Genomic DNA, 51353 nt, shown 5'->3' on the forward strand with positions numbered 1-51353 from the left:
TTTCCTCCTCTTAGTTTTTATTATTGTACTATTTAGTATCGGTGTGTTCTCGTATACTATTTCAATTTTATTGATTTTATAAATATTTTTCACATATATATTTTTATTTTTATTTTCTTAATAAAATATCCATTATATATGCATGCAAACATATAATTAAAAAGTGAATTGAATCGAGAAAAATAAATATTTTCAGTTTATTTGACTTTTTAGTTTCACTAGTTTTTATTTTCGGTTTAATTGATTTATTCAGTTAATTTTTAATTTTGACATTTTAAATCGAATAAACCAATTAAGTCATAACCCAGTTACATACCCAAACCAAAATTTAAATCTTAAACCCAGATACCTATTAAAACTTAATACTCTTAAAAGCCCAAACCTATTAAAATTTAAAACCCAATAACAAATTGATAATTTAATTTGTTTATGATATTCATTTTTTTTATCATTCAAAATGTAAAAAAAAAAACCAAATTGATATATACCCATTAAGGATAGTAGAATACATGGAAATTGTATGTTGGATTGTTGGCCATTTGAGAAAATAAATATTTTGGAGTTCATTAAAAATTGTTTGATTTAATTTTTTTTGTATATTTATAATGAATTTGAAATAAAAATAAAATCAGAAGTAATACGATATACTAAATTGAAAAAAGAAAATAATTATGTGAAAATAAAGAAAAGATAAAATAATTAAATTAGAAAAGTACAAGGATTAGCCGTACAATTTGACCTAAAACTAATAATTATATAGTAAATTTTAAAAGTTTAATAACAAAAACGTAATTTTAAGCAAACATAAATGATTAAACTTATAGCATACCCAATTATAAATTACTAAATGTAATGTATTATTTTGGCTTAATAGGTCAAAAAGCACTTGTAAAATAATTCAATAATCAATTGAGCTCTTAATAAAAAATAATACTCAATTGAGTCTTTAATCGGATATGAATAATCAATTAAGCCATTGAAAAATCAATTTTCATATAAGCCACAGACATCCTTTAACTTCTCCACGTGGCATGACAAGGTGAATTGATTTTATGATTTCTTTAAACATTTGAACATTTTCAATTATTATGTAGATGATAAAAATGAATTACACAAACTAGTTGAGATTCAACCTAACATATATTAGAAAAGTGTAAAAGAATGAATTTGTTAAATTTAAAAATATTTTAAGGACTTCAAATTCATTACTAAAAAGACTTTTAATAAATCCATAGATTTGACAAAAAAATCATGAATGTTATATTTCTAAATAGTTTATTACTCAATTTACACTCTTTTTGAAATCTAAATTTTGAAGTACTAGTTTCCAAACGCTACCTGAGCGAAATTACCCGATTTCACCACGTGGCAAACCCTAGTGTGCCATGTGGCAAAGTTAACAAACGCCAGGGGGATTACACTGGAATTAGTTTTTCGAGGGCTTAATTGGTTGCTTATATTTTATTAAGGACTCAATTGATCGTTGAATTATTTCACATGGGCTTTTTGATATATTAAGCCTTTTATTTCCTTCATTTTCAGAACGGCACCGTTCATGCCTCGCTTCCTCGCATTTTCTAGGGTTTTAGACTCTCGAGTCTGAGGTTGGTTGCCCAGAAAACATAAAAGACTGACTCTGCGCTTCGAGCTTTCTTTCTATTTCTCTCTAAGCCAAAAGCATGGAGGACTCCGGACCCCCGGCCCCAAACCTAAATCCGATATCGGGTTGGAGCAACGTTCTGAAGAGCCAACCACCTAAACCTCATACTCAAAGCCAAATTACGGCGACAAGCCAAATCTTCGTTGAAAGCTGCAAATCCACGAAGGGAATAGCGGCGGCTGTAGTTGACGCCAACGCCGTCATCGAAGGTGGAGAAAAGCTAAACAACATCGCTGACAGGTTCGTTACCGTCCCTGAAGTTCTCGCAGAAATTCGCGACCCCGTTTCCCGCCACCGCCTAGCTTTCATCCCTTTCTCCATCGATTCTGTGGAGCCCTCCCCAGATGCCCTAAATAAAGGTATTCAATCTTATCTTCAAGTCCCATTCCTTGTATTTGGTTGTTATTTTTATCACCATTTGGCTTCTGCTGCTTAGTTTGTTGTTATGAGGATAAGCAGAATCTTAATTGATGATATATTAATAGATACACCATTAGTTAATTGGGTGTCCTATTTGAGCTTCGTAGTTATCAAATTTGCGAGGGCGACTGGTGACTTGCAGACTCTTTCTGATGTTGATCTCAAACTGATTGCCTTGACTTACACCTTAGAGTCTCAAATTCATGGAACAAATCATCTTAGGGATGCGCCTCCCCCTGTTCATGTTGTTAATGTGAAGAGGCTGCCTGAAAGGGACCTGCCTGGATGGGGCTCTAATGTCCCTAATTTGGAAGAGTGGGAAGCTCTCGAACCGGAAACAGGAGATGGATTCAACTCTAACTCGAGAATCCTTCCCTTGAAAGACTTAAATATGAACTATGTCTCATCAGATAACCATTCCGAAGATGTATTGGTGGAAACAAAGAGTGAAACACATTCTGAGAATCGAGAAGATATTGACCAGGGTTTTAGGAGGCCTAGGCGCTATTTTCCCCAGAAAGAAGAGGTAAAAATCGAAGGGAAAAAGATGGTGGCTGATGGTATTGATGCATCTCAGGGACACTTGGATGATAATGCTGATGATTGGCTGCCTGCAGTAAGTCGAAGTACTCATAGGAGATATCTTAGGAGGAAAGCTAGGCGGGAATTCTACGAGGCATTAGTGGAGAAAGATTGTCAAGAAGATATGAAAAAAGGCTTAGAGAAGAGCAACAGTGAAGATGCAAGTGGTTGTCCTGATCGACCATTGCAACAAAGTGCCGAAGAAGTTCATTCTGGAAATGGGATTTATGAGGAGGCTGAGCGAGCAGAAGTTGACAAGGGTGATGGAGATCTTTCTTCAATCCTAAAACAAATGAGGCTGGAAGAAGATCCAGCGAGGACTCTTGGAGAAGCTAAAGAAGCAGAAACCACAGCGGAGGAAGCTATGTTAGATGACAGTGTGAATCTTGCTGTTGAAGGAGATAGTGAAGAATTAGACCAGTTGGAGATGTCAAGTCAGACCAATGAAACTGTCGATGCATCATTCACTGATGATTTGAGCAGTGAACAGAGCTGGATGTTGAGATCCTTATCCGAGTCCACTGTAGCTTGTGTAACGGGAGATTTTGCTATGCAAAATGTTCTTCTGCAGATGGGTTTACGGTTACTAGCACCAGGTGGAATGCAGATTCGGCAGCTGCACAGGTAATTAATTAATGCATATGTCGGTTCTGGTAATTGTCAGTTGGCAGTTATTCAAATGTGGTCATCATTCAAAATGAAGTTATTTGATGCATATGAGCTTATTTTTTTACCTTATATCTGTATGTAGATGGGTACTGAAATGCCATGCCTGCTATACTGTGACTGCTGAAATTGGAAGAATTTTCTGTCCGAAGTGTGGAAATGGTGGAACATTACGAAAGGTAGCTGTTACTGTTGGTGAGAATGGAATTGTTTTGGCGTCCCATCGTCCAAGAATTACATTGCGTGGTACAAAGGTAACTTTATTTACATTAGCATTGTGCAAAAGATTCTTTGGGTTTGGTTACATGATATGCTTTTGAAAAAAATATTATACGAATGCCTTCATTTCTGTGTGCAGTTTTCACTGCCTTTACCCCAAGGTGGAAGAGATGCCATAACCAAAAACCTAATTTTGCGCGAAGATCAACTTCCCCAAAAGTTCCTTTACCCTAAAACTAAGAAGAAAGTAAACAAACAGGTTCGTCTCATCACTACTTTTTAAAGGTCTGGTTGTAATCTTTTTGTTTCTGTTAATTTACATCTGAGGGATTGTTTATATATTTTATATAGGGGGATGATGATCTGTTCATGGCTGGGGACACCTTCACTCACCATACTGATAAAAGAGCACCTCTTCAGCCTCCTGTAAGGAAGGCATTAGCGGTCTTTAGCGGAAAGAGGAATCCAAACGACAATCATTACTCCCGGTCGAAGCAGAAGTAACTTTACATCACTTTTGATCTATATTTTTTACTCGAGAGCTAGACAATGAATGCAAAGTTTTTTGATATCCCACCACTTCCTTTGCCCATATGCTTTTGTTAAGCAAGTTTTTAATATTCTTTTTTGTGTTGGAATGAACTCAATCATGGAGAGATTTTATTTAAATACATTTGAGATTATGCATTGCAGAAGCAATTGAATGAAAAAGTAGTAAGGTATTGCCAGTGGTTCTTTTATGTACATGTATTGGAATGACTGGAATAATGTTTTGGGTTCCCCATTGTTTGCTTTTCTTTTTTGAGTTTGGCACAGATCTCCTTTGGGGGGACCATCAAATTAGGTTGAGGTTTTGCAAGTTCCTTAGCTGTTCTTATTTCTCAGAATTTTCGGTGTTTGTCCTAATGCTCCATCTAATAAAGCACCGTATTTTTTTATTTAATTATGTTATCATTTGGAATTCAACTCCTCAATAACCTCAAACTTCAATTTCTTTTTTCTAAGTTAACAATGGTTTTTTTTTAAATAAAAAAGTACATCTGATAAATAGAAATGAATTTTTGTTTGTTTGTTATTTGGAAATTGTCTAAATTTATTTTTGAATTTATATGGGTTTAAACATTTTTATTCTGTGAGAACTTTGATATTTAAAAATGGTTAAAAAATATATTTTTTCTTATACTTTTACAAAGTATTTTTAATGTTCATTTTGTATTTTCCATTTTTTAAGAGAATGAAACAAAAACTACTTCCATTAAAATAGAAAATTCAGTACTTGGAAGGGTTCACATTAAAATATTAATAACTTGAAGTGGAAAAAGTCATTTAAATTTGAAAATGTAGGGCCTTTAAGCAACAACAACGAAGAGATTCTAAAATACATGTTCTGTACAAAGGACATATGCTTGGGCAAGTCATTATATATAAAACTCAACCACATATTGCGTTGATTACTTGGATTAGAAGAATGTCAGCATCGAATAAGATTACATAATTGGAATGAGTATTAAACATTTTGAATGGATCATGCAAGAATCAAATTTGCATGTCGACGTTGGAAAGAGATGAGAAAGTAGTCGAAGCAAAATGAGAATAATTTATATATTAAAAACTGATTACACAGGATCCAGAGGATAAAAAACATGGCTAGGTTGTCTATATTGTGATGTAAGAGAACTTTCTGAGCACCCAAATCTAGAGATATACAATAGAAGTGGGCATCAGCATATAAACGAAATGCTACCAAATGTTTCATTTTGGCAAGCAGCATTTACAGAGATCAAAATGGTTGAACAATAGACAAAAAGTGTAAAACTATGTGTGTCCCGATGTTACAAATGTGTGTTAGCTTTCTAGATCTCGATTCAGCTCAATCACGATGAAACAGCATGTTCTGCCCAACCTAGAGTAGATGCCATTAACTTAACCAATCTTAGATGTGTCGTTTCTACTCTCCAACATTTAACTTTTTTTGCCTTCACCGATGGCCGTTAAGAAAAGTTCAAATGAATGCACTCATGAGGAAAGAGCAAGTTCAGCCCACGCTAAAGAAGATGACTTGAGCTCAATTGCTACAGATGTGTCGATTTTGCTCTCCAACATTAGGCTTATTTCCTTCATCGATGGCCGTTTCGAAGAGTCCGTATGAGTGCAAAGGCTTATTACTTCACAGATGACTTTGAGGTCATCATAACTGAAGTGTTTCAGCTCTGGATCCACAATATAAGACATGACCTCTGGTAGTTCAAGATAATCCCTGGCCTGTAATTCAGAGTTCAACATAAGTATTCCAAAGAATATCAAGCTTAGCACCCTTGTCGATAAAGAGTACAATGACATGGAATTTCATAATAAAAAAAGTGAATTGGAAATGATTGTTTACCCAGTCAATCAAGCAGCCTTTGTCCTTGCAGTATGGAGGCTTCCCACTAACTATTTCAAGTAGAAGTATGCCAAAAGAATGAATATTTCCTTGGATATCGAGATGGCGTTTTTCCAAAGAATTCGGGAGTAGACAAGCAGGGCCATTGTTGCCGATAGATCCAGAGTTCTTTTCGGATCTAGTAAGAATCATCTTCCAACTTTCAAAATCAACCAACTGCGTCAGAAGAAAATTGACCATCTCAACACCAGGACGAGCAATATTATTAACCATTACAAGTATTTGCCAACACAAAAGAATTTTATAAATAAGATCAAAATGACCTTAATTCGAGTATACTTGGAACATGAAGAAAACATTGGATGATCGTACATGAAATGGCAAGAGCTGAGGGGATATACCTTGGGAGAAAAATCCTCAGTAAGATACACAGAACTGGAGCTTAACTCTGATATAGTGAATGGTGGCTCGAGTTCAGCATGAAGATACTTGAGTCCTCGAGCAATGCCAAGAATAATTCTCATTCTCCGTGTCCATGATAACTGGGATCCTTCACCATCTGCAATTAAAATTGATTTCTCGGGTAAAAAACTCAATGTATAGAATTTTATCATTGTGTGCAAGAGAGAGCGTATGCTTACAATGCAAATGCTCATAAAGCGTTCCATTTGATGCATATTCGAAAACAAGCATCCTTGTAAATGGTGAGCTCTCTCTACAATAACCAAGTAACTTCCCTACATTTTCATGATTCAGTCTTGCCAAATCTGCAACCTAAAAATTAGTTAACATAAAAAAATTAGAATATGGTTGATTGAGCATCGTGAATTCCTGTATTTTAAAGCTGTTTCACATCTTTTGATAAATTAATCTTTTCATGGAACTGTTACCGGGAATATCTAGTACCTCTCTCTGGAAATAGAGCTCAAGATAGCCTGTCCAGTGCTGCTCTTTAATACAGAGGGATATCACAGCGATTTCAGGACCACCTCTCATGGTCCCTTTGTAGACAATACTGTCTGGTGAGGAACCAATAATGTTGCTGAAGTCTTCACAAGATACCTCAAGCTCTTGTCTGCCAAATTTTGTAACGTCTTTCAGCAACTCCGAATCTGGAAAAAATCATAATTTTTAACAATAGTACTCCGAAAACTACATTTTTAAGTTGATTTGAGAGCGGTAATCAATGCCATATATTGCAAACTAACCTACGTACACCATCAAATGTTCCTTTTCACTCCCTGATTTCTTCCAAGGGATTATAATTGCAGGCTTGCTTCTGCATCTTTGGAAAGCAGTAAGAATCGCGACAAGAAAGAGAGACCCAGCCATAATTCCTGTAGCAATTTCAAGAGCCAAAAGCCATGCAGGTTTCGAAGCTTTCTGATGCTTTGCAGCGTCTTTAAAAGAATGATGCTTAAGGCTCGGTGCTTGGTGACTTCTCGATGGCTGAGGACCTAAAAACAAATAATGGCACTGTGAACCATGTAATCATAGACCACCAGCAGAAATCTGTCAGAGTAATGAAATGAATTGGCGAGATTTCAAGTTTTAAGATGTCAACTTAGCTAAGAACATATAGTTTCTTCAAACATTCTCGACCAGGCCACAGATTAAGCAAAGATCATGTAATACTTACCACATTGTCGGATGGGACGCTGTTTTGCATCCTTTTCCTGAAGACAGTTCCCTTGAAAGCTTGAGCTGCATTAATGGTATGCAAAAACATGAGGCAATCGGACAGAGGGAAGCCAGCACAAATCAATGATACAAGCAATGAAAGTTCACCTTGGAAGATACTCCAAACACTTTGGTATGCTTCCAACCAAAAAATTGTACGACAAATCTACCACTTTTAGCTGAGATGCACCACAAAGTCCAGTTTCGCTTGTACGTGAATCATTCCTGCCATAAAAAGAATTAAACTTAAATCACTAACATGATTTAATTTCAGGGACTAAAGTTCTAGACAAGAAGCCTGCAATATTTCCGAAATCTATGATCCCAGACTAATATTTTTAAACTCTAGATGGCACAAATATACAATTATAACTAATCATCTGTCACTATCATCACATGCAAGTAAAAACTAATTTTGCAATGCCATTAAGGGTTAAAACAGACAACTATAATACGGAAGGCCACGTATATATAGGAACTAGAAGAGTTCGTTATTAAGTTATTAAGGGGATTTCCTAATGAGAAGTTCATCAAGTAGACATATACAATCCACAGAGCTTTACAGAGCATAATCACATTGCCACGATATTCTACTTACGTTCCATGTATCTTAGCTACAAATGATGAATTGTTTTCAGCAGGAACAGGTCCTTGAAGTTTATTTCTATCAAGAATAAGTTCTGAAAGGTTCCTTAAATTGCCAAGCTCCGCAGGCAAGCTCCCACTCAAACCATTTGACTGAAGATTTCTGTGAATACAACTTAAAACAAAATAAGCAAAAAAGCATAAATTACAACAAACATTTTCTTAAAGCAAGACACATAAGAATTCGGGTTTTACATTTTCACAAGGCTGGTTAAATTCCCGAGCTCTGTAGGTATTGGACCGGTCAGTTGATTCATCCCCAAATCCAAGACTTTAAGGAATTTCAACATGCCAAATTCTTTTGGAATTGTTCCTATCAGATTGTTTTTGCGTAAAGTTCTAAAAGAAAAAATACATGAACTTATGAGTCAATCATTACATTCCAATACAGATAAAAAGTTTGAACCAAGAGCATCATTTCGAACAAATAAGCACAAGGTGAACATACAGTTCTTGCAAGTAGGTAACTTGGCTCATTTCTGGAGCAAGAAATCCCTTCAAAGATGAACCAGATATGTTTCTGCAAAACATGAAAATGCATAAATTATGAACATATCTACCATTAAAGAACTTTGAAAAATTGTTGGATCAGTGCTTACATCTTGATAACATGTTGTCTCTCTTTATTACAAGTAATCCCAAACCACCCACATGGATCAGCATCTAAAGCATTCCAGTTTGACAAAACCAGGTGTGGGTCTTCATATATAGCTTCCTTAAATGTTGTAAGAGCCCAAACTTTACAAAACAAGAAAACAGAGTTCAAAACTCAGTGAGGAATATTAGAAACTATTGATGATAGAATTATATTAGTGTCTCCATAAAATCAACATCATAAATCTTTGAAAAAACACTGAAATAAAACACCATGTAGCAGGAAATTGACAATTAATAGCCCTTATCTGTACCCACATTTTCCCAGTAACCAAACAAGATCTACAAAAACAAAAATAGAAACCTCATTACCTTCCTTAGTAGGGAAAGAACTACAAGTCACACAAAGAACCCCAGAGGCCAAAAACATAATCAAGAAACAAATGTATGGTCTCATTTTTTTTCCTCTATTGTAACTCTCTTTCTGTCACTCCGCAAGTAGAATTCAATCATTCATCAACCCCAAAAGCTCTGTTTTATCAGCCGCGAGTAAAATTCATCAACCCCAAAAATGAAGAAGAGAGAGTAAAAATGGGGAAAACAAAAAAGAACCCAACTGAGTAGCAGGTGTGGGATTTATCAAGAAACTATAACTATGGCAAACTTCAAAGCTTTGGTACACTAATCTGCTGAAATGAGGTTGCTTTGCTAGTAATACAAAAACAATGAAAGAGATAAAGATGCTAGTAGTACAACACTATAGTGCTTAAATTCATGGTTTTGCTACTGCCCATGAAAGCAAATCACTTTTTGAGAAAAGGAGAGAAATTTGAAACCTTGAGTTTTAAAGGGAAAAAAAAAGACAAGAAAAATATGTGAAGGAAAACATGGATTGAAAATAAGGGAATGGTTAAGAATGTTGTCCTTTTCATCCTGAATACTTTGATCCATGAAATGGCAGTTTTGTAAATTGATACTTACTTTGGGGGGCAAATTTAATAATCTGCTTTTGGAAATTTCGCCGCTGCCAGTGAATTAGTGCTAATGATTTGGATTCAGAGGAGCAAAATTGATTGGAGCGCATTAATCTCGTGAGATTATTAATGTGATAAAACCATGGTCACAAATAATGTAAACCTCCTCTATTATTAATAAATAACAAAATCCCTTGAATAGTGGTTACATTGCAAAAAAAAATATTTTCATAATTAAATTAAAATAAAAGTATTTTATAATTTTTAATTATTTTTATAATTAAATTTAAATAATTTAATTTAAGGTTTTACTGTTTGTTTATTTTGTTTTAGGAAAATCCTCTTGTATTTAAATTTAAATTAAGTTGAAAATTTAAAATATTATTTTATAAAAAAAGTAATAAAAAACAATAATCCGTAGCATTTACATATCGTCAAAATAGGGTATTTTACCAATAAAAGCCCCTTTTTTTTTAAATTTACCGGAATGATCCATTTTCCGCGAAATCGCGTCCACGTCAGCGCGACTTGCTGACGTGGACGGAAATCGCGCCCTAGAGGACGCGATTTGCTGACGTGGCATGAACAGTTTATGTTTTTTAGCTTGAAAAACTTTGAAAGGCCATAACTTTTGGCTCGGTTGTCCGATTGAGACGATTTTTTTATTTCGAATAAATTTTCGAGATCTACGCGCTGACAAACTGCTTAGAGATGAATATGGACTAATTTGTAAAGTATAATTTGTTAGTTACGAGTATAGGGACTAAAGTGTAATTATTTCAAAATTAGCATGAAATTTTTGTAATTAAGAATATTTGAATGTTATGGAAGGATGAAATTGAATTTGAATTGAAAAACGAAGCTTAGATTTGAAAATATGACTATTTAGGTTTTAGGGACTAAATTGAATAAAATGGAAAATTTTAAGGAACTTCTCAAAAGTTGAATGAGCTGACTTATACCTATAACAGGATGATATAAGATAATTCTGTAAAAAAAAGATCCGGTGTTTACTTCAAATAAATAAGGAAAATAATGATTTGAATGTTTCAAAATTTAATTTGAAACTAAAAAAATTGAAATTTAGGGGCAAAAAGGGATCTTTTTCGATAAAAACTGCGGCAAACCGCCTTCGGATGTTTGTCAACGCGTATATCTCGAAAATTTATTTGAAATAAAAAAAATCGTCTCAATCGGACAACTGAGCGAAAAGTTATGGCCTTTCAAAGTTTTCCAAGCTTAAAAACATAAACTGTTCATCCACGTCAGCAAATCGCGTCCTCGTAGGCACGATTTGTGTCCACGTAAGCAAATCGCGCTGACGTGGACGCGATTTCGCGGAAAATGGCTCATTCCGATAAATAATAAAAAAATCAGCCCATTTCGGTAAATTTTGAAAAAAAACGGCTTTTTTTGATAAATTGCCCGTCAAAATACTTATGGAAAAATTTTGCTCTGTAAATATAAAAAATAAAAGGGAAATTAAAAAGAAATATCCCAAAATTAAGGTTGACGATTAAATATTAATGATAATTAAGCAAAAGCAAAGGCCCCCCCTCCCCCGGCGTTTGCGCCGGCGATTATGAGCGGTGTTCTCAGCGCAACCGCACTTTTTAATTATCATTTTCACGAAATATTGCTAATGTATTTATCGTTTACAAATATCACGATTTTTTAAACGTTGAAGAAGCAAAGACAGCCTGTGATTACACATTATAAGGTTGACTCTTTGAGACCCGAAATACTGTGATTCCAATTTTCTGCAAAAGACTAAAATGTCCTTTTAAATTTCTTGTGATACTTAACAAATAGATTTAATAACCTTTTTTATTTTTGTAAGTGAATTTTTTTAAAAAAACTTTATAGGTTATTATTTGATATTTAAAAATAAAAATAAAATATATAGTGATTTTAAATTATTTTGTATAAAAACGTAAAAATCGGTCATTAATATTGTCCAAAGAAATTTAAATTTATATAACAAATAGGAAAATAATTAATCTTTTAATAAAAATATAATAAAATTTGGGAAAAAAAGGTATAATAAATAAAATGTTTATTAGAGGAAAACAAATAAAATCTTAAATACAATAAATCATGTTATTTTCATCTATAAATGAAATTGTTTACAATAATAAAGAATGATTGAATTTTAATTCAAATGGCATGGTATTATTGTTAATACAGGAAGACGTAGGTTCGAGTGTGTTGAAACGTATTATCCTCTTCTTTATACATTGGGAATGACAAATATTATCATGAGATTATTAAAAAAATGCAATTAAACTTAAATTTACCTAAAATTTGACTAAAGCTTCATTTCTAAGTTCTATTAGCATCCTATTTTTGTTGTTTGGCTGTTGAGCTAAAAAGCTCCTCTTTTATTAAAGCTTCAAAAGTCAAATTCCACACGTTTTACAGTTGCCAATGACTCAATGTATTCGCCGTATCTTATATAGTTTTTTTTTTTTAATTTAAAGTATTTGTTTAATGATTCGTGTTTGAGATATATTTAAACATAAATATTTAAATATGAATTATTAAAAAATTTAAATAATATAGGTTCAAATATTGTCATTTTTTTTCTTTCTTAATATTATTATAAGAAAAAAGGAAATTGTAAATTGGTATGAATAAATGGGAAACCATTACTGAAATTAAATAATATATGAATATAATAATGCATGTAATGGAATAGAATGGTTTCATGGGCAGCATAAAAAAGAATAGAATGAAAAAAAGAAGTCACATGATTAAAGTTGCAAGTTGTGGTGTATGTGGATTGTGGACCATTTAAGAATTATTTAGGTTTTTTTTTTTTTGGTTAAAAAATATTATTATTAAGCGGGAATTGCCTTTTTCTGGCTTGGCAAGACGTAAGTGAATCATTGTTTTTTATGCCCGAAAGAGTGACACAGGCAGGACATGAAAGGTTGTTTAAACTTGAAGGCTCCTCATTACAATGCTTCCAAGAAAGACACTCTTAGTAAAAAAAAAAAAAAGAAGGTTGAGTAGTTTGAAAGCAAAATGGTTGACATCAATATTCCCCACAAAAATAATAATTAAAATGCAACAAAATAAAATAAACATAAAAAAATTCCATTTAAGTACGAGTTAATTTATTTTCGAGGCTTGAATTTGATAATGACTTTTACATTAGAATTTGATCAATTTGAATTTATGAGTTACTTAAAACAGAACAGAAGCCTCGTATTTTTTTTAAAATTTTTTTTGAGATTTTTACAGTCCAATTGAGATTTGGCAAGTGTTAAAAACTTTGTACCAAAGTCAAAAAGGAGTGAAATAATATTGGAACAAAGGCATTTCTTTTTTCTTTTGTTGGTAATGGAAGTTGCGGGAGAAACCGTGCATTTACATGATTTTGGTTTGTATGTTTAATGAGGAAGCAAATATAATTAAAGTTGGAATTCAAATTTTAATCATATTCATTGTGCATGTTGTGGAATCCAAATATCAATTCCGACACTCATTTTATTGCAAATTTCTCCGTGGTTAAAGGACCGACCCGATCTAAAAAGACACACACATCAGCAGTGTTTGCTCTTATTGAAGGACTGGGGTCCCGCCCTGTTCCTATCAAACTGTCCCTAAATCTCCATGTTTTCAGACGGCAAGGACCCCAATGCTTTTCCCTTTACTAATTTCTTTTATGTGTATATATAACTTATTTCTACCTTCGAGTCCTGATGAAATTTAAAATTAAATTCTTAAATTTTTATTTATAAGACTTAAATTTTCTTACCACTTAACTAAAAAATTATTGATATTTACTAACTTATTTCAAATAATTAATTATTAATAATGTAAAAGAAGTTAAAAAAAATTGGACCGATTATCTAGTTTTAAACATATTTTGCTTGTCAACGAAGTATTGTCAATGTTTATATAAGTTGAAATTCAGAATCTTGAGCATCCAAGTTTTTCATCTATATACGCATTATAATAATTTGATTCTACTTTATAGTTACTTGAACATGTACTTATAATTATATTATTATTGATTGAGTTTTAGTTCGATTAGAACAATGCAGGAAGGCGTGGGTTTGAGTGCGTTATCTTCCTATTTATGAGTTGGGCAGAGGCTTTAGATAATTCTAAGTATTGTGTAAAAAAATGACCAGAATCATAATGAAATTGTTAAAAAAATATATAATTATATTATTTTTGTGTCTCACACTTAGCTTATACAAATTAAAACCTTATTATTTCTTCCTTGTCTCAAAGTATTGATAAAAAAAATCTTAACTTAGGGTTTTCGCCTTTAATTAAGAATCCCAAAGCAGGCCAACACCTCATCAAAACTGCCTTTATTTTTTTTTTCTTTTCCTGTATTTTGGAGAATGATTCAAGCTCAAGTTAATGCAGGCAAAGGACATATAACAATTATTAAAAGATTTGAATTGGAAAGTTGGATTGTGGGAATTCCCGTTATTGGTAGATTCGATTCATAATTTTAAATATTAAATGCATAAATTTAACGTTGAATCATAAATATAAAAATATTTTAATAAAATATATTTAGTTTAATAATGTTATCCTTTATATGAAAAAAATTTTTATATATATTTTTTGAATAATATTGATCATATATACTCTATTTTAACAGAATGCCTAGAGCTAGGCATAATCCCTCATCAACCCATAAATAGGAGAATAATGCACTTTTATAACTCGAAACCATATCATTCTACATTAACAACAATGTCCATGCTAATCAATCTAATACTCAATCGATTTTACTTTACCAATTTTAAATTCCAAGTAAGGGATAAGGGAAAGTTTAGTGGTACATCTCATTGAAATTATGTTCCGTCCAAAATAACGTGCAAATGTAGATTGGCATGGTTATAGATAATTTTAGGTATTGCATCAAAAAGGATAGATACGATTGACTATTTTAGTGGTGCAAATTTAGACTAATTCAATAAAATAAAAAATCAAATTGATTAATTTAATCAATTTTAATATATATTATTTCTTTATCCATATTGTACTAAAAACCTTTAACTGAGGTGTCACAAGTCCATCAAAAATTTAGTTAGTTGTGAAATAATTAAAATATTTTTTTACAAAAGTAGATTATATTATTTTGAGGGATCTATCATCTTTTAATATTTTTATATAAAATATAAAACACCCCACATATGGAGAAACTTAAACTTAAGACCGATGAGTCACTATTGTATGGGTGAACGTATTATTTTTGTTTTGGCACCAATAAATTCCAATACTGGTATATTTCGATTTACCGTTTCAAGTTTATAGGTGTTTTTAAATATTTTTAACATATATTTTATATACATGTAAATACAGAGGCAAATCCAGTGGTAGGCAAGGGTCCTGTAACACCCCTAACCATTATCCGTCACCGGAACAAGGTTACGGAGTATTACCGAACTTTACGATTAAATACGGACATTTCCCAACTTTTGTTACTCATATTAAGAATCAATCATATAACACTCATATTGTCCCTTGATGAACCCTCGAGGCCAAATATTCACCTTAGAAGTGAATCGAGATTAAACCGAGTATTCAGGGAATTTTTCCTAAAATCTCAAAAAAGTTCTTAAAAGCAAGGGACACACGCCCGTGTGGCCGGCCGTGTGGCAGGAGACTGGCTCATGTCTTAGGCCGTGTGGGCATTTGATATGAGGCACATGGCCGTGTCCCAGCCTGTGCCCTTACCCGTGTAACTCTCTATCTTGGGTCACACGGCCAACTACACGTCCGTGTGCTAGGCCGTGTGCAAGGTGTAGAGGTCACACGACCAAGCCACGTGCCCGTTTGCTAGGCCGTGTGTAAAAACCTGGATATTCTGTTTTGAAATTCAAGGTGCAGGGGACACACGGTCAGACTACACGCCCATGTGTCAGGACACACACTCGTATCTATACTCGTGTGGACGAAAATTGGCCATTTTAAGGTCATTTTACTCACCCGTTATGATATCACCCTATACACAACATTTTAATGCCTTAATACATCCCAAACAAACAATAAACTCAAGCCAAATATCACGTTTTAAGCATGACATACATCCTTAATACTCAAATACTTAAACTTACCTATTTAATCCATCTTATTGGTTTATCAAAATCTACTACTAGTTACATAAACATACATACAATATATATATCATTCACAACCACATTTCAAATTATATCATTGCCAATTCAACCTTATACATGCCATATAAACCAAAATTTACATTGCAAAAACTACCGGATTAAACTGGATAGTGTAGCTTGATGTGTTGATTCAATCTTTCGACTACACGTTAATCTATAAGAACATATTAAACAACACGAGTAAGCTTAATGAAGCTTAGTAAGTTCAATAAGTTAAACATTGATCTTACCAAACTTAATATAATAAATTAAATTGTAAATAAAATCATACATTTTTCCCTGTCAATTACAATATAATCAATAAACACACTTCCTTCAGATCAATATCAATAATAATCTATAAATCTTTCAAATCAATCACATAAGTTTTTTACCATTTCTTTCTAAATCGAAGAACGGCTTACGGATATGAGTGCATCATTCTTTTTGTGCCATAGTCCAACTATGGTCTTACACATGCATTGCCATGGCCCTGCCATGGTCTTACAATTGTAGTGCCATAACCCAGTTATGGTCTTATCATCAGAATGTCATAGCCCAGCTATGGTCTTACATATATATATATTGCCATGGTCCAACCATGGTCTTACGTTCAAGGTGCCATAACCCAGTTATGTTCTTTTCATTAAAATGTCATAGCTAAGCCATGGTCTTACATTTAAACATTGTCATGGTCTAACCATGGTCTTATCCGCTTATTCATTCTTTGCCATGGAACGATCGTACTCAATCCTGCGTTCTACTCATTTTAAACATTCAATTCAATTTTCATACTTTTACAATAATATTAATTTCAACAACAAAATATGAATAAATACATTATACCATTCCTAAATTAACAAATAATCATGAAAGTTTAACCGTATGAACTTACCTGGGCTGGATTGTAAAATTGGTAGCAGTTCAGAAACTACTCGGCTAATTTCTCTTTTTCTCGTTGATCTACGAGCTCTTGATATAGAATGTAAAATTTTTCATTCATTAGCATATATTTCAATTTCAGTCCACTTCACAATTTATACCCTTCAAATTTCAAAATTATACAATTACCCCAACTTTTATAGCTTTTACAATTTAGTCTCTCACCAATTAACTCATCAAATGAGCTAATTTTTATAAAATAACATTTTATCTAAATATTATAAGCTAGTACACAACCTTTAATAAACAAAATTTAATACCAAACCATAAGATTTAATATTTTTTATAATTTGGTCCTAAAATCAATTTCTATTGAAATTACTTGATAAAATCATCATAAAACAAAATTAAAACTTCAAATCCATGCTAATTCATCATGAACATGCAGCACTCGTCAATTGTAACTTTCAAAATTACCCATAGAATCAAAAACTAATGAATTAGATAGTTGGACCTAATTATAAAAATCTAAAAAACACAAAAATTACAAGAAAAGAGCAAGAATTGAACTCATATGGTGCAAAAATATGAAAAAACAGCTTAGAGGACCTTGAATGGCGTTTTTGGACTGAAAATTAGAAGAAGAATAGCCTAGAAAAGTTTAGAATTCAATTTATTTAAGTTAATTTTACAAAATTTACAATTTTGCCCTTAAATCACCTAATTCCAAGATTTTTTTCTGCTTATGCCCCGTCAGCCATTCCTTGGGTATCTAATTTCCCTTTTAGTCCTCCCTTATTTACCATTTATGCTATTTAATCACTTTAGAAAGTTTTGCACCTTTTTCAATTTAGTCCTTTTTAATTAATTAACTATCGAAACGATAAAATTTTCTAACAAAAATTTAACACTACCTTAATGACACTCCATAAATATTTATAAAAATATTTACGGCTCGATTTATAAAATCGAGGTCTTGACACCCCATTCTCAAAACCAATTAACCTAATTATTTCTTCTAAACTCAAATCACTATTACACAAATCTTTCTAAAATCACATTTAACTCGTAAATACTAAATAAAAAAATTTACAAGCTTACTCATCGGAATTGGTGACTTCAAATCACCGTTTCTGTTACCATTGAAAATCCAGGCTGTTACAGGTCCTAACCCCTAAAAATAAAAATTTTGCTATTTAGTCCTCATAAATGTTGAAAATATTAGTTAATGTATGATAAAATTGTATTTTGATCCCCTTAAAAAATGAAAAATGTTCCACTTAATCTCTTAAAAACGATGAAATAAAAAATTAATACATGATAAAATTACACATTGACTTCCCAAAAATGTATAACTCAATTTCAGATCCTTTATTTTATTTTTTTTGGCTTCACCTATGTATAAATATATTTATATAAAAATATTAATTTTAAAATTATTAAATATATTAAAAAACTCAATTAAATTATTACATTTTATTCTTAAATGTGATTATAAAATAAGAATAGTTAACATAAAAATATCAAATAATTAATTTAAAATATTAAAAATTTATATAAATCGATATGCATTGGTACAAATTGAAACAAATTAAAACAACCGATACTAATCAAAATTTACAAATAAAATCTAAATCTATTATTTTGAAATACCATCCAAACAAGATGTTCCTGTTGATACAAGTGGTATCAATATAGATTTTAGCGCTCCAACTTTACTAGTTCAAGGAATACTTCACTTGTTTCTTATATAATTTAAAAAATGTATTTTCTTTTACTAATTTTTTTCACTCACATTTTTAGTATATCATAATCTATTTTTTTTAAATATATTCATTATATATAATAAATTTATAACAATACAATTTAAATTAACCTAATCCAAATATTTTAACTTTACTCGACTCAACTATATATTAAAAGTTTGTTTGAGTTAGTGTGATTCATGAGGTGGGTCTTAAACCAGTTGTAAAATTACAAAAAAAACGTATTACTTTTACAAAACAAAAAATATTATTTTAAGGGTGTTTTTATTTCTTTTATATTTTTTCATAAAATCTAAGAATATATAGAATGCAATTTGAATAAAAAAATATCATCTTAACTTCCTCAACTTCATCATTTCAACTGAACTAATATTTAATTTTTATGTTAATTTTTTTTATAAATTTATTACATAATTGTTTTCACCTATATTATCATATACCATAATCTAGTTGAAATTAAACTAATCTATATTATCTAAACTCAACTTAAGAAATAAAAATTGGTTAATGGATTTAACCGACCAATATTAAGTCGATTTCAATAAAACTTATATCTGTTGATTAATCGATCATATATAAAAATAATCAATTAAATCGATTAAAACACTCTTTTAAATTTCTTATTAAATCTAAAAAACGAATATTTAATAAATTTAGATTGAGATTGTAACACCTCCATTTTTTGTATTTTGAAATTAGGACTATTTTTAAAAAATAAAAATTGAGTAGAAGCTTATAGAAAAAGCCAAAAGAAATGAAGATTAGTGTTAATGGCTTGATAATGTGGGATTAGATAAGCTGTCTATTTCACAATCCAAGCGATGTTGAAAAGCAAGAATTTTCAAAGTTTGGTTAAACACTTTAAAGCAAAACACTCCTCGTGAGTTGTTTCAGATTTTTTTTTCTTTTTTTTGGTAGGCCTCATTCTAACTTTTAAATTCAATTTGAATCTTAAATTTTAAAAAATACCCAGAGATGTTTATGGATTTATTTTTTATTTATTATTCAAATAATTCAAAGAGTTCGACCAATTAGGTTAAGTGTTGTTGAGGACTAGTTCATGGCTAGGACAATGATTAGTTGTATTGTTTTCATTGCTCTATTGTAAATAGAATCAAACATTACATCCTTATACAGACACAATCCTTTAGCATTTTAGTGTTTATGTTTAGTTTTAGGGTAATTTGTACTAAAGGTTACTAAAATTATTAGTAAATTTACGTTTTAATCACTCAATTTTAAAAAGATATAAAATGATCATTGAATTATTCAAAAAATTTCACTAAGTCGCTAAATTATTAGAAATTTTTTATTCAAATCATTGGATTATTATTATTATTAAAGTTTGGCTAGTGAGCTCTAAGTGACGATCGGTACGATGGATCAATACCCATTGATGAGTAGAAGAAAACTATTTAGATTTTGGTTCTGTTGTTCAAAGCTGTTTTAAGAAAAAAAATGAAGAAAGCTTTCGATTGGTGTAGTTGGTGTCAAGAGTGAAAGCCATATAACAATGATTTTCAATCCAGCGACTTAAATGAAAATTTTCAAACAGTTAAGTGATCATTCTATAACTTCTTGAAATTAAAAGACTAAAATATAAAAATTGTAATAATTTCTTAGTTTTATTGCAGATCTAAATAAAACCTTAAGACGGCACGTTTGCTGGACTCAAAAAAGGGAAGGTGAAATCAGAGACGATTGGATTAAGTTGGGGAGTTTGTATTTTCATTATTTTGGTGGATTTTGACAGATAACAAACCAATATTCGGTTGATCCATGACGCGTTTTACGCTTTTTGGAACGATGCAGTGACGATGCCGCTGAAGTTTCCTCGTCCTATATTAATTCCAGGCAGTGGTCCCATACTTCTCCATTTTAATGGCTGTTTTTGTTTTATGCATTAATGTGGCTGTTAAATTTGGTGAAACGGCTGATGGCGAGATCTATCCTTCTTATGCTTCTGTTGTTTTCTTAACCAATAAAAGCCGAATGTTTCAATGCAATTTGGGCCTTCTGCCAGATTTTACGCAATTACATGCATCTTCACATTTTTTTCGTTAAAAATCTCAAATTTCTGTTCGTGTTTATTCCATTTTTTTCATATTGATTCATTTAAATTAAGCGAATAAATAAAACCCAAATTTCGTTCACATTCACATTCATTTATTTAACTCGACAAACAAAAAAAGATTAAACTTTTTATCCAACGTTCTAATCATTTATAGTCCCACTTCACCTTGCTCTATAGGAGACCTCGCCTCCCTTAATAATGAAAATGTCCCCGCCAAGTCTTATACGCCACTACCGTGTAAATTATAAAGACTTGACGAAATGACGTGATTGGTTTAAGGGATATACATTAGCACATGCATCGGAAAAGTGGAATGAATCGTCCCATGAATATAAATAAGAAAACATCTGTTCAAGAGTTTAAACCTATAGCTTCACTCATCAAGATTGGAGCAGTCTCTCTGACGGAACTAAGCTGTAGACACTCAATAGTGTGTACCTCTCGTTATCCATTAAGTCCTATCTTCTCCCCTCATTTGTGTTTCTTATTTTTACTTAGTTAATATCAATAATTGGTCTGATGGGCGTGGAGGTGGAAGATTCATTACGCGACCTTCAGATGATGACAAACCCTGATGAGGCGAACCCACGAATCAGCCTAACCACCTGCTAAGACGGATTATCAACCCACGAATCATAAAAAAGTATTAAGATCTTTCTTAATGAATTCATTTAAATTAAGCCCATTGGCCCTTTAGGTTTGTGTAAATTAAGCCCATTGGCCCAACTATATTTAAAAATCTATAATATATATAAAAGCCAAACTATTAATAAAAAATTATATTAAATACATCCTATTTAAAATATATTAATTTTTTTAAACAATAAGTTTTAATTATTTGTATAATAAATAACTTTATATTTTATATATAAATTATTATGACTATTTTATTGACCTATTAAATTTTTTTATAATTTGTATAAATGATTTAATAATGATTAGGATTTTTTTATTAACACTGCATTTGAATAATAAAAAATTTGATATGTCCATTAGTTATTATTTTAAATAAAATTAAAATTATTTTGTAAACTACTTTGTGCATTAAGTATAATAGAAATATTTTAATTATGAATTAATTTTTTTGCATTATTTTAATTATTAAATAAATTAATATTTTTTAATTATTTTTAATAATTCAGAATAACAAATATTAATTTAAGGAAGAAAATAAATATATGAAATCAAGTGTAACGCACAAGATATTAGAAATTAATATATAATATTTAAAAGAAATAGTTTTATGACGAAATTAATTTAAATTTAATTAATTTTTTTAAAGATAGCAGTACTTAACAAATATAAAAGAAATTGGATATTTCCTATGCATTACCTAAAATGATTAAATTAGTACCTACAACATACATCAAAGAGGGAGATAAATTCCAATTAAACTCATGACAAACAACTTGAGTATACGTGTTCATTTAGGCCGTCAAGTTAGGCAGATAAGCAACTGAAAACCACGGTTTCACTGATCCCACCAACCACCAACAACTCGTTGCCGTCAAACCGAAATGCCGGTGGCAGCTTCGACTTGTTCTCCATTTTCTTACTCGCCTCCGTCTCCGCCACCATATTTGGTGTCCGTTTCCCAGCAAGGGCGGCAGCTTTTTTCTCCATTCTTCGTCGAATGACATACTCTTCGGGAATAAACACATCCATGTCAAATAATTATACTAATATTATTAATTCCCGAAAAATAATATATGAAGGAAAGGAAGGTGACGAAAGAAAGAAACTTTGAAGAAATGGAAGCGTGACGAGTTTAAACGCAGGACAAATATTGGTACCGTTTGAAATATACCATACTTATAGGAGAAAAGATTAAGGGGAAACCATGGGCGTTGGTCCCATGTTTTTAGTTTAAACAAGCTACCTTTTTCCTTTTGATTTTTGTTTTCCTGCTTCTGAGCCTTTCAAAGCGCAGTGGTTTTCAAAAAGCTATTGACTCTGTAACACACTTGAGACTGGTGCGTAAAACAGATACAAATAGCATGCGGTTCGCACAGCCTGGCACGTGTTAAACTCAAATTAAGTCTCATTTGTAACACTTCCAGAATTTCTTTATGCTTGCTGCTTATTCTTTTACACCTGTCGAAATAAATAATTTTTATACCACTTTGACACGTGGGAAGATATGGGTAATCTGTAGGTAATCCTTCGCAAGAAACAGTTCGTAGATAACCCTCGTATATTCCGTCTGAACCAGTTTAGAGATGGCTTGCTACGCACCTCCTGTGGGAATCACCAAAGTATAATCACCTCGTATGACCCTGAGGATAAGAATATTAGAACATGATCACACATTATACTTCATGGTGACAATTAACCTATAATGACCTAGCCATCTAGTTAGTATACACAAACTTGCAGGACTATACATTGTCTGCTACGTGGCACTACAAGACAAAATGTGCCCTTATATAAGCTTAAGTGCACGAGGGTCCAAGGATCGACTTCCATTGCTCTGAAAACCGTACATGGCAACCTTAGTAATCTCCTTCCCCTCCTCCTCCCTCTCCTTACTCCAGCTCCTTGTTTGTCATAAGTTAACCGGCGGCATCCCTCTCCATTGCCTTCTCCTCCTTATTGGTTACCCGTATCAACAAAAATATATACTTATATATATATGTACGTGGAGCAAGTCTCAACAAATGGTAGTATAAAACCATTACAATCTAGAATACACAAGTTAAAGTGTTGCATTATTTATTGATATTTTTCATGTCTTTTTACGGTTTATGTTTTGGGATTTTGACCACTCCTCCCAACAATGTTATTTCCAAAACTCGAACTTGTGCTCTCTCTTTGGAAAAAGGTTTTACATTATAGTACATCTATAATCTTAGGGGAGTTAAGTAGGTATCCACCTTAAAAAAATATTTTTATTTTTGTCATACTCAAAGTATTCATTGTCGGTAACAATGATTAATCTCGCTCTCTAAAGAGGTAAATAGTTAGCCATGAGTAAGGATCAAACCCTCAACTACATGATTAAGGGATGAGGTGAGCAATCACCACACCACATTTCATAGTTCACCTTGAGAATCTTAATTTTGGTGCAATCTTGATTTTATTTGTTCTTTATTGAGTTTAATTACGTCAAGCTCTCATGGTCATGGAGATTTTATGACATAATAGTACCTTATCGAAAAATTGAGTCTATGCAATATTAGATACAAAAAGGGATGAAAGTATCTTGAAGGTCCTATATTATAGGGATTGAATCAAACTAGTCTTTCTATAATTAAATGCATCAATGTAGTCCCTATATTATTAAAAGAATAAAAAATCCCCTATATCATAACATTTATATTTAACTTGGTATAGTTTCCATTTCACCTTTGTAATTATTTTAGGGCTAAATTATAAAGTTAAAATCTATAAGGTTACAATATGTTTCAAGACTCTATACTCCTTCTATATTTAAAATTTATTCACTATACTTTTATTTTCAAAAATTTAGTCGCTACAATTTTCAATTTAAAAGTTCAAATCTAGTTATTAACACTGTTAAAATTCTTTTGTTAAATTAGTCGGTGTGACATTCTAAAATTAAAAAGAAAATCCCTACTTGGTAGGTATGTGACAAAAAAATAGCACTGTGATCAGGGGAGAAGCCATAATTTTTTTTCGGGGGGAGGGAGGCGGAAATAAGTTGTATAATTTTATAAGAGTTAAAATGCAATTTTACCATTTTAATAGCTTAATCTTTATAATTTTTAAAGATTAAATCAAAATTCTATTATTTTTAAGGGGACTAAGTGCAATTTTATCATTTATAAATTTAAAATTTTATGAATTTTAAGGGCCCAAATTTAATTTTCCATTTTTAAGGAGGCTACCACCCCTGACTGTGATGGACCTAAATTCAATAATAAAGTTCAACTTTGTAAACAGTTCTTAAAATTCATGTCCACATTTTAATCAAAATAAAGTATTTAGATTAAGTGATGACATTATAAATGTTGAAGTACCAAATTATGTTACAAATTAAAGTATAAAAATTAAATCTTGAATTTAAGCATATTATAAGGATCGAAGTTAAAATTTGACCATATTTATATAATCTAAAAATTAAAGAGATTAAAATTAAAATTTAACTCTTATGTTTATAAAGTTAAAAAGAAACTTTAGACACATATTATAAAAAAGAAAGCTTAAGACTTTCCTTTTATATATAGTCGTATAGATATGTATTAAATATATATATTAAAAAATTAAAATTTATCAATAAATGTTGGATGTGATGACAAAACACATTATACTCTCAAGGAGGAGTTAAACAAAATAATGCGAACTCTTCTTTCGTTTTCTTCAACCTATGATGTATTGCAATTATAAAATAATTATACATTAATTGGAAATATATTTCAATGCACAATTATTAATTTTTACTATAATTGTTCAAATACTGCATATTTGAGTTGGTTTCAATGGTAATAAGGGAAGCTTAAAAGTTTAGGTTCCCTTTTTCTAGAAATACTTTTATTATTTAAAAACTAAAAATACATTTAATAAATAAAAATGTTTTTATAAATAAAAAAGACAAAAAAACATGTTTGTCATTCCTATAGCACTCCATTAAATATATAGTATTTTAATTAATTAATATTTTAGGTAATTTTGAAAGAACTTAAAATGCAATAATTCATGTAAAAGAAAATTATGGCTCAAAACTAAATTCTGAACTTGCGTGGGTAAATTTTACTTTGTGCTATGTGATTTTATTTTATTTGGATAATTTGTTTTTAATAATTTAATACTTATATTTTTAATTTGGTTGTATTGTATTTATTACACTTTAAAAATTTTACGTTGATAAATACTAAAATTCCACATAAGTTTTAATTTAAATTTTGATTTGTTATAAAATGTACACGTAAAACTTTTATAGTTAATGAAACTGCATACATTTATTTTAAATATAATTGTTTCTATATTCAGTAAAGAACATAATTTTAGGTTGATAATATTGTTATTAATTTATGCAAATTGAAATAAAATAAAATATTCATTATAATTGCAACCATTCAAAATAGTTTGCATTCAAATATTCATTTGTATCCATTCGTAATAATTTAATGTAATTTTGAAAAAAAAAACAAATCCAACATAACGTGCTGAAATTTAGGATGAAAAGGTTGAAATGATATTAAATTATTCGGAAGGGATACAAATGACATGATATCCTAATTTTATATAATTCTTTTTCTAGCTCGATGATACAAAGAAAATATTTGAAATTTTGAAGTTTCATGTTGGACTCCTACATCTGAACTCTCTCTAGATTTATTTTGATTTTTTTTTTCAAATTTATTAGTTAAAATTTTATTTTAAAAAGAAAAATAGTGAAGAGGCTGTTAAAGAATGGGTTATTTATCGTGGGGGAGGCATTTTAGAGACAGTAGTGATTCTTGCAAAGAAAGCGAAACATGGAACATGGAAAGTCATGATTATTTATTGAATCATCGGACAAACGCACATAGGAACATGGATTCTATGGACTGTCGTCAAACACTAATCTCGTGATCCATTCTCTTATTAATTATTTTTTAGGGAATCAAAATTTATTCAATTTCTGATTCGTTCATCGATGGTGGTGTGTTTCCAAGGGTTAATTGTATTAAGAGGGCTTTGTAATACGAGTTTTTTTTTATATATTAATAATTCTTACAAGTTTTTTATATATTAATAATTCTTTTTTAAACGAGATTGAAGAATGAGGAGGTGGGTATAAGGGAAGAGATGAGTGATTAGGGTTTAGCCTTTTGGGATTTGTTGGGAGGAAAGGAGAGAAAAGGCTTTTCTACGTTGTTTGGGGATATTTATAGGTAGGTTGAGTAAAATGCACTCGTTAATAGCGGGTGGCCTAACGGAAGGTCCAATTGAGTGGTCAATGATAGATGGTCCCTCTCATGGATGGAATGAAGCATGCGGATGGTTGGTCACTAAGCAACTATCCAAATGGTATAACACGGGTCTGTGGGTTTTTTCGGTTGGTTATTGTGTTGCCATGTGTCCCAATTGTTGGTGCATGAAGATAAAAATAAACTTATGAAAAATTAACGAAGGCTTCAAGGCGTGTATCAATGCCAGTTTATTTAAAGTTCTATTCACCTCCACCTATATTATGGTGTGCAAAAAAGTTACTAGCAAATGAACCTCAATGATACTTAATGACTGTCTACGTTTTGCACTGACAGAAATAGTCCATTGAGCATTGAGCGGAGCATAGCAAAGATATTAATTTCTATAAAGAATTTCTGCAATAATTCTTTATAGAACAATCTATTAATATAAAAAAATGTGGGAGATCAAAAAGAAACTTTTTTCTATGTTTTTTGGGTTGTCATGCAAACGAAACTTCACTCCTATTTATAAGAGGCCTTGTGTCTCTTCATAGAGACATATTAACTACCCAAATGGATAATCATATATTTAGCAATAAACATAGTTATTCAATAAATATCTACTTGAACAATTATGACTATTTGTTAACAACCAAGTAACATAACTTTTGGCTACGTGTAACTTTTCTTTTATAATTATTGAAACACTATATGTTTTGAAAATGTTCCAACACCAATCAAGGTAGGGGTATAACAATAGTTCCTCCTCCTAGTCAAAAAGTAGGTTATAAAGTGACTGTACCTTGAGATCATCTAATCTAAAAGTTGCCCTCACCGGTGGTAGTTGTTGCAAATGAAGCAACATGATACAATTATTAGCCCGACGATCCAGGAATGTACAAACACCTTGCGAGGCTATTGAAATTTATTACTATCATTTTTAACAATGTGTTGATGAATGGTACTTCTATTCACAATTGACTTGTATAAATTTTACTTTGTGATTCAACGAGTGGTAAGCTCATTAGCTCAACAATGCAAGAATGTATAATGTATACTCGAGTGGTGTAGCTGTCGATTAAATGATCTGGATTTATGCAGTGGAGAAGTGTCGTATATATATCATGGATGCGACTATTGGAAATGTAAAATAGAGGAGGTGTAATCCATCTATTTGACAACATAAAATGTAAGAGGTGTACAAATTGTTTATTGACAATATAAAATGTAAAATTTGTGAACCATTCGTTGGTAATATAAAATGTAAAATGTACAATCTATCCATTGAAATATGAGTGGAAGGACTATTTATCGTTATAAATAATTGTAGTAAATATAACTTTTAGCGTGAGCTTTTGACAAGTGAAAAATAAGTGTTGAGTGTGTGTGCTCAAAGTTACAAAAAATTTATTCATTAATCCAATTTGGAGTTCACTCGTTGCGCTTGCACATGGGGAGGCTTATGGGGGTCCTGCTTCCACATATAGGGGTGGCTTATGGAAGGTATCATATGTTGATCGCACTATTGCTGGCTCTCGCAAATCGAAATTATGTGGAGAGTAACGAATGGCTTACTCCCGCACATGGGTCAGCTTACGAGGGGTCTTGCTCCCGCACATAAGGGGAGACTTACAGGAGGTATGCTCCCTCAAATGGAATGTATATAAACTTAATAATATTATATATCATCACAAATGTCATAATAAAACTCAAATAAGTAGTAAAAAAATGGTAATTGAGATATTAAAATAACAGTATTTGAGGTATATATACCTGATTCTTCAGTTGATCCTGGTAAAAAGTCGTAGCTAAAGTTACAGTGGTAGCCAACACCCCAATCCGCACATTACTCACAATACCATGTGGTTGTTGCATTATTCATATTATTAAGATTCAAAATGGAAAAGAAATTAAATGCGAAATAAACTAGCTATGTAGAACTCCCAGAATAATTTCTCTTCTTCTTCTTCTTCTAGTAAACTATACATACACATATACGCATGCTACACCCTTCCGAGTATCTCTCATGGGGTGTTGAACACTCTCGGGTTTACACCCCACCCGTATATGTGCGTATGTATATATATATTACATGTGCATGTAGAATTGATTGAGAAGTGCAATGGGTTTTAACCTCTTGTGTGTCCCTATCAACTGCCACAACTCGGTTTTTTTTTTGATAATGAAGAACTACATATGCTATCCACTTATATCAAAACCTCATCCGGTGGTTGACCATAACAATGTAATCCTAGTGGCAGTTGAAATGCAAGATTAGCCATGCATATATATACATCATGCAGAGAGAGTGTCTAACCTCCAGCTAGAGGTCTTTACCTATTTGCTTTTTTTTTAAAATATAAATAAAGTATACATGCATGGGGTTGTTGAAAATCCACGAGTTTACACCCCACATATATATATACTTGTTCAGGCATGTCATCCTTCGTGGGTTTCTTTAACCCCTCTTCATGGGATTGCTATTGCTAGAGTATTCATATATTATTAATTTGCCTTGATGTAAATGGAGGGTGTAGCCACCCTTCATGCTTCTCTAACTCTGTGGGGCACCTCCCACGAGATTCCTTTAACATTTTTTTATTTACATAAAATATAAATGGGAAGGGGTAGGTGAAACATATCATACATATGGCATTGGATAATATATACACACACATATATGGCCTTGGATAAAATCTAAAATAGAGAACTTTAAGCACTAGCTGCTGCGACTTGTTTTATAATTTCCAACTTTAAAAGAAAAGAAAGATCTGACCTGCGATGGGGACAGTGGGTCAATGAAAGGGAAATGGAGGGGATGTCCATTGAGTTTGGTCAACAACTACGAGCACAAATGGAGGGGATGCAAATCCCTACGACTCTTTTACTTCCTTAGCACAAATGTAGAAGACACCTCAAAATTTGAGTACAAGGGGTGACCCAATCAATAGCCAGAACTTTGACAGCCAGATAAATGACCAGAGAAATCTTCACAATCACCTAGATGAAGTGCCACTATGATAATAAAACCATGAATTACCAACAATTACGATTTCTTATTCAATAATCGGAAGGAAATGCGTAAATTTTTCTTGAAAAAAGAATTTAATGGCACTCAGTTTCACACTTTCACTAAATGCACTGCTACCCTTGACAATTTAACCATATAAAAACAACGAAAGCATCAACAATAACCCCTATATAAAACCATATGTTTTTCATAGAGCAAACTCCTAATGCACTGCAACATTCTAACAGCTAAAGCAAACGACTACCGATCACCAGCCCTACACAGCAAGCTTAAAATAAAAAATAAAAAAATTTTGTTGGCACTTTATAACTTCTTGCATGCAATTTCGCTGGTAGAAAAATGAACTCTTAAATATGGATTGTGTTAGAGATTATCTGACCCAAAATCATGTCACTTGTTAAAAAAATAAATTTAATGACAAAAAAAAAAGATTTGTGGGGCAAAATAAGTCTAACAACAAAATTAAATTTATGGTTTAAAAAATATCATTTCTTGTTAATAAGATCTGCTCATGGGCTGGGTTGTTCGCCCAAATCCAAAGGCCTACCTGAAATTTAGAAATGTTTGAGTAAAAATATTAAACTCAAAAAATGAGTTTGGACAAAAAATTAGTCATGTTTAAAATATGAGATGAGTTCTAACTTGAACATTAAAAGTCCAAGTCTGGCCTAGCTCAGCCATAAGACTCAAGCTTTCTTCTTTTTAAAATTAGTAAATATTAAATTAAAAATAATATAAATATATATTTTTAAAAATTTTAAAAAATAATATAGGCGAACCTAAATAGGATTGGGTTAGTTATTTACAAATAGGATGAAATTGGGCTAATTTTTAGGCCTAGATTTTAGACCAAGCTTGAATAAGTATAAAATGTATTAATATCATGCATAAACCCTACTCGACCTATGAATGCCTCTACTGTTAATAGAACTAATATTTTAATTTTTTTTGTACATTTGCAAATGATTTTTTTTAGTTCAAATATTCATGTTATTCTTTTAACAATATATGTTAACTCCTGTTTAACTTAATTTAATTCTTTTTAGCAATAAAAAATTAAATCAATATATTTAATATTAGAGCGACTTATTTTAGAGTAAAGTTGAAGTTCAAACCCAAATGTTTAGTGTTGGGCCCTAAACCGAGGCTAATGATTAAGTTAAAAGGGTTTTGATGTTAGTCATGGCCCATCTAATATCTACCCAAGCCCAAAGCTTTAAAATAATATATGTATAAATTATTTATAATATCGTATATTTGTCATGTTTTACATATATCACATGCATGAAAGTTGCGAAAGACAAATATTAATATTAAACAAATAAAATTAGAGGTGAAGGGAGGGGATTGACAAGGGGTTTTGCCCCTCTAAAATGAGAAATTATTAAGTCTCCAAAAAATTATAAAATCTTAAACTAATATATACAACGCCCCTAAAAATGTTAGAATTTTGATTTAATTTTTTGAAAAAAACTATAAAAATATAAGTCAATATAATAATAAAATTACATTTTAATTATCATAAAAATATATAATTTAATCTCGACCTTTTTAAAAATCTTTTGGCTTCATCCCTGAATAAAATATGCAGGGATGAAATTATAAACATAATTTTTTTATATTTAAACCTTACTTTAGTATATATATAAGTAATTTAAATAAAACTTGTACATTTTTAAAATTAATTGCAAGTATTTAATAATAAATATAAATATAATTGATTGGGTATTTTTTAATCATAAACCATATTAACATTAAATAATTTTAAAAAATAAAAACTATATCATTTATAATTAAAAATATGGTTTATTATATCAATTAAAAACCGAGATTATTTTAAATTAATTGTAATTTTATGTTAATATGATTTGGAAAAAGAAATACATAACATTAAAATATAAACACAAGACATAACCTATTTAGTTTTAATGGTGTGTTATTGTTTTTTAGTTTTTTTTTTAATCTCAAATAATGGATGTTTAAGAGGAAAACATGCTTTGAATTTGACAAAACTTATTTGTATTTAAAATTCGTAAATCAATTAAGTGACGTAATTGAGATTATTGTTTATTATAACCAAATAATTGACATTAAATTATTTGGAATTATTTGTAATTTAAATAGAAAAACTTTTTTTAAAGCGTAATAAGTATTAAATTATTATATAAGGGATTCGAAAACTTACACATAAATTATGCGTGATAGACTTTAAATAAGATTTCTATTTTTACTAATTAAATTAAGGCTTCATTGTATAAAATTTACTAGTAAAAGAAAAGGATTTATTTTAATTTTTATACAAAACCTTATAATATATATAGTTTATATGATAATTACATCATTGATATTTGGAAATTAGAAAACATTCAAATATATAATTTTTATGAGAGATTTTTTAGATTTAAGGGTAAGTTATAAAAACAGTCATCTAATTATGTCTTTTATTTTGCTTTGGTTGTTTAATTATTAATTTTTTTATGTAATCAGTTAGCTTTTCGCAATTAAATATTTTTGTGACTCTGAACTGATGGAGGCTTTTCTTTATTAGTTTAGTAATAAAATTAGCCATTTAATGTTTACACATTCTATCAATTTGATTCTAAATATAAAAAAATTCAATAAATTTAGCCCTCAATATTTATAAAAAGTATCATTTTAGTTCTAATTTTAAAAAAATCAATAAGTTTAGTCATCAACATTTATAAAATTTGTCAACTTAGTCCTAACTATAAAAATAAAATTAAAAATTAAAAATATCTTTAACCATTTGTAATCTATTGATAAGCCCTATAATATATTAATAAAAACAAGTTCTGAGTAAATTTCATATAATATAATATGGCAATGGTTGAAGGACAGAAAATATGCGGAGTTTGATTCAATACTTAAAATTATCTATAATTTTTTTCGAACTCCACCAATCCAATTCTACTTTTATTCAAAAACTCATTTTCAATTATTTCCTAAATCTTCATTTATCTTCTGGAATATTAGGAGATTTCCAAGCTTGCACGGAATAATCATAGTAACACACGTGTAGTTAAAAGTCTTTAAAATAATTCATTTCTTATTCTTCAAGAAAACATAAAATATCCCACAAACTCTCACTTTAATTCGAACAAAAAAAAGAAAAAAGAAGTAAATTCCGTTAATAATCATCTTAATTATTTAGTTTTGTGTTTTTATTATCCAATTATCTTAATTTTTAAATTTTTTATTTGACTAAATAACATAAAAAATTAATTATCATAATTAATCTGTTTCCATAGTTTTTTCGTAATTAATATTTATTGAATAAAAAAGCCTTTTTATTTTTATGATGACTAACAAAAATAAAAATTATACTATCTTCTTCTCCAAACAAATCCTTATATATAAAAAGGGCTTGCTTCATGCCTGCTCTTCCCCCAACAATTATCTTTTTATTCGTTCTTATTTTCCCCCCTGCATTGAACTGAAATTATAAGCTGCGAAACAGATTAAGTTAATATAAGGAAACCCTAATTTTGCAATGGTGAGACCTAATCAAGAAGCAATCGACACTTTCATCAGCATCACTGGGGCACCCGAAGCTGTTGCTATTTCCATGCTAGAGGTAGGTTTTGGAAAATCTTTAATTAAATCTTAATTTCATTTTGTTAAATTATTAAACTGGATTATCGAATTGGCTTCTGATTGTAGGTTGATCAATGATCGGCTGATTTCTTCTTCTTCTTTTTTTTTTTTAGTTTTTTTAGGGTTTATAATATACTGCTTAATGTTGCTGATTTATTTTTCTGATCATCGTTTGATTCGTTTGTTGAAGATAACTGAATTTTTATTGGTTGTAATTGGACTTGGGTTTTAGCCAATGACTATAATCAAAGGGTTAATTTAAGGTTCGAATGAATTATTTGAAAATTTTATTATTTTTCTTTTCAATTAGTTGTTTTACTTGGATTTAACTTATATTAGTCAAATGAACTGGCTTTAAAGAATGAACAAGAACGAAGAAATTGGATGGTTGACTGGACACTGGAAAGGGGAAAAGCTGAAAGTTGTAAATGTTTTGAATATAGAGTTGTATTCTTTTCATGGCTTCAGAAAAATGTATGCAATGTTTGGCCAGGGATAATGGACAAGTTTTTTTGAACCTCCATGCCTTAGTCATGCTTTCATAAACATGGGCAGCTAACACCGAGAAGTCTCATTGGATGTAGTAAGCGATTTAAAAGTGAAGCTCATATGCGTCATTGCTACTCGCTTTGCAGCTAAACTCCTGAGTGACCGGGGATGGTTGATTTGAGGTTTATTTCTAGCTAGTAGATTCTTAGGTTTTGATTCTGTTGTTTGTTAAGGGTCTTTTTGTAGGTCTTTTTGGAGACAAATGTCTGAGATTGCTGGAAAATGCTTCTTACCATCATATTAATGTCTATTTGGGTTGCCTTTTCTTAGAGTTTTGGATGCTTTGCTTCATATCATAAAATTGAGTTAGATATAACATCTCATTGTTATCTGTTAATTGTTTCACTTGGGACCAGGAGCATGCTGGCAATCTCAATACAGCTGTAAATGCATATTTCAGCGAGGGTGATAGGTATATATTTCTGAATTATGCTAATACTTTTTTATGATAAGTAATTCTAGGTTTATAGCTTTATTTGTTTGTTTGTTTTCTCATGTTTCCTACAAAAAAAAGGCCAAGATCAACCATAGTTCCTGTAGATGATGCCATGGATATAGATGATCCAAATGAAGTTGTACCAAATGGGCCAGTCCTTCCATTTCTGCCATCATCTAGAACAAAAGAACAATCGTCTCTTCATGATCGAAACTTCCATAGCAGTTTCTTCGATGGTGATTCTGGTTCAACTCATGAACCAATGGTTACACATCCAACAGAGGTGAGAGAGGTTAAGAATAGCCATGAGCCATCTAGTCATGCTCCTGTTGTTGAGGATGCCTCTGAAACTGCACAAGCTCTCGGCCCGAATTCCCATGAGACTGTTACAATTGATGAAGTAGGTGACGATTCAATTGCGCAGCCAAGATGGCAGAATGATAACTCTAACAACCAGCATGTTACACCCAGCGCTCCTGCCTTCGATAATTTGCCAGACTATGGCAATGACATTGAAGAACAAATGATTCAAGCTGCCATTGAGGCCTCTAAGCGGGATACTGAGGCAAGTTTTAAAAAAAGGACGCTTCCAGTTTGATAGTGTTGTGGTGCCCTTCATTCTTGTAGTTGCTGTAAATGCTTGTTTTACAGATTGCCTTTTTCATGTTTGGGCAGGAGTTAAGTAATACTGGGCCTTGGCATAATATGTCTCATTCAGAGGATGCTGTACTTGAAGAAGCAGTTTCATTGTCCTTTAAGGTTTGTTGTACTGTACTTTGTTCAAGTCATGTTTTCCTACTATAATCTATACGTTTTTTTTAACATGAACAAATTCAGACAGCAGAGCAAGAGAAGGCATTGCGTGAGCAGGGTTACTGTGCCAGAACATCAGAAGTGGAAGCTTCTATACCACCTAATGAGCATCTTGGGAACATGGCAGTCTCAAATGGGAGGTACAGTCATTGTCACCAGTTAAACAATGGGAATTATATTGTTGTTACAAACATGGAAGTCTATGTGCCTTCTCTTAATTTTATGGCTGTCCTGAATTGAGTTGATGTAGGTTAATGGAAGGAAGCTCTTCCATTCAAGCTGAAGCTGAAGATGGGGATGAGCAGCCTCTAGTTAGGCACAGTTCTAGACAGACATCATCTGGCCCAGGAGAATCTGCAAACGAAGTTGGAGTTGTGGAGGCTAGCGCACCATCAAGTCCTGGACAGCAAGGAATAGGCAATCTCCCGCTGAACAATGGAAATGAATTCCCTTCTGACGAGGTTTAATCCTTTCATAAATTGTGCAGATGCCAAATGAGAATTTAAATATATGTTCTATTCCATTTATTTGCTCATGACTTTCTCCTCTAACTAATGCCTTTCGCCTATGTTCTTTACTAAAGAAAATTCTGGCTTTGTGTTTTGTATTATATGATAGTGGGGTGGTATTTCTTCTGTGGAACATGATGAGGCAGTCATGCTTGAGGCTGCGATGTTTGGTGGAATCCCTGAGAATGGGTATCGTTTTGCCTATGCACCTCATCACTTCATTCGACCTGAGGGCTCTAATCCCTGGCGTACCCCTCGTCCTCCATCACCCTCTTTGGAAGCTCAACGCCTGATACGGGAACAACAAGTTAGTTTTTCTTTCTTTTGTCATTTTGATTTGTGCTCTGACTGAAAGTTATATACTTCTTTGGGCCAGAAGTAATGGTCTAATAGTTGCTTGCATACACGATGCATTCAGGATGATGAATATAATGCATCATTGCAAGCTGACAGAGAAAAAGAGTTGAAGGCAATTCAAGAAGCTGAAGCTTGCCGTTTAGAGGAGGAAGCAGCTAGAAAAGCTGCTCTTGAAGAAGAAAAACGGAAAGAGGAAGAGTCCCGCAGGAAAATGGAGGAGGAACAGGTAATTAATTATGCTCTGATCATTGGTAAATCAGCTCAATCCATTTATTATGGAAAATGAAATGTTCTGTCTCATATCTTGTTTCCTGAGATAAAGGGTGAGATCCTATCAGTAACTTTATTATCTACGTGTTTGCTTATAGCTTTATATGGGATGATTTAGATTTTACCAGTAAATTTGTGCTGGAAGGAAAAGAATTGTAAAAACCTTGAACTACTTGTCGATTTTACTTCAACAAGTTATGCTGTGGATGTCTTACTGATGATATAATTTGCATTTTATTTTTAGGATAATTTACATTTCTCTCTACTAGAATAAATAAGTATTCATCTGTTTGTTGCTTTTCTCTGCAATTGACATAACATCATGCTAACATACTCCATTCAGGCTTAACTGAATAGTTACACTGTAGATATGCAGTTTTCTTGCTTCTGAATTGCATCATATGTGATTCTTACTTGCAGGAATGTGAGAGACAATTAGCTGCTAAAGAAGCTTCTCTGCCTCTGGAGCCATCAGCCGATGAGGAAAATGCTGTAAACCTTCTAGTGCGAATGCCAGATGGCAGTCGAAGGGGCCGTTTATTTCTCAAGTCTGACAGGCTGCAGGTAAATTCATGAATAAAAGTTCACTTCTATCACATTTCCTTGTGCAGAAGGCTTAAAACTTGATCTGATTTTGATCTGCTTCGCAGTCTCTCTATGACTTCATAGATATCGGTAGAGGAGTCAAGCCAGGCACTTACCGATTGGTAAAGTTTTTGTCCCAAGCTTTTTGCCTAGTTCCGTATCATTCTTGGCTTCTTGTTAATCTAGATGGATGCATGATTTATTTTACACTATTTAAGGATTAGTTTTCACTTATTTTGGTCTGACTTTTTTTTTTTGTGAAATACCTATCTCCTATGCTGCCTGACACATTTCGGATTTGGGTATGAGAGAATGGTTCTCTAAGAACCCTCTAAATATATGGAAAAAAGTCTGTACATGCTTGTGTTGGACACACCCGCATCCAGCGCTCACTCCACATTCTGAGTGACTTTGCTATTGACTACTTGCCTTCCTACAAGGAACATTTTCCACATTAATTTGATCATTTCAACAGGTGAGGCCGTACCCAAGGCGTGCTTTCAGTGATGATGAATGCAGCTTGACGCTGAATGAACTTGGATTAGCAAACAAACAAGAAGCCCTATTTCTGGAGTTGATCTAATAACATCTTAACTATTACATGAATATCATAGAATACCACTAGGTAATTTTAGTTCACTTAGATTATGGAATTTCTTAAGGGTTCGTGAATGTTTGAAGCATATGAAATTTCAGGAAGGGTACAATTTACCTGAATGACAATGGCCTGTGTTTTACTTCTGTGAGTGGTGTTCAATTTGATGGGGTCACAATTGGAGTGACAATTATTATTACTTGGCATCATATTAGGGTTCGAATTCCGTCTTTCATACCCCTCTCAGATTTGTAAGATTAAAAAAAGGAGAAAGAAATTGATTGGAAGGGGCATAGGGAATATATTGTATATAATGTGTGGATCTATTAAAATGGTCATTGTCATGAAGCACAGTTTAAGTCACATCTTATTAAAACCATTTAGTGTTTAATTTCAATATTTACGAGTCGTATTTATTTTTGTTATAAATTTAGTTTTCAACATTTATGTCTCTTATCAACATTTACATTTTTTGTGAGTGTATTTTTTTTTTCAAAAAAAAATTGATCTTAATTTTCAAAATCAACATAAATGTGATTAAAACTATTTTTTTATGGTATTGGTATGGCAACTCGATTGGTATAGGGGCACTTCCAAAAGTGTTTCAAAGAGGAGAAGGGTTATTTTGATGTTGGTTTGCTTATGGCCTTATTTAAGTTGTATGTATTTTCTATCATCATGATTAAAGAATCAAATATGAAACTTTATATAGGACGAAAAGAGTATTTTTGAGATGTTTATAGTCATTATGCCCAGCGTTAAATAGATTGGGTATTCACCCTATTAACGTCTCAAATTAATGACGAGTTTGATTTGGATCTTACCTAAACTACACCCAAATCGGACCGAACCATTTGTTTAACTATTATTCTCTTGTTTTGTTCCTTTAAAATAATAGAGTAAGACATTGATTTCTCAAAAGGATCAATTCTTTTGATTGTATGATAAATTTCTTTGAAAAACATTGGTGCACATGTAAGCGAGGCTTAACCAACTAGGTTGTTATATTTAAAATTTTAATATTTTTAGTTTGTATTTTTTTTTGGTTAAAGACTACAATTTAACTATTTTTAAAAAGTTGATTGAATTTAATTTCTTTTAAAAAGTTTGACTAAAAATAAATAAAGGTGAAATTAACAAAATGTATATATACAAAACGCCAAAATTTTGATATATTTTTTATTTATTATTTTACTACGACCTCTACTTTTAAATCAGCTTTATGAAGTTGTAATACCCATGGGTGCCCATTCTCTTTCCGACCATCATAGTTCGTCTTACTCTTTTACTGGATAATAATAAGGATGTACGAAACCATTTTTGGCTTTTTTTGATGATTTGCACATGTTTGTTTTTATCAGCTATCAACGTAACATAATATCCTTGTTTCCAAGATATCAAAATGCTGATATCTACTTGTATTATCATTCGGTTCATAATATTTAGATGTTAGGTTTATCACTATTTTTGGTTCATCCAACAACAACAAAAAAATCTTAGAGAATGCATTCGTCTTCTCACGTCATTTCTCGAGTTAGCACCTCGGACCATTTGCATGTACCCTATCAAATCATTTGTTTAGATATTTTTATATTAATATTCATGTAATTTCTATTGAAATATTTTGTTTAATAATTTAAATCCAATCAGATTTACGGGATTCAACAGTTAAATTGAGATTTGAAAAAAAATTATGTGACAAATAACTTGTCGAATATTTTAGGACTGAAAAAATAAAAATAAAAAGAAGTATAAATTTGATACTGCATGTAGCGTCCCGTACAATTAGAGGAAATAAATACAAAACACAAGTTGATGATGGTGAATTGGTGATGAGAGGCCTACATTACCGTGCGAGTTCGCCGCTAATGTCAGCATCATATTTAAGGCTAACATTAGCCTTTGAATTATTAACGTTGTCTTCTTGTTCTCCCATCAGCATCAATATTAGCTATCTTTCATGATCTTCCACAACCAAATGGAATGACACGTCCACTCTCGCGCTTCTTCATCATATAATTACAAAAATAAAGACAACTTACAAAAACAAAGTAATGCCCTTCCCATAGTGGTTTTGTTTCGGAGATATTTTCTTTTCCTTTCATTTCTGGTCAATAATTTTTCACTCACATCTTTCAACTTTCATGGATGTCACCATCTAAAAAGAAACTTTTATCCATCATCCATGCCAAACAGTCATGTATAATTACACGAGTTGTAGTATAGTGTGATGGTTGTTCACCTCATTCTTTATTCATGTGACAGAGGGGGGTTTAATCCTCACCCATAGGAATGAAGCACATTTCATAGCTAGTCATTTACCTTTTCGGAGAGCACCCGCAACAAAGGGTTTAGTCACTACTATTGGCAATAGATAGCCTGGTTACGGAGAAAATATAATTACAATTTAACCCCTTAACAAATGTGATGTTGCAAATTAATACAAGGATAAATTACACCTCTACGTCACTAAACTATTAATGAGTTTGTGTTTTGATCACTCAACTTCAAAAGATTACGTCACTGAACAATTTTAAAGTTTTTATTTAAGTCATTGGGTTATATTAAAATTACTATTGTTTGGTCTTCTTTGTTCACACCACCTGTACCAATCTAAAGCTCTCATTCCCCTTCTATTCTATACTTCAGTCATCTTCTTCTTCTTCTTCTTTTCATGAAATAGCTTTGAACATCACGAATTTACAAATCAAAATCCAGATAACTTTCTTCTCTAATCTCCGACAATAATCATTAGACCGACTTGGATCTAAGGTATGTTCTTCTACTCATCAATGGGTAATAATCTACAGTACTAATCATCAAATCATCACTTAGAGCTAGCTATTGAAATGAGCTTTTAAAAAAATAACATCCCAATAATTTAAATAGTTCAACCGAATTGTTTGCCATTAACATTATAAAATAATAGTTAGGCAATATGGTAGCACTCATGTAAAAGACATTTCCAGACAAATTACATCCCTATTACTATAAGCTGACACTAATAAAGCAAATCCCAGCTACATTGATTACTGTTGCACCTCACTCTATTGGTCACTATTACATTTGTTTTTATAGTATTGTGTTATTCTTTTCCTTATATTATTGATAAAAGTAAGATTAAGGAATGTTTTTATAAATAATTTGTTTGAGAATAGAATGATAAAAACATGGTGTTTGTTAATTAAACTATATTATCAAATGTTCCCATAGATGTAATAAGCCATTTGTTTTATTATTATTATTATTATTATTAGTGTTACATTTTAAAATAAAATAAAAAGACCCACTTATTAACCATATGACAAAAATAATAGGTTTATATTGAATCTAAATTTTATTAGCGTTACTCATGGACTTACATTTTTTAAATCTAAACCTTAAAATAAAAATTACGAATATTTGGCATCTATTTTAATCATTTAATTTTTTTTATTTAATAGTATGGATTCCATTCTTTCTCTACCCAAATTAAGAGCTCATTTGTTGAGTCCGAAGGTGTATTTTCTCAAGAAAATAAATCGTTTAACTTGTTTTTAAATATTTAAAATCCTATTATACGTGTATGCGTGTGAAAATCACATATTTAAAAAAGATTGATAATTCATGAAAAGTTGTTAGTTATGTATCTATCGTACATTTAAAAATTTTATGATGCGATTAATATTTCTTAAAGAAAAGAAAACATATGTCCTATAACTATAAGCAATACAACGGTGCATAATATTTTAGGGATAATAAACATTTTTCTTGTTTTACAATGAACAAATCGATCTTTAATAGTACAAAATTAATTTAAAATTCTAAAGTTTATTGTTTTCAATTCCCTATGTTAAATTTGATAATGAAACATGCAAATATATATTTGATGTTAAAAAAATAAAACACGTGTCCATTTTTGAGAGGTTGGAATGGACGGCTGGCTTCTTTTAACATTGTTAATGTTCTCGAGTAAACTGTACGAAAGAAATTAACTTTTTAAGTATAAAAACATTAAGAAAATTATTTTAAATAACCAAACCGGAAAAAAAAAACCGAAATACTTTGAGGACAAATAATGCCCTTAAACTAATATTGAATAAAAAGAAATCCGTATGCATTATCATTCATAAAAATATATTCATTAATGATATAGTAGTATAACGCTGAGAGTTGGTAGCCAAAATAAAATGTACATTTTTTCGGGTAAATTACCAATAAAAACCCCTTTATTTTTAAAATTATCGAAATGGGTCAGGTCCTAAATTAATTATCAAAATGGGTCAATTTCTCTAAAAACGCGTCCACGTCAGCACGTTGTCAAGGGATAAAGCAGGAAAACGCTTCCTCAAGGAAGCGCTTTGTCCACGTGGACAGAAAACGCTTCCTTGAGGGCGCGCTTTGTGTCCACGTGGACAAAACGTTTTCTTGAGGAAGCGTTTTCTCGATGTCTACTACAATACCAACGGCTATTTTTTTTTAACCGTTGGTAACCCCCCAACGGTAAAAAAAAACTATAAAACTCCCATTTCATTTTTTTCACACTTAAATCCTTTTCATCTTCAATCTTTCAATATTCTCTCAAATTTCTCTCAAAGCTCTCTTTAATTTTTTCGAAAAAGCTCTAATTTTTTTTTGAATTTATTTTTTAAATCAAAAAAATTTGATTGTGTTATCAATGGTCGGAAAATTAATTCGTCTCAATGATAAACACATATCCGTCAAACAAATGAAAATGGTAAGTGTTAAATTTAATTTTTAAATATTATTTAAGATTTTTTTCATTTATGCAATTTTAAATAATTTTTAAAATAGTTGTTGGGGGGTTACCAACGGTAAAAAAAATAGCCGTTGGTACTGTAACAGACACGGTAACGTGGACGTGATGATAAACGGCTTTATCCCCTGACAACGCACTGACATAAACGCGTTTTGAGAGAAATTAGCTCATTCCGGTAATTAATTTAGGACCTAACCTATTTCGGTAATTTTAAAAATAAATGGGCTTTTATTGATAATTTCCCCATTTTCTCATATTTATAATAATTTCACCTTTACAAAATAAAAATAAATTGGATTTTAAAATTTATATTACACTTTTTTTTTACAGTATTGCATTTTTTTTATATAAAGAAATATAGAGAAAAAATGAAATTTCTTTTTGTAACTTTGTTTGTAATAAAATGATTTTTTTTTTCTAAACAAGGGGAAAAATCATAGCCCTAAATTTCCAAACCTAGTAATACCTAGGTTTATACAACCCCATGAATATAATAATAATAATAAATTAGCCCTAAATCAAAATATAACGTAGCTCCTAATCCATGGTATATTTATAATATTAAATAAATATAACAATAATAAAAAGTTAAGAGGAAGAAAATATCCAAAATTTAAATCAGAAGTCAACAGGAAAACTCAAATCAAAATGATATAATTTTTTAATATTATAATAGTGAAATCAATGAATCAAAATCCAACAGCCTTCCTTTCCTTAGTAGACCACCCAAAGTCTCCCCTTTCCTATTGTCGCCCTTTTTTTATCAGTAGATATAATAACAGACAAAACACATTAAAAAAGAAGAAGAAGAAAAAAAAAAAAAACCAAAGATCCTCAAAAACCAAGCACGCGTCCATCTTCGCCACCTCTCTGTTTTTCTAGCTCTATCTCTTTACTTCCTTCTTTTATGATTTATAAAGCAATACTCTGCCTTAAGAACTCTGCAGTTTTCTGTTTTGTTTTCTCTTGATGGGTGCCTATTTCTCTGTTTTGTTCATTAACCAAGGGGGTTTATCATCTGTTTCATCATCGTCACCCAGTTTGGGAGATTTACCAGAGAGCTGTGTGGCATCAATTATTGGGTATTTGGATCCTCCGGAGATATGTAAATTGGGAAAGTTGAACAGAGCATTTAGAGGTGCTTCTTGGGCTGATTTTGTTTGGGAATCGAAGTTGCCATCTAATTATCAAGTTTTTGTTGATAAAATTCTAACTTTTGTGCCTGAAAATTTGGGTAAACGAGAAATATATTCATTGCTCTGTACAACAAATACTCTTGATGGTGGTACCAAGGTATGGTCTTTTACATCCCTTTCTTTCATTGTTTTTGTTTGGATACCGAGAAAACTGGGGTTGAAATCCTGGGTCTTTCAACTTCTCTTTTGTGTTTTTATTCTTGTAAAGACTCGAAATTTCACTGTTATTTTCCCCTATGAGTCCTTTTGGCTTTCACTATTAGATAATCCTGGGTCTTCATGACTTGATACTTCTTTATTTGTTGAAAAACAACGTAGCAAAGCTGAGTAAGTCCAGGTCTTTATTTTTTTTTTAAGAAATAAACAATTATAAATTCGTAATTTTCATGGCTAGCCCTTGAGGATTTTTTTTTCTTTGCAGAAAGTATGGCTAGATAAGAGCAGTGGTGGTTTATGCATGTCAATATCTTCAAAGGGATTACATATAACAGGGATTGATGATCGAAGATATTGGAATCATATTCCAACTGATGAATCTAGGTGAGGTTCAAGAGCTTTTCTTTATCATATTAAATTGAGGGAAAATGGTAGGATTTCTAGTTTCTTATCATGGATTCTTTTAGATTGGCTGATCAAAATCAAGATTTTTTGGGGCATATCGTGCCGAATCGATCCACAGTATGTAATTTTTTGTTCGTTTTTTTTTGTTCAATTTCAGTGTAATCCATGGATCTCCATTTCTAGATGCATGGTGATGATTATGATGATTGTCTAAATGGTATTTTATTCTTTAAAAACTTGCCCCTTTAAGGGAAAAAAAAAAGCCTATTTTTTGGCTGGCTGTTCAAGGTTTTGTCATTTCCATAGTTAGAGTTGTATTAGTGGTTTAAAGCAACTGTGTTTGACATTCAAATCTCTATATTAAGTTGCAGAGACGAATACTTAACCCTTTATTTACATGAACTCGAGGATTTATTACACAACTAGTTAGAATTCTCACAAAAAGATTCAGTCTCTTGTTCTTTATATTACTTTTTACTTTTTGAATAATCTCATTATAGATTCTGAGCCCCTTCTCAACCCATAAATAGGTGGATAATGTGCTGAAGTGCACTCGAATCCACGTCCTCCTGCATTGGCAACAATGCCTATGCAAATCGAGTTAAGACTCATTCGTCATTATATTGCTTTTGATTAAACTATAAAAAGCATAGCCTTTTATTTTGTTTCTTGAGCTTTTGAAGGATATGATTCATACGAATACTGTCGATATGCAAAAGCATAAATACGAGGTTGATTTGTCAACATTGTGAAGTACAAGCTAGAATCTAAGAATTAGATAATTTACCAACACAGGTTTGATCATTTATGTCAGACCTAAGTAATGACTCATTGCTTGTTGACCGTTATTTGAAATTCATTATATTCATACATATTTCTAATTTGGTCGAACGTCAGAGTGATTGTTGGGATAGATGGTGTTGAAATGGAATGCTGGATGCTAATGTCAATTTCCGTTCCATTGCGATTTAGGTTCCATTCGATCGCATATCTGCAGCAAACCTGGTGGTTTGAAGTCGACGGAGAGGTGGAATTTCCCTTTCCAGCAGGAAGCTATAGCGTTTTCTTCAGACTGCAGCTAGGTCGTTCCTCTAAGAGGTTTGGTCGCCGAATCTGCAACTCGGAGCACATCCATGGTTGGGATAAAAAACCCGTAAGGTTTCAACTATGGACATCAGATGGTCAGCATGCCAGATCTCAATTTACTTTGAATGAACCTGGAAAATGGTTTCACTACCATATCGGGGACTTCAATGTCGAGAACTCGAATTCATCAACAAAGATTAAGCTATCGATGACTCAAATCGATTGCACGCATACGAAAGGGGGTCTATGTTTAGACTCTGTTGTCATATACCCAAGCAAATACAGGGAGAAATTAAAGCAGAAAGGGTTTTTAAGGTGCTAAACCCTATGTTTTTAGAAGTTGATATTTTGTAGTACGGTATATGTATATTCAAGAGAGTGTGTTTAAGTTTTCTAGCTGGTTTTTTTGAGGGTTAGAGACTTAAAAGAAGTCATTTTTGTGTGCATAAATGTTGTCTCCATTTGTTTAATTACTATGTACCTTTGAGCTTTTGAGAGTAGAATAATTTCTTTCTTGGGAGCTAAGCATTATCTTAATAAACCCATTTCGAAATTCGTGTGCGATATACGGGTATTTTCAGCAAATAATCCATTTTAGCTAACCTACTTTATCAATTTGAAAAGCTTGGACTTTATGTTGGACTTTGTGTTGTACTTAGAATTGTACATGCGGACCAGGATTTTTTTTGGTAGAGGCCCGCCCCGACCCAGATATACAAAAAAATTACTTTCTTTTAATTATTTTGTTGTTTCTTTTTTGCTATTTTGTTACGATTTTATTATTATGCAAAAAAAATAGGATTATTTATAAACCGCGTTAGAAAATGATTGTGTGCAAAATCTCTCTTTACTTTCTTTGTTTTTATTTTTGTTTTGTTGGATGCTCAATATCGTGATTGAAACATGTTTGGACAGTCATGTTCAACTTATAGCAAACTGAAGTGTTTTGTAAATATATTTATCTATTTAAATCTCCTTTTACTTACAATTTAAACTATTTTTTAATTTCATATATAATATATATTTCATGTGTGTTATTATTATTAGTTTTAAATCTTACATTTCATTATATATTGTAAGTAATGTTTAAATGCAAGCTTATATTCTAAATACATGACCCCACACGCATGTGTTATATTTATATAGAATTTTTAGTATTTATATAAAATTTATTAAATTAATTTTTATATTAACATTTTAACGTTCATAGCACGTCACATTGAGGTTAGTATATATATGCGCATATATATAATAATAAAATAGTGGAATTTATTAATGTTTTTGAAACTAATCAAGTAATTGGTTTAAATGGTTGAAATTAAATAAATTATTCGAAATTCATAAAAATTAAAATAAAAAATGTTAAAATTTATCTAATCCGATTTGACCGGCTAAATTAATTTTTAATTTAATTTAACTAATTTGCAATTTTTTACCTGGTTATGAATTGATATACTGATTAATCTCTCGATCTACTCCGTCCGACCGAAGACGTAATATTGATATATGATATCTTCCAATTAGGATGGCAAGTTGCCTACTTTCATGGGTGATAGAAAACCGAACATTTCCAATTCCATGCTCTAAAAACACAACTTCCATTCCATGTTGAGAGGATACATATTTAAAATACTGTTTTATATTAATATCTATATATCTTTTATAAATTAAAATTTGATAAAATATTTTTAAATATTAAATAGTAATTAAGATTAATTTTATAAAATATTATTTAAGTAGATTAAATTATAAGTAAAGTAGCAAAAAAAATTATGTTTTAAGTTTTCGATTAACATCAATAATATAGAATTAAATTAATTCATCAATAATTAAATCGATTGATTCATCTATTCAACAGTAATGTAATAAAAATGTTAAAAACTCATAAACCGATTAAACTCTAATTTTTATGACCGTTTCCAATTTTGTGCCGAATCATAACGATTTACTCTATATTCAAATTTGTATCCATGAATGGGACTACTAAATTCTTGCAAATTGGAGGAACAATTGGAAGATGGGCATGCAATTCCATGACGATAAACTGTTGGCAGAAACCAATTGTTGGATGAACCAAAATTAATGTTGACGGATTATTATCAAGTTGCGGTTCAGGAGTAGCAATCGATGGAATGACAAGAGGACTAAGCGGTGGCTGGTTGTTTGGGTTCAAAATGCCAATAGGTATCACAGATATTTTCTAGACTGGAGCCAAAGTTGTTCTTAAAGGCCATAAATTAGCTTGGAATAAAGGATTTAGACAAGGTGAATTGAGGAGTGATAATGCTTTGCTTATTGAAATTCTTCAAAAGGGACTTGCATCAGTTAGTAATGTTCTTGAAATTCAGATAATTAATGACTTGTGTCTCAAAGATTGAAGAGTAAAATTTAGGAGTATCCGAAAAATAAATAATAAATTAACATATCGTCTAATCAAGATGATTAGTAATGATATTGAGCATTTTGTGGTACTTGAAAAACTACCGCATGAAATTAAGACCTTATTAAAAGATGAAACTCAATCGAGTATTATTGTAAAATCAAATAATAATTAACATATTCTTTTTTGTATCTAGGCTTTCGTTCTAAAAAAAATGAATTGGGTTTGTCGCTAACATCACTAGTTGACATTAATCCAGGATTTCAGGCATTAGAGGCAAGCAGGAAGCAAGGAACCTTGGGTCCAATAATATTAAATTTAGAACTTATCCATTTAAAATAAAATTAAAAGTAAATCACATTTTAATACTTAAAAAAATTAAGATATTTTCAAATGCGAAGCAAATTTTCCGTTCAATGGATAAAATGTATTTTCTTAAATTATATTTAAAATTGTAAAAAAAAATGAAAAGATATGAAAAATATAAAGGTTCGGTGGATTCCAGTGTGGCCTACTTTTACCAGATGTACACGTGGGTTATAAAGGAAATGCAAAGTGCCAACCATTGGTGAGGTCATCAACAGACCACCGTTTCGTTTCTTATATCTGCGATAAATTCACCACTATATCATATCGTTCTCCTCCATTCCATTTAGAATAATTATTTACTTTTATATTAAAAATCTCTTATCGTTGCATAATAATAATTTGTTGAAATAACTCTATTTTTGTTCACTTAAATATAAGTGTGATAAAATTTAATATAATTAGTGGATCTTGACATCCTATTTAAATAATAACAATTTAGTTTAATTCTGAAGCATCTGAAGATAATATTTAATTTTGTATTTGACATCTACGGGTGTCTAGTGGTGCACAATAATTTAATTTTCCGTACACACATAAAAAAAAAATCAAAACAAATTATTTTCTATATTAAAGTCTATATAGATAAATATCTCAAAATTATAATTTCCAAACAGTAATGATCGTCCACTTATTGAGATTTGAATGAGGACAGAGAATTTAACAACATTAAACTATTTTTATTGAGGCTCAATTTCACAGCAATATGAGTATAAACATGGTTGACAAAAGAATTATTCCCCAATTAGCAAATGCTAATTTTAATCATGCTAGCTAAATGGGGAAGTTGCATTCATTTTTTTAGCCCTATTCGTTCTGATTGAATGATGGAAACCTGAAACTCGTGTGTATCATCTCTTATATGATGAAACAACAATAACATTGGAATGCTGACGAGACTTCTAGTGGATAGCTGTCGAAGATTTGAACAAAATTTAGGGCAAGTCTTTATAAAGCGATTAGTACAAGTATCGACCTTTATTCCGATTTAAAAGGCTTCACTTGATTTTAAGGTTATATGTAATATTCTCTAACCCCAAACCGTCGCCGGAACAGGATTACGAGGTATTACATGACAAATCAAACAATTTACAAATAATTCATATAAATTTTACTAATTGACTTCATTCATTTTCGTTTTTTTATAAAAATTTCGGCAGCATTTATACTTATTTTTACATACAACCCCCTGCAAAATTTCAAACATAACCAACCCACTTACAGTATTTCAACCAATGCATTTATATACTTAAATCTTACTTGACATATTGACATAACAGCTTAATTAATAAAAATCCTATTATCATTTCTAATTAACACATAAAACTAATCAAGCCATTTCAATTCGATACCAATGCCATAAAGGACTTTTACCAATTTGCTAATATAATCATCAAAATACATAATATCTTACTTTACAATAAAACTATATAACATACCAAAATAACTATTATAATTCTTATGTACATGCCACTCTCTCTTAAAGGAAGAAAACATCACCAAAATCTTTTTATCGGAGTCGGGATTGTCCTGGATGCTGAACCAAGACTCTGATCCCTTTTCAACCTGCGCATGGAAACAACCGTACGCTGAGTATTGTATACTCAGTGGTATTACCATAATTCAAATTATAATAACAACAAAGAATTATAATTACCAAGCATGTAACTATCCGATTTCTTAAATATCAATTAATTTATAAACTTTCATTAACTAACAATAACAATACAATTTTTAGCTATTCTTCAATTTCAATCATATATCACATGTAATAATTTCAATCACTACATAAACATTAAATTCATGCCTTTCATTGTCAATCTCAAATTTCAATCCACAATAACTTTTCTTATTTCAATTATTCACCCTATAAACAATCTGGACTTTGACGGATACATAGATTCCAACCCAAACACACCAATACGGCACATTGTGCCTAAAACAGTACATAGTATCTGATCAGTATACGACACATAAGTGCCTGAAACGACACACGAGGTGCCTGATACGACACATAAAGTGCCTGAGATACGACACATAAAGTGCCCGATCGGCAAAGCCGATAAATCCCGTACTTTTCTAAATCCTATGGCATGCCAATTATATCCGACTCAGCCCGACTAGTTAATAGGTATATAAATTTCACAATCTAATTTTCACTTTTATTTCAAAAATTCATTTTCAATATCAATTATACTTTTTCCATTCACTAATTAAACACAGTTCAATACCAACACATACTTTTCTCATTCAATTAATTTTTTTTTCCAAATTCAATTCAATAAAGTCACTTACCTTATCATATGCTTACCATACACATAATTTAAATTTAACATCAAATAATAAATAATTTGAATTATAGTAACACAAACCCGAATTTTGCTCGATTATTCCTCAATAACCTTCTCCTTTCCTTTGTGTGCCAATGCCTCGAGTTCCTTGTTAGCTACGAAAATAATAATAATTTACACCATCAATTACAACATTAATTTATAATAATAATAAAATTTCTATCTAATTTATCCTTTAATTCCAATTTAATCCTAACTAAATTTATTTACTTTTCTAATTTAATTCACACTCTATTTCTATTCAAATTTCTTCTAAACTCAAATTTAACTACCAAATTTTCAGCATATTTCATTAATTTCGAATTTTCCTCAATTTAATCCCTACAAACATAAAACTTATAGTTTACTTCACAATTTAATCCTTTTATCAACTCTAACTAGAAATTCTATCAAATAAAATCTCAATTCCATCATTTATTCAACATAAACCCTACTCAAAAAAATCTATTAACTTTCAAAATTTTCAACTTAAATCCAAGAGTATTTCACTCTAGGGTTCCAAAAACATCAAATTTATGAGAAAAGGACTTGATTTAGCTTATCTATTAAACTTCAAGCTTCAAAATCTCAGTTTTCCCTCTTTCTTTTCTTTCCCTTTTTCTTCCCCTGTTTTCGTCTCTTTCTCTGTTTCTTTTCTGTTCTTATTTTATTTATTTTTCTTTTTGTTTTACTTACTTACTTTATTTCTTTTATGCATTAGTTAATAATAATAATATATTATTATAATCATATAATAATATTTTATTCACAAATATCTTTTACTTTATATTTTATTTTATTACAAGTGTGTTTTTATATATTTTATACATGTATTATTTTATCACCATACAATTGTCTTTATCTTTTTTGTTTTCTATAATATATTATCTTAATTTTAATTAATATAATTTATAATATTTTAATTTAATAATATTTTTATAATATAAATCAAGAAAAAATCTAAGATTTTTCTATCTATTGCCGCCTAAACTTAAGCCATTGGCTTATTTACCTATTTAGTCCCTCATATTTTATTTTAATCTATAATTAAACTTTCACTTCTATTGTAATTTAATTTTTTTTACTAATTACTCTTAATTAAGCTAAATTTATCTATCTAAAATCTAATTAAACACACAACTAGTCTAGTAAATATTTCTAATAATTATTTTTGAACTCAATTTACTAAGACGGAGGCCTGATAATGTACTTTTCCGATGTCCGTAAATTTTTGAATCATTACATTATATATATATGAAGTATTCAAGACATGTCTTTATTTCGAGGTTGGAACTCTTTTACACTAGAAGGATTAGTAGAGGAAAGAGTTAACATATTCTAAAATTTGGTTGTGGTCCATGGAAGGATTTTCCCGATGTTTTGT

General features: G+C 31.0%; 4 protein-coding genes and 1 long non-coding RNA gene across 6 annotated transcripts; 3 read left to right on the forward strand and 2 right to left on the reverse strand.

Annotated features, from left to right (window-relative positions):
* Positions 1-1545: 1545 nt before the first annotated feature.
* On the forward strand, positions 1546-4287 carry LOC107890684 (RNA-binding NOB1-like protein). The gene is made up of 5 exons (XM_016815208.2): positions 1546-2019; positions 2188-3286; positions 3414-3582; positions 3687-3806; positions 3899-4287. Exons 1-5 carry the CDS (start codon positions 1680-1682, stop codon positions 4049-4051), a joined length of 1881 nt encoding a protein of 626 aa, XP_016670697.1. The 5' UTR covers positions 1546-1679; the 3' UTR covers positions 4052-4287.
* Positions 4288-5121: 834 nt separating this feature from the next.
* On the reverse strand, positions 5122-9757 carry LOC107892457 (probable LRR receptor-like serine/threonine-protein kinase At1g63430). Of its 2 annotated transcripts, none has more exons than XM_041101189.1 (13): positions 9222-9757; positions 8855-8993; positions 8704-8775; positions 8451-8594; positions 8209-8358; positions 7719-7835; positions 7570-7634; positions 7139-7387; positions 6837-7042; positions 6572-6704; positions 6332-6489; positions 5931-6146; positions 5122-5809 (listed from the first exon to the last, which is right to left on the reverse strand). In XM_041101189.1, the coding sequence occupies exons 1-13, from the start codon at positions 9304-9306 to the stop codon at positions 5564-5566; spliced, it is 1980 nt and encodes a 659-aa protein (XP_040957123.1). In that variant the 5' UTR covers positions 9307-9757; the 3' UTR covers positions 5122-5563. The 2 variants fall into 2 exon arrangements, with proteins under 2 accessions (XP_040957123.1, XP_040957122.1); XM_041101188.1 differs by having other exon boundaries at positions 8209-8370; positions 9222-9749.
* Positions 9758-27757: 18000 nt separating this feature from the next.
* On the reverse strand, positions 27758-29403 carry LOC121220978 (uncharacterized). The gene is made up of 2 exons (XR_005918294.1): positions 28305-29403; positions 27758-28199 (listed from the first exon to the last, which is right to left on the reverse strand). It is a non-coding gene; the product is annotated as an uncharacterized lncRNA (long non-coding RNA).
* A 3489-nt stretch (positions 29404-32892) lies between these two features.
* Positions 32893-37688, forward strand: LOC107890682 (plant UBX domain-containing protein 8). Its single transcript, XM_016815206.2, has 11 exons — positions 32893-33157; positions 34083-34138; positions 34241-34727; positions 34838-34921; positions 35000-35115; positions 35226-35436; positions 35594-35791; positions 35903-36067; positions 36532-36675; positions 36762-36818; positions 37172-37688. Exons 1-11 carry the CDS (start codon positions 33074-33076, stop codon positions 37277-37279), a joined length of 1710 nt encoding a protein of 569 aa, XP_016670695.1. The 5' UTR covers positions 32893-33073; the 3' UTR covers positions 37280-37688.
* A 4992-nt stretch (positions 37689-42680) lies between these two features.
* On the forward strand, positions 42681-45457 carry LOC107890683 (F-box protein PP2-A12). Its single transcript, XM_016815207.2, has 3 exons — positions 42681-43343; positions 43668-43786; positions 44780-45457. The coding sequence occupies exons 1-3, from the start codon at positions 43020-43022 to the stop codon at positions 45213-45215; spliced, it is 879 nt and encodes a 292-aa protein (XP_016670696.1). The 5' UTR covers positions 42681-43019; the 3' UTR covers positions 45216-45457.
* The last annotated feature ends 5896 nt before the right edge of the window (positions 45458-51353 follow it).

The sequence above is a fragment of the Gossypium hirsutum genome, chromosome D09 (genome assembly GCF_007990345.1).
Source record: "Gossypium hirsutum isolate 1008001.06 chromosome D09, Gossypium_hirsutum_v2.1, whole genome shotgun sequence".
Lineage (NCBI taxonomy): Eukaryota > Viridiplantae > Streptophyta > Magnoliopsida > Malvales > Malvaceae > Gossypium > Gossypium hirsutum.

Excerpts from the sequence above, each read along its gene's own strand:
- LOC107890683 (XM_016815207.2), top strand. The coding sequence starts at position 43,020 with ATGGGTGCCTATTTCTCTGTTTTGTTCATTAACCAAGGGGGTTTATCA. Across the intron at positions 43,344-43,667 it reads CTCTTGATGGTGGTACCAAG|AAAGTATGGCTAGATAAGAG; the intron begins GTATGGTCTTTT and ends TTTTCTTTGCAG. Across the intron at positions 43,787-44,779 it reads ATTCCAACTGATGAATCTAG|GTTCCATTCGATCGCATATC; the intron begins GTGAGGTTCAAG and ends ATTGCGATTTAG.
- LOC107890682 (XM_016815206.2), top strand. The coding sequence starts at position 33,074 with ATGGTGAGACCTAATCAAGAAGCAATCGACACTTTCATCAGCATCACT. Across the intron at positions 35,116-35,225 it reads ATGGCAGTCTCAAATGGGAG|GTTAATGGAAGGAAGCTCTT; the intron begins GTACAGTCATTG and ends GAGTTGATGTAG. Across the intron at positions 36,068-36,531 it reads GGAAAATGGAGGAGGAACAG|GAATGTGAGAGACAATTAGC; the intron begins GTAATTAATTAT and ends TCTTACTTGCAG.
- LOC107890684 (XM_016815208.2), top strand. The coding sequence starts at position 1,680 with ATGGAGGACTCCGGACCCCCGGCCCCAAACCTAAATCCGATATCGGGT. Across the intron at positions 3,287-3,413 it reads CAGATTCGGCAGCTGCACAG|ATGGGTACTGAAATGCCATG; the intron begins GTAATTAATTAA and ends ATCTGTATGTAG. Across the intron at positions 3,807-3,898 it reads AGAAGAAAGTAAACAAACAG|GGGGATGATGATCTGTTCAT; the intron begins GTTCGTCTCATC and ends TATTTTATATAG.
- LOC107892457 (XM_041101188.1), bottom strand. The coding sequence starts at position 9,306 with ATGAGACCATACATTTGTTTCTTGATTATGTTTTTGGCCTCTGGGGTT. Across the intron at positions 8,371-8,450 it reads TTAACCAGCCTTGTGAAAAT|TTGTATTCACAGAAATCTTC; the intron begins GTAAAACCCGAA and ends TTTTGTTTTAAG. Across the intron at positions 7,635-7,718 it reads TGTTTGGAGTATCTTCCAAG|CTCAAGCTTTCAAGGGAACT; the intron begins GTGAACTTTCAT and ends CCATTAATGCAG.